The sequence below is a fragment of the Lolium perenne genome, chromosome 7 (genome assembly GCF_019359855.2).
Source record: "Lolium perenne isolate Kyuss_39 chromosome 7, Kyuss_2.0, whole genome shotgun sequence".
Lineage (NCBI taxonomy): Eukaryota > Viridiplantae > Streptophyta > Magnoliopsida > Poales > Poaceae > Lolium > Lolium perenne.
The window spans coordinates 119,511,621-119,583,709 of NC_067250.2; the positions used below are offsets into that span (position 1 = coordinate 119,511,621).

The 72,089-nt window shown below is 42.7% G+C and overlaps 3 protein-coding genes and 1 long non-coding RNA gene across 7 annotated transcripts; 3 read left to right on the forward strand and 1 right to left on the reverse strand.

Annotated features, from left to right (window-relative positions):
- The first annotated feature begins 5,267 nt into the window (after positions 1-5,267).
- Positions 5,268-7,206, forward strand: LOC127323963 (E3 ubiquitin-protein ligase ATL6-like). Its single transcript, XM_051352082.2, has one exon. It carries the CDS (start codon positions 5,395-5,397, stop codon positions 6,577-6,579), a length of 1,185 nt encoding a protein of 394 aa, XP_051208042.1. The 5' UTR covers positions 5,268-5,394; the 3' UTR covers positions 6,580-7,206.
- A 19,849-nt stretch (positions 7,207-27,055) lies between these two features.
- Positions 27,056-35,420, reverse strand: LOC127323851 (uncharacterized). Of its 3 annotated transcripts, none has more exons than XR_011748527.1 (4): positions 34,897-35,420; positions 30,547-31,981; positions 29,491-29,702; positions 27,056-27,479 (listed from the first exon to the last, which is right to left on the reverse strand). It is a non-coding gene; the product is annotated as an uncharacterized lncRNA (long non-coding RNA). The 3 variants fall into 3 exon arrangements; XR_011748525.1 differs by having other exon boundaries at positions 30,547-31,988; positions 34,897-35,419; XR_011748526.1 differs by lacking the exon at positions 27,056-27,479 and adding an exon at positions 27,546-29,298 and having other exon boundaries at positions 30,547-31,988.
- LOC127323848 (2-oxoglutarate-dependent dioxygenase 19) lies at positions 27,281-28,840 on the forward strand. Its single transcript, XM_051351959.2, has 4 exons — positions 27,281-27,454; positions 27,550-27,785; positions 27,905-28,232; positions 28,336-28,840. Exons 1-4 carry the CDS (start codon positions 27,281-27,283, stop codon positions 28,633-28,635), a joined length of 1,038 nt encoding a protein of 345 aa, XP_051207919.1. The 3' UTR covers positions 28,636-28,840.
- LOC127323845 (uncharacterized) lies at positions 31,820-34,857 on the forward strand. Of its 2 annotated transcripts, none has more exons than XM_071823402.1 (5): positions 31,820-31,955; positions 32,141-33,810; positions 33,894-34,306; positions 34,395-34,463; positions 34,562-34,857. In XM_071823402.1, exons 3-5 carry the CDS (start codon positions 33,905-33,907, stop codon positions 34,604-34,606), a joined length of 516 nt encoding a protein of 171 aa, XP_071679503.1. In that variant the 5' UTR covers positions 31,820-31,955; positions 32,141-33,810; positions 33,894-33,904; the 3' UTR covers positions 34,607-34,857. Both variants share the same exon structure in this region; 1 of them encodes a protein (XP_071679503.1).
- Positions 35,421-72,089: the final 36,669 nt, after the last annotated feature.

Here is a 72,089-nt window from a genome sequence, read left to right on the forward strand (position 1 = left end):
ATTGTTGCTCGTGCACATTTGGAATTTACCGATGAAGATTGTTGCCCGTGCACCTTTAAAAATTACAGGTAAAATCCACCGCTGAAGAAATATGTGTCTTTGAAAACCCTTTGTTAAATAATTACCATAAGGAAGTTACTATTTGGGACTGGTGATTTGCGTGGAATAACTAATGGCACGCCGATGAAGAATTAATGTCGAATAATCACTACAGATGTCAAAATCATGTGTGTAGAAATAACCATCAAAGAAACCGACAAATCACCTTCGAAGTTACCATGGTGAAACTACAACTCGGAAAATGTGTCAAAGAATAGAAAAAAGAAAAAAAGATCACTGCTAAAGAATTACTACAAAAGAATTACTCATCGTAGAGGAGGTACCTTCTGGTAACTACCGGTGGGACATTACAGCCGGGGAGTTATCTTAAAAAACTATCGTCGAAGAGTAAAAAGAGAGAAACGGAAAAAATGTTCAAAGGAGTGCCATTGGAGAGTTTCTCATCATCGAGGAGGTACCGTGGACTAAATACCATTATAAAGTTATGGGCGGAAAGTTATCTCCAAAATTTACCCTCAAAAAGTAAAAGGAGAGAAACGTAAAAATATTATGTCCCTAGTGAACATGCGGTGAAGCACTATGAGCTATATACATTCACACCGTACGGAGTATATATGTATACACTGGTTGCATGATATATTATGTCATGTATATTTTGTGATGTGTGTAGCACCACACAAAATTTACAGCTCGACGGAAAGAGTGAGAGTATTGAAACCACGTAGGGAAGCTACAAGTGAAAAGTTATGTCAGAGAATTATTTTCTAAGGAAAAGTTTAAGACTAATAGCCGACAGCAAATTACGGCCATAAAAGTAGGCAATCTCGAAGACTTGTCGTAGGGTAGCTACCGGAAGTGACCATCGAGTAATTAAATGATTTGAGAAAATACCACTGTCGAAGTAGGCTAACTACCGTTAGAAAGTTATGGCCTAAAATGTGTATTAAATCAATTTGCGTCAAAGATTAAGATCAGAAAATTGTGCCGAAAGATTACTGTCAAGTATTTTTTTTTAAAGGAGCTAAAAATGTACGGTCTATAAATTATGGCCATAAAGGTGTGCCAAGAAATTACTGCCAACTAGTTTAAGAAAAGTGACGTAAAAACGAGTTTTTTTTTGTTTGGAAGGTAGATGTAGTTAATGCATCAAAGCATAAGGCCACATGGCGGAAACTGATTGGAGAAAAGTGAACATCTACGGTGCATAAATGTAAATAACTCTCATGTAAGCAAAAGGGTTCAGCTTTAATATATAGTATTATAGATATATGTAATTAGCACAGTATTTTTTAATAGGGTGGCAAAAGATTTGCTACCATTCATTAATTAAGTAGGAGTTTCTTGACAAGACAAAACACGCCAACAAGAAAAAATGTTGTTTCTAAGGGATTACTCTCCCGTTGTTACAAAACTCAAATGTTTAGCCCCGCGGCAATGCAAAGTTTAACCTTGTTCTTAATAATCTCAAGAATAATAGTAGAAGGCATGGCTTTGTTGTTGAATACCCTTGGGTTCCACTCCTTCCAAATTGTCCAAGTCACAAGCATAGTGAGGGAAGTCATTGCCTTTCGATTTGTGGAAGCCCTACAATTCATCATAGTCCACCAAGATTTGAGTGAGAGGTTGACCGTCCACGCATGGGTTTGCATGGGTTTGGATGGAGGAGATACCAATCCAATACTTTACCATAACCCAAAGCCTTGTGGAGAAACGATAATGGGAGAATAGGTGAGCCGCCGTCTCTTGTGTTTGCTTGGAAAGTGGGAAAAGCCCTCTCCTCTCAAGACGGACCGCCATCCAAATCTTATTTCAAATACCAACCGTGGAAAAAATTGATCTTTGTAGGCGTCCAAGCTTTCCAAACCAACTTGTTCATGGTCGTGTGAGTGGCAGCCAAGAATTGTGCATTGTATGCCGAGGTCGTGGAGTACTGCCCATTAGGTGTGAGGTTCCAAGAGATGTAGTCATTGGCCTCGTCGTTTAGGTGGATGTCATTTAGTTGCACCCAAAGCAGGATGTATTCATGAATGTGTTGCACGCTCAAGCTTATGTCCATCCTATTTTTTGCAATCCAACCGTTGTTGAGCAAGGCATGGTTGATTTTCCATTTCTTTCTTGTGGAGGCCTCATAGATGACCGGGGCAATATCCTTGGGCTTCCTCCCATTGAGCCAAGAAGAATTCCAAAAGGGGGCGATTTTCCCATTACCAATGGTCATGGTGGAGGCCGCATAGAATACATCCATATCAACATCATCACAAGGAGAGCCCATACCGACACATAGCTTCTTTAGGTCGCGCCATTTGAACCAAGGCCACCGCAGACAAAGAACTCTCGCAAATTTCTCAAGGTGTAAGATGCCCATACCTCCAAGAATTTTTGGTCTACAAACCGCTTCCCAATTAAACTTGCATTTGCCATCGTTAATTAGCACAATATGAATAACCAAAGTGAAATATGATGGTGCAGTAGGGGGGTGATGCAAAAAAAAAATGTGTGCAAACCAGCGAGGCCTCAGCTGCCGTGGCGGCGCGATCCCATCGTTCATCAAGCCAGCTCTCTCTAAGGCATCTCTAGCAGCCCGATTCACATATTAAAAGTGTTTGCTTTGGTAGATTTTGGTTGGATCATGGATATTAAATTATCCATGTCACTCATGTGTCTGTTTGGGTCTGGCAGATGCAGCAGCTAGAGGCATTTTGGTCTGCCAAGATCTTTTCCTCATTTTCTCCCAAGTGGCTAATATAAAATGGAAAACAATAGCAACCAAATTAATTTAAACAAGTACATTCGAATAAACAACATAGTTCGCAATCAATGTAGTCCACCAACTCAACAATATAGTTTACACGAAAACAAATAAAAGGAGATGGCTACTGGTTTTCCGCCAATGCCAACTGATGCTCAATCGAATCTGGTTGAAATCGATCGTGAGTGTAGGGATCAAGGATCTCATGATACACATGGAGGAACTACTCAAACGTTGATGGCGCAGGCTGCGGCGCAACCAAATCACCCTTCATCACGCTCATCCTCAACGCAATTATCACCTCCCACATGGTCTCAACGCTTCATGTTTTAGGAGGGCGCCAAACAATAGCTCTCCCAGATTGGAGCACACCAAATACCCTTCACATCCTTTTTGCAAGCAAACCTCATCTTTTTTCCATCTCCAGGCGCACGGTTTGGCTTCACGAGTGTGGACTAGTTAGGATAGATGCCATCAGCTAGATAATATGTCTTGTTATATGCATGACCATTGATCTCATAGTGAACCACCAGGCCTAGAATATATCTGAGAGCGCTTGAATATCTTGATATCTTATGAGAACCTGCCATGCCAAAGAAAGAGTGCCAGATCCATAGTTTGTGTGATGCAATAGCTTCAAGAATGATAGTACATCCCTTTGTATGCCCACTATATTGCCCCTGCCATGCAAAAGGATAGTTCTTCCACTCTAAATGTATGCAATCTATGTTTCCAATCATCCTTGAAAACCCCCTTGCCTCGTCGATCGACAACAGCGGGGCAGTGTCTGCAACATTTGTCTCTCTCATGTAACACATCACCGAACCGCAATCACGGCTTTGTAGAACTTATAGCCGAGTCAAGTCATGTGGTCTCGCTCATTCGCAAATACTCATCAACAAGAGCATCGACAACTCCATATGTAAGCATGCAAATAGCCGCGACATATTTTGGAATGAAGTGAAGCCAGGCTTACCGTCGGCATCAGCCTTGCATCTGAAGTACGAGTCATAGTCCCTCACGACTTATAAAATAGTTAAGAACGCAACTTTCTTGACACCCGATAGCTGCGCCATAATATGTGCTTCAGGTAGATTGGATTTGTAGAATGGAAGTAGTCTCTATAGAGCCATTAGTGACTAGCTTCTCGACTGTGTTTGATGTTTCCCCTGCCTGGCCTCGTGGAGCCCCTGTGCAGACTGGCTCTCCTTGTGCTCATGGATGAGGGTGGCAGTGGTTATCATCACTTCAGATTTACCGTGTCTGACTCATCGTTCGATGATGTCTCGATGTAGTTCTTGTAGAAAAACTCGATCAACTTCCTCATGTCCTTCTATGTACAATGGCCATATATGTGTCACTATCCACTATCTATGCATGCCGACACAAATGGCCAAACAGGTCCAGATTTGTACCTCAAACTCGGTCGCGCAAATGGACCAACAGGTCCTAGGTGCCGCTATTGGTGGGCGGATCCTAGGCGATGAGCGGCAAACTCGACATGTTCATATGCCAGGATGTGTGCACAAGGACGCTGGTAGCAGGACTAGCCTCCGGCGAGCAACGACCCACATTGATAGCGCCGAAATGGCGAATGGAGGGGCACGCGATGGCGTCGCAATAGGGTTGTAGTGTAGAGAGGGGTGCGATTTGGGTGTCGAGTGGCTTGTGTGCCACTAGAGAGCAGGTCCCTGAGGAGCAGAGGGGGACACGGGCATTGTATGCCTCGATGCATTCCGAACCCAAATGGTTAGGTCCATGCGCCTCGCTTTGTTTGCGTTGGGCCACCGGGCTTGGGTTTTCCTGTACTCATGTCCACGTGGACTAAAAAGGGAAGTCATGACCCGTTTGTGTTAGGCGTCTGGAGATGCCTTGATATATAGAATAAAACCACATGCTTTCTATTTCTCGTTTATGTGTGAATAAGTTTTTAAAAAATCACGTGGTATCAACACCAACCTCAAAAACTAATCCTTACCAAGGTCAATCTTGTAAAAGCAACTCGCATGGTAATACAAAAGGTGTGTTATGTCAGAGACAATTAAACAGTGCAAATATTTGGCAACTGATTACATAAAATCGATTATAAGTATACGATTTTTTATCTGGATGAGAGAGCTTACAATTAAGGTGGCTTTGGTTATGGAGGAGTAATGATAGGTTTTCAACCGTAAGAATTTTTTTTTTCCTATATAGATGATCTACTATGTATTACGTCTTTTACGGTCGGCTCTATGACATGTGAAGAATATATATCTATTGATGTAAGTATCTACGGATTGATCCTCAAGAAACAAGACACCATATTGATTTTATGTCAACTTTTTCAAAATGTCATTATTTACCTACGAGCAGCACCTCTCATAGGAGCACTGGATATCTCTCGTACGGGACATTTCTTGCGGTGGATTTAAGGATTCTTTGCCAGGCATTGCAGCTCATTTGCTCAGCTCATCACCGCGGGGTGTCCTTTATCTCTTCCCTCCCACGTATGAATATGAACACACTCCTTACTCTGCAGTTTCCCGCCGGCCGCCTCCGTTAATACTCTCACCCAAAAGGAGAATCGAAGAAAACCACCATCGATGGACCGGAAGGGCGGCCGCGGTAATGGCTGCAGCTCCTTCCTCGTCCTCATCCTACTCGTCGCTGCGGCGGCCGACATCGCGGCGGCGCAGGGCGGCTCAGGCCGGGGGCCGAGCTACCCGCAGAACTTCAACCCGTCCATGGCGGTCATCATCGTCGTGCTCGTCACCGCCTTCTTCTTCCTCGGCTTCTTCTCGATCTACATCCGGCGCTGCGCGGGGGGTCCGCTCGGCGGGCCCGGCGAGCACCTCGGCGCCGGAACCAGGCCCGGCGGGATCATGTTCCTCAACGCCTCGGCCGCCGCACGGTCCAGGAGGATGAGGGGGCTGGACCCGGCCACGCTGGAGGCGTTCCCGACGATGGCCTACGCCGACGTGAAGGCGCACAAGGCCGGCAAGGGCGAGCTCGAGTGCGCCGTGTGCCTCAGCGAGTTCGAGGACGACGACATCCTCCGTCTCCTGACCAAGTGCTCCCACGCGTTCCACGCGGACTGCGTTGACGCTTGGCTCGCTTCGCACGTCACCTGCCCCGTCTGCCGCGCGAACCTTCTCGCCGACGCCGAGGCTCCAGCGGCGGCCAACAGTGCTCCTGCTGCGTCGACGACCCCGGAGCAGGATCTCCTAGCTGCGATGCCGCTGCCGCCGCAGGAAACTCCCACGGCGCCGCCGGAGCAGGTGATGGTGGTGATCGCTGATGTCGAGGAGACGGAGGAGGAGAGGATCAGGCGGGAGGAGGCGGCCGAGCTGGTGCGCATCGGCAGCGTGAAGCGCGCGCTGCGCAGCAAGTCCGGTCGGACTCCTGCGCAGTTCCCGCGCTCGCACACCACAGGACACTCGCTCGCCCCGCCCGCCGAGAGCTCGGATCGGTACACGCTGAGGCTGCCCGAGCACGTCCTCCAGGAGGTCGTCGCGGCGGGGAAGCTGCGGCGCACGAGGAGCCTCACGGCGTTCCGAGAGGGCGGCCGCGCCGGCGGGAGGAGCGTCCGGCTCGGCCAGTCCGGCCGGTGGCCCAACATGTCGTCGTTCTTGGCGCGCTCGTTAACGTTCTCGGCCTGGGGCTCGAGGAGGCGTGGCGAGGCCGACGCGCCCGGTAAGGGCTCGACGAAGGTCGCCGGCGACGGCAAGGCCGCGGAACAGGCGTGCGAAGGCGGGGCGTGCCCGCTGCCACTTGGCGGGCGTGTTTGACGTGGCTTTTTGACCTGAGAAAAAGTACACTGAAATTAGGAACTTGCTTTGCCAGACAAAAAGATTAGGAACATGTCCTTGTCGCCGCCGTTAATCCGCTTTTCGGCGGCCGGGTTTAGAGCAGGGTTTTGTACAGAAACACTTTTCAGCTGTCCGTTAAACTCCATGTATTGTTTGGTTTCTTGTACAGTAGTAATTCGAGAGGTGTACAGGAGAAGAATATTTTGGAAAAAATGAGCGCGAGGAGTGGCAGATTGCTGGATTCGGAGAAGCAACAGAATACTGCAATTTTACAGATCTCGGGTTTTCGGGTTTGCCATATACTTGGGATAATCGACAAGAGGGCGATAATAATGTGAAGGTAAGGCTGGATAGGGCCCTGGCGGATGAAAAGTTCTTGGATCATTTTGGGGCAAGTTCGGTCACTCATATTCAGCTCGCCGAATCTGACCATTGCGCATTATTAATTAAAATCGGGGGCTATGTTCCTCCTGGACCTGGAGAGGGGCGGTATCAATTCAAGTATGAAAACATGTGGCGTCGAGACCCATCATATTTTCAACTGGTTAACTCATCTTGGGTCTCTACGGGACAGAATATGCAGGATATTGGAAATGCTTTAGAGAATATGCAGATGGCACTACGCAACTGGAGTTATAACTCATTTGGTTCAGTGCGCGGTGAACTGAAGTGGTTGAGGGCTAGACTTGAGAAGATACGGGGTAGAAGCCTATACTCAGGACCAACGAGGGAAGAAAGAGATGTCCTGAAACGCATGTCAGAATTGCTAGCTCGAGAGGAGGTCATGATGAGACAGCGGTCAAGAGTGCAGTGGCTGAAAGACGGCGATCGAAACACGTCTTTCTTTCAAGCTAAATGTAAGCAACGCAAAAGGCAAAATTTTATTCAGTCTTTAAGGGGAGAGGATGGTGTTATTTTCCATGAACAAAAGGAGATACAGTTAATGGCTATGAACTATTTTTCTACCCTATTCACTGCCCAAGAAGACCTTCAACCAGACGAGGTTGCCCAACACGTACCTCGCAAAATGAATAAAACATTGTGCAGCCCATTTATGGAGAATGAAGTAGAGCAAGCCCTCTTCATGATGAAACCCAACAAATCTCCGGGCCCCGATGGTTTTACAACTGGATTTTTCAAACTCACTGGAGTATTTTGAAGAAGGATATATGTGCAGCTGTGATAAACTTCTTGAACGGAGGAATTTTTCCCGAGGAAATGAATTCAACTATCCTTGTGCTGATTCCAAAGGTGAAACACCCTCAGTTAATTTCAGAATACAGACCTATTTCATTATGCAATGTGATATATAAACTTTGTTCCAAAGTACTTGCAAATCGCCTTCGGCTTATTTTGAATGAGATCATATCTGCTGAGCAAAGTGCTTTCATACCCGGACGACTTATTACGGACAATGTGCTTATCGCATATGAATGCATACACTACCTGAGGAAAAAGAGAGGAAAGTCAGGAGCTTGTGCCATTAAACTGGATATGGCCAAGGCGTATGACCGGGTAGAATGGTCTTACCTACGATCCATAATGAACAAGATGGGTTTTGATGCTCGATGGATTAATGTCGTCATGAGATGTGTGGAATCAGTGTCATTCTCGGTTAGGGTGAATGGGAAATTGTCAGAAAGATTTAAACCTTCAAGAGGTCTTCAACAAGGTGATCCCATATCACCATATCTCTTTCTACTTTGTACGGAAGGGTTATCAAGTTTACTCAAGCATTCAGGCCCTCAATTCCTATGCAAAGGTGTTCGGGTAGGCATTCACACACCATGGATCTCACACTTGTTGTTTGCTGACGACTGCCTTGTTTTCACGCAAGCTTCCCAACAAGGAGCAGAACATTTGCAAATAATTATGGAGAAATATCATAAAGGTTCAGGACAGTTGGTCAACAAAAACAAATCGGCAATATTTTTTAGTTCAAATTGTGTAGATGAAGTTAAATCATTTGTTAGGAAAATATTGGGGATTGATAAAGAGGCTTTGGAAGAAAGGTATTTGGGGCTCCCTACAGCTCTCGGTCGGAATACGACAGCGGCGTTTGAAAAGATTACTACACAGGTGAAAAACCTTGTTGGAGGTGTTTGTGAAAAGAATCTCAGTATGGCTGGCAGGGAAGTTCTCGTGAAATCAAATGCTCAAGCAATTCCCACTTACTCGATGAGTTCTTTTCTCCTTTCTAAGAATACCTGCAAGAAAATTACATCGGCCATGGCTAAATATTGGTGGGGTGGTGATGGTGAAAAACGCAAAATGCATTGGAAAAAATGGGAGGACATTGCAGTACCAAAGAGTGAAGGAGGAATGGGTTTTCGGGATATGCGACTTTTTAACATTGCAATGCTAGGCAAGCAAGGATGGCGGCTTCTTACTAACCCAGACTCTCTTTGTGCTCGTGTATTAAGGGGTAAATATTATCACGACAAAGAGTTCATGAAGGCAACAAAGAAAAAGAACATGTCTCACACTTGGAGAGCTATTCTTGTGGGGAGGCAAGCTCTCGAGCTAGGCATGATCAAAAGAATTGGTAATGGTACTTCTATAGATGTCTGGAAGGATAAATGGATACCCGGAGTTCCAGGATTTAAACCATTATGTAAAGGACAAAATGCTATGGCAAGGATAGTCTCTGATCTGATGACAAATGATGGCTGGAATCAAAATGCCTTGCGGGAAAATCTGATGCCACTTGATGCTGAAGCAGTTACTCGAATCCCATTGGGGAAACTTGAGGATGATCAATGGGCCTGGGCGCCACAGCGTAATGGGGTTTATACTGTTAAATCAGCTTATAATTTGCTGTCTCGGGAGGCACAAAATAAGAAAGATAAGACTGAATCATCCAATGTAGTCCAAGGTGATCCATGGAAATCAATATGGAAATTACATGTTCCACCAAAGATTCAAATCATTTTGGTGGCGTGTAGTCCATGATTTTATACCGGTTCGGAACAATTTGAAAAAACATCATGTTGAAAAGTGGAGTCAATGCACTGACTGTGGAGCTGACAAGGAAACAACTTATCATGCTTTGTTGGAGTGCCCTTTTGCTCGTTGCTTTTGGGAAGAGATAAAAAAAATTGACAGGTATTAAACTGCCCCCTCTACACCCTGTAACATGGGCAAGAGATATTCTTGATGCTGCAATATGCCCTTCTGATCATACTAAAGTAATCTTGTGTGGGATGTGGGCTATTTGGTGTGAGAGAAATAAACGACGGCATGGCGAGGAACCTAGAACCTGGAGAGCTGCCTGCAGATGGGCGATTGATACTGCTCTTGATATGGCACAAGAGGCAAAGCCAAAGGCAGAGGTAAATACGGGGGTACATGTTAATACAGGATGGACTAAGCCAGAAGCTGGTGTGCTCAAATTGAACTGTGATGGAGCATTCAATGCAAAGAAACATACAGTATCAACGGGCTGCATTATTAGAGATTCAAATGGAAGGGCACTGGGAGCAAGAGCTCGGTGGTACAGGGCACTGGCAGATGCATTACATGCAGAGGCTTTAGCGGTAAGAGACGGTGTTGCTTTCTGCGGTCGCTGGCGTACTTGCAATTTAAGGGTGGAGACTGACTCTCAAATGCTAGTGAACTTGTGGAAAAAAAGGAAAAATCACAGGGCAGAGATCATACCGATTCTCCACCAGATAGAGGAAATTAGTAAAGTTTTTAGCTCTTTTGAAATCTCCTACGTTCCTAGGAATGCTAATTTAGCAGCGCATTATTGTGCCAAGGAAGCATCACCGTGTAATCCAGAATGTATGTGGATTGGCCGAGAGCCAACATCTGTAGAATCGGTGATACAGCTAGAATGTAATCCTACTTGAAATTTAATAAAGTCTTTGTTTCTCAAAAAAAAAAAAAAACTTTGGCATCTGCTCCTCCATCATCGTACACCACTAAATAGAAGCCGTGTAAAATGAGTAGTAAATGGGCGTGCCTTTCACGCACCGTGTCAGTGTGTCACTTTAATCATCTTGATTGATAGACGATGGGGACGGAGAAAATAAGCATCGCTATTAACCGAGTGTCCTCCATGGCGAATGGCGATATGCCTTTCTAAACTCCTCCACCCCAAATCCAATCTTTCCCTTCCCAAATTTCTTCTAATCCAGTCTGATCAATCGATCCCCAACCCTCTTCTCCCTCCTCTCCATGCTTTTCCACAAACAGATCTAGGAAAAAAAATCCCCAATCTGCTGGGCCAGTCTCTACATCTCCGCTCCATCTCTTCTTCGTTTCTGTGTTTTGCGAGTAATCCCTCCACCCCCACAGCCAACGCCCCCAACGCCCACTGTCGCCTGCTGCTTCCAATTCACGCTGCTGAAATCAACATGGTGCTTTTGCCTTCGTTTCATAGTTGAAGCTGCCCGCTCTCGCTTACACTACAGACTCGGTCAACGTTGGAGCTAGCGGCATAAACTAGATAGAGATGAAACTTGTTGGTTGGAACTGTCGAAGTATGGGAAAGGACCTCGACAACTCCACCAAGATGGAGTACCTTGCCAGGTTCATGAAATCCACAAATGCACAAATAACTTTTGTCTCAGAAATAAGAACATCGAGGTACAGTTCTGCACATCTAAACTCTCGTTTTAACACCTCTGATAGCTTCGTGGTTCCTTCTAATGGTCGATCTGGAGGTCTCTGGTTACTTTGGTCTGATGATGTTATTGTTTCCATCAAGTTCTTCAACCACTATATGATTTTAGCTTTAGTAGTAGATAGAACTGCCAATGTAGAATTTGCTCTGGCTTGTATTTATGGTGACCCCCAGCATCGCCACACTAAATCCATATGGGATCAGATTTCTAGTTTTGTTAATGAAAACCTTGGAAAACCAGTAGTTTGTCTAGGTGATCTGAATGACATCATGTGTGATTTGGAAACCACTTCTACTAATGTGAATAAAAATCGGATGCGTGCTTTCAATTCTTATATCAAGCAATGTGGTATGTTTGATTTAGGTTTTAATGGGCCGGCTTATACTTGGACAAATATGCGTTTTTCCTCTAAACCTATCTTTGAAAGGCTTGATCGTTGTATTGCAAATGCAGAATGGTGTGGTGTCTATCCTAATACTAATGTGTTCAATTTACCTATAATTCACTCTCTCAGCGATCATGCACCTATTCTAGTTACCACTGATTCCCAGTTTCGTAGACCTAAACTTCACTTTAAATTTGAAAACTGGTGGACTTTTGAAGAAGATTTTCAAGGTGTTGCAAAAAATGCTTGGGTCTCTTCAGTTAATAAACCTTTCCATGCTAGAACTACTAATCTTGCAGGAAACATGAAAAGGTGGTGTAAGAAGAAGAAACCTTTACAACAGCAACTTGAAAATATTCAAAATCAGATCAATGAAATTCAGTTGAAGCCGCTGCAGATGCAAGACCACTCCCTTCAGGAAAGGTTAGCTGCCCAATATGAAGAAAATTTGACCAAGCTCACAGAATTTTATAGGCAGCGTGCAAAGAAACATTGGGCGACCCAAGGTGATAGGAACACATCCTTCTTTCATAATGCTGTTCAAAAGCGTAAGCGTCGGAACCGTATTGTTTCTATTAAGGATACTCATGGCAATAATCTTTTTGATCCGGATGATATTGCAAAGGAGTTTGTTAATTATTTCAAGACTATTTTTTTGCTCCTCCTCCACTAACAATACCAGGATCAATTTAGAGACAACGACTCCTCAAGATTCAAGTGATTTCACCAACTCTATCCCTGACAAGAAGGAGATTTGGGAAATACTCAAGGAAATGAAGAAAAATGCTTCTCCAGGACCAGATGGATTCAATGTAGGTTTCTACCTTTCGGCTTGGAGTTGGATAGGAGATGATGTCACCACACTGGTAAGAAACTTCTACACCACAGGTATTATACCACCTCATCTCAATGATACTCACATTGCTCTCATCCCTAAGAAGCTAGCTTGCCATGTGCCTTCTGATTTTAGACCCATAAGTTTGTGCAATGTCATTTACAAAATAATTGCAAAATCGCTAGCCAACAGATTGAAGGAGCACTTACCGGATTACATTCACCCTTCTCAACAAGCTTTCATTGAAGGTAGACGAATTAGCAATAACATTATTGTTGCTCAGGAAATTGCTCACTCTTTCGCTTTATCTTCCTGGAATAGCTTTGACTTTATGCTCAAAATTGATCTTGCGAAGGCTTTCGATAGAATAGAGTGGCACTTTATTGTTTCGGCTCTTGCTCGTAAAGGTCTTCATGATCATTTCATAAAACTTGTGTATGCTTGCATTTCATCACCGACTTTCTCTGTAATTATCAATGGTCAATCTTTTGCGAAGTTCGAAAGTAGTAGAGGTATAAGACAGGGTTGTCCGCTATCACCATATCTTTTTGTCCTTGCTGTAAATGAACTATCTATCACTCTTCAGAATTCTCTGCAAGCTAACAACCTCTCAGGAATTTCTCTGGGACAAAACTGTCCTCCAATTCACTCCTTGATGTTTGCGGACGACTTAATTGTTTGTGGTAAAGCGAATCTGCAGGAAGCTACCTCTATTCTCAATCTCTTAAACCAATTCTGTCGGGATTCGGGTCAAATTCCCAACTGGAGTAAATCTGGAATTTTATTTAGCAAGAATGTTCCTTTGCAAGTTAAGCGGGAAATAAAAACAATCTTTCCAGCACCAGACATTGACAACTCATTTGTTCATCTAGGTCACCCTTTGGTTTTGCCTTCCAAAGATAGATCAGCAGCTTACGGTTTTGTGTACGATAAATTTAAATCCAAGCTAAGTACTTATAAAGCAAATAGACTCTCTCATGCAGCAAGATTAACTCTTATAAAATCTGTTTTCTCGTCTATACCAGTCTACTATATGTCCAACATCCTATTTTCAAAAAAATTCCTAGCTAAGTTGACTGCCATCATTAGGAATTTTTGGTGGACAGGTGTTCAAGATGACTGGACCACTAAAAGCCTATGTCTAAGAGCATGGGCTGATATTTGCATTGGAAAAAAAATTGGTGGTCTTGGTGTTAGAAATTTGCAGGCAATAAACCAAGGACTAATTCTATCGACGGCTTGGAGACTGGCAAAGGAACCACAAAGTCTAGTTGCGCAGATTCTAAAAGCAAAGTATCATCATGACACATCCATTTGGAGAGCCAACCCAAATGTACCAAAGTCAGCATTTTGGTCTGCGATTCTCAAGGTAAAACCTCTATTGATTTCAGGTTCAATATGCCAAATAGTTGATGGTAGTAGCTCGATTTGGAGTGCACCCTGGTTTATGGGTTGGGAAACCATATATGATCATCTCACAATACAGGAGCAACCCTTCACATATCCTTCTTTGGTTAAAGATCTTTGGATTCCAGGTCAAAAGCTTTGGAATACTAATTTAATTGCTTCTTTATTCAGCCCTGAAACAGCTCATGCAATTGTTCAAACTCCCATAATTGATGCAGATGGTCAAGATACTCTAGTTTGGAAACTAACCCCTGCAGGTACTTGCACGTCTAAAAGTGCATATAAGCATTGCTTCAGCAACCTCCGACTCCCACCAAGGCAGCGCCCGAAAACTGTTTCTCCGCAGATCATCTCTCTTCTTAACCAGGTCTGGCAGGATAAAGAAATGGCACCAAGAGTTCAAACATTTGCTTGGAGACTTCTCAGGAAAGCTCTTTCCACGGGTAAGAGGGCAAGCAGGTACTCCAAACACATTAAAGAAGGTTGCTCTAGATGTGATAATAAAGAAGATGAAATGCATATGCTATTCTTATGCCCTTTCTCTAAAGCAGCATGGTTCTGTTCTCCCTGGTACATTAAAACTGAATCTCTGGCTGCTCATCACAACTCTATTCCTGATATGATTTATGCTTTGCTTACATCTGGACATCCAATCATAAAACCTACAACTCTTTATACTTTTTTGTGGTGTCTATGGAAGGCTCGAAACGACACTCTGTTTTGTAGGAAACCTGGTAAGCCTTCGCAGGTTTTTGCAGCAGCTAATGCTATTATTAGTGCTACAAAGTTGGAGGTCTCAAGCTCCACTGGACAACATAGTAAAGTACAAGTCAACAACATTCCAGGAACAAACATAGTTGAACCATCAAGCATCATAGGCACCAAAATATTCACAGATGCGTCTTGGGGACAAGTTGAGGAGCGCGGAAATTCTCCCAAACCGGGTGGGCTAGGAATTTGCATTAATTTGGAAGGCAATCAGAAGTGTTCCCAACTCCTTATCTCGGCTGTCTCGCCACCGGTATCTTCAGCGCTACAGGCTGAAGCCTTTGGTCTCCTTCTCGCAGTGAAGCTAGCAGATCTTCTTCGACTTGAACAAGTTACTTTCTTCACCGATAATGCTACTCTTGCCAAAGCTGCAGCTGATCACAATGTACAGGATGCCCCTGGTCATTGGGAAATCAGACCGCACCTTGCTCATGTATTCAACAATAGCTCCTTTAACTCTGATAGGATATTTCATATCTCTAGGAGTTTGAATGTCAAGGCAGACCACTGTGCCAAGCTAGCTCTTAGGATTCAAAATAGAACTTTCCTTTTTAGATGCTTGGCAAGTTCTCAAGAAAATGCTTCTTGCTCATTTTCAGATGTATTCTCGAACCAAAGTGTTGCCATGTGCACACTACTCTCTGTAAAGTGCTGTTAAGGTAATAAAATCTTTGTTGTTCAAAAAAAAAAAAAAAAAAAAGATTGATAGACGATGAAATTACTGTACCATTGACTTGACCCCGCGCCATATGCTTGTCCTTGTGAACTGGTTAACAAACTTCATGAATGCAAGCAAGGACTAATCATCGTTTACCAGACGGCCGGCCCACCTGTCGTGTCCGAACGTTTCCTTTTCGGTTTTGCCTGTCAAACAAAAATGTGAACAAGAGATGTGCAATTATATGCGGCCGTGCGGGCGAGTACCCGACTACCCGTGTGTGTGAAAAAAGTCCAGTGTTATAAACACTTTGAGTAGAACACTCCCAAAAATATTAAAAATTAAAATTCAGAACAAATTGGGAGAGTAGATAATTCGACTAAGACATAGAGAAGCAAAAAATGACAAATTAAGCCGTAATAGCGTAAATAAATGTAGTTTGGGGCACTCTTTATAGCTGTTTTTTTGTCGTTTTTGTTTGTTTATCCATGTGTAGGTAAAATTTATGTTCAAATATTTGTGAGGCCATAGACTACACAGATTGTGTTATAATTTAAAAAACGTTAACTCTGAACCAGTACATGAGGAGGGGAGATAGGTGATCGTGGGGAAACCATCTAGGTTCCGTCTCCCTTGCTGGTTCGCTCCGTTTTCGGTGGCCTTGGGGCCTGGAGGCGTGGCAGACCGTGGCCCCTCACCGGCAGAAAGGTTTTTGTTCTTTGCAGTGTCTTCTTGAAGATGATAAGACGGCGGCTACATCTTAAAGTCAGAACAAGATTCTCCCTACCTTATCCTCGCTCCAGTGGTGCTCTAGTGTTGGTGGAGGGCACGTGGAGTTGTGCGGCCAACGGATCTTCCGGCATCCTATCTTTTTTGTGTTTGTTGTGTGGTTTCAGATCTGACTCTTACGATCTACGGATCTCGTCTTTAGCGATGGTTGATGCTCTCGTGCACTAATATTTTGGAGCCTTAGCACGACGACTTCTTATTTATCTATTACAACAAGCTCTCTTGCGACAAGTTTTGCCCGGCTCATGGAAGAATTCTGAAGAACACTTACACAACATTCTTTGCAAATATGAAAACCCCATAAATTACCACAATCAACTCATCTTTAGGAAATAAACCCGATCTTGAGCGCCACCAGCCAAGATGGAGAAGCAAACTGGAACTGTCGAATCTCCAATTTTGTGATTTATTTCACGAGTTTTGCATTTTTCACCTCGCGTTCGCAACAACATGCCTCCCCGACCTCGGTGTAGTGCGCCGTTGCCCACCTCACTCGCTTGAATTTTATTTTGAAAATCTAAAATTTCTGGATCAAACTATTATTGAAGTGTGTGACAGATGGAAACATAAAATTTGAGTTATTAATGGTGTGACAATATAACAAGAATTGGGTTCATATACAAAAATGGGATGAAATGATATAGAAATGGAATAGGGGAATGCTATTTTTGGAACGTGATAAAGTGTCCGCCCCATTTCACCCACAAATAGTCAAATTTATGGGAACACATATGGAGATCTACTAGAGTTGCTCCAACTATTGTGATGTCACTATCCATTCAGATAGTTGTACTTGCTCATTCCAGTTGATGATTAATCTCCTATAAATATATAATATTTAAAATCCAAACATCCATTATATGAATCACTTCATTAATAAATACATGAGGATTTACACAAGAACAAGAACATTCTTACAATATTAAAGTTTGAGGGTTACTTCTTATACAAAGTCAAGCTCTAGAGAAGTTTGGCCCTAGAGTAGTCTGCTATTCCATCTCCCTTAGGTTAACTTGGAAGGAACTATAATATTCATGATGGATCCATCTCTTATCTAATGGCCTGCTGGTTGTAAATTGGTTCTTTTGTTTTGAAGTCATTTGTAGCTATCAATATCTTTCCTCAAATACGGCAGCGGGCTGGCTTGACGGGTAGAGTTTTCCACGAGACTCCTATGCTTGTTGTTCTTATATAGTCCTATGAAAAATGGCGTTGTGGATCGAGCACGGCAGCTGACCTATGAAGGACATATATGGTGATACGTATCCGATACGCGATATGGGGATACCGCGATACAACATTTTTCCAAAAATGGAGATACGATGATACGTTCATTTTTTTTCCAGAATCGAATTTTCATTATCTATTGATAACGATTGCAGGCAAAACCTATCCAAAAGCAGAGAACTAGCAGGGGAAAGGAGCACCGCACATCTAACGCTAGTGTTCGACGGAGAGCGACTAGGAGTTCTCTTGCAGGACATGTACAAGATAATGCGACGGTTTTCAATGGCCAGATCATCAGGATCCGCCGCATTTTTCAACAAAACGAAGCAAACTTGTCGAAGCAACCATTCTTCACACGCCCAGATCATCAGCGTCCTCGGGATCATCACCATCGATTTCCATATCACCCTCTGAGCGCGCAGTCAATCGAGGCACACCACTTGAGCCAACGGCATCACTTCTCCTAGAAGCAGACCCATGGCAAGGTTGAGCAGCGCATCAACTCCTTGCTGCAACTGCGAGGCGTCAACTGCATTGTGTGAACCTGCCAAATATTTTATAAAATCCACATATTGATAGATTAGATCAACAAGATTTTTAGGGAATTTCTTCTCAAAACGGGCTTTGTTACGCGATTTCCAAATGGCCCGGCAGATCGCATCCAGACCAGCAATTTGGACATTGCGGCTAGCCCGGAAATATTGCGGCATCCACCAAAATAACTGGGCAAACGACCCAGGACGAGTCTGGGGGCCAACAGCCGTCCTCACCATGCTCCATAGGTATTTTGCTGCAGGACAAGAGAAAAGCAGATGCAAAATGGATTCATGGGCGAAACAGAATTGGCAAAGAGGATCCCCAGTCCAGTTTCTCTTCAACAGATTATCCTTTGTAGCTATGGCATTATGCTAGATCAACCATAGCCACACCTTGATTTTCAAAGGGAGTTTACTTTTCCACAGATGTTTGAAGGATCTATCAATGACATTCTTGCACAACCTCTTGTACAGGCTCTTGACAGTAAACTGACCATTTTTTGTCCACTTCCATATCGGCCTATCCATTGCATCCGTCAAAGTCCCCTGATTAAGGATATTGAGTAAGCCATCCCATTGTTCTTGCAAGTTAGTAGACATCCATCTCCTGAAAGATAGTCTCCAGCGCAGATTTGTTGCTGCTGCCACAATAATGCTTTGTTCATTGCAAATTTCATAGCTCTCAGGGAATTTATCTTTTAAAAGAGAGTGGCCACACCAACCATCTCCCAAAAGTTGGTCCTACATCCATTTCAAACTACCATTCTTCTGCCACACAGATAAATGTACCTTTCATGTAACAGATCAGACCACAAGGGGGAGTCTCCACTTCTGTGCTTGGCAAAATATATTCCAGAGTCTCGCATGTATTTTTTCCTCATGAAATCCTGCAAAGGTCCTTCATCATTCTCCAGTTTCCACCACCACTTACACATCAGACTGATATTGAATTTTTTCAAGTCCTTCACACCAAGCCCTCCTTTTCATTTGGGTTTACATATCCATCTCCATTTGACAAAGTGATATTTTCTTTTGTCAGCACCTCCAGCTCAAAAGAAAGCTCTGATTGGTCTTGATATATTTTCAGTATTTGTTTTATGGAGGAGCCTCATAGACATTTGATACACATCAATATTGGACAAGTAGGCATTAATTTTAATTAATATGCCGCCAATAGACATAGTGCCACCCATCCAACCTCCCATACTTTTCTTCACTTTTTCCTCAATGAACTCTAATTCAGCAATTGTCAATCTCCTAGCACATACAGAAGTGCCTAGATATTTAATAGGCCATTTACCTTTCTGATGGTTGAATAGATCCACATTTTATTGCAGTTTGTCACGATCATCAAGTACCAGCATGGTTTCACTTTTCTCAAAGTTTATTTTCAGTCCAGACATAATTTCAAAAATATACAAAAGAAGTTTTAAGTTCCTGGCTCCCTCACCATCATCTTGAATCAAAAGAATTGTCTCATATGCATATTGCAAAATAGCAACTACATCCACCACCAAGTTTTCAGGCAAACCTCTGATCAAGCCACTCCTTTGTGCATTAACAATTATTTTGGACAAGCTATTTGCTGCCATGTTGAACAGGAAGGGGGCAAAAGGATCCCCAATCTCACACCTTTGAAACTGCCAAAGTATGGGCCCACCTTGTCATTAATTTTCACACTGAGAGTCCCTTTTTTGACTGCTTCCTTGATCCAAGGAATCCATCTGTCACTGCAACCTTTTTGCTTGCAGCAATAAATCAGAAGTTCCAGTTCACTTTGTCATAAGCTTTTTCATAGTCAATTTTCAGCACAACTCCATGTTTCTTCTTGTTTTGGTTCTCTCGGGATTTGTTGTAGCAACATCAGCCCATCAGTGATATATCTCCCTCTAATAAAAGCATTATGACAAGGATGAATCAATTTTTCCATCACAAGTTCAGCCCTGACAGTCATTGCCTTGGTAATTTTTTTGAACAAGACTTGCAACAGGCAAATTGGTTTGTATTTCTAAATCTCTGCATCATCACTTTTAGGGATGAGAGTAATAATCACATAGTTTATTCTTTCCAAATTAATTCTGTGGTCATGGAAATCATTGAACATTCTAAGAATTTCGAACTTGATGATATTCCAGCAATGTTGATAAAATTACATAGGAATTCCATCAGGGCTAGCAACTTTATGTTTTTTTCCATCTGAGCTATTACTTCATGAATTTCTTCTTCAGTAAATGGTCTGTCAAGGTTCTCCCTATCAGTATCATCCAATTTTTCATCCATCTCCCATACATCATCATTCAACCTGACACCAACATCAACCACTGGACCAAACTATGTTTTATAGAAGTTGGTTGCATGCTCCAACAAGGTAGGAGTGCCTTGTATAGTATCTGATCCATCTTTCAGTGAAAATATTGTTCTTTTCCTTTTCCCGCCATTGGCCACTCTATGGAAAAATTTGCTATTATTATCACCTTGCAACAACCATTGTTCTACGCATCTTTGTTGCCAGAAAGCTTCTTCTTTTTCAAGTAAATGCAACAGTTCTTCTTGGATTTGAACTTTCCTGCAGGCTTGAGTTCTGGAGATACAACCATTTTCCTTTAGCTCTTCCAGATTGTCTAGTGCGTTCTAAGTGTAGATCTTGCTTTCTCTTCTTATCCATTCCCCTAATATTTTCTCCCCAGCCTTTTAGATCATTCTTCACATTTTCCAATTTGATTTGTACATTTTCCAAAGAATATTTTGCTCTAATAGGTTGTCTCCAAATTCTCTCAACTCTAGGGAAGAAATCCTCCCTCCTCCAGCAAGTTTTTTTCAAATCTGAAAGTTCTATTCTTATGCTCCTTGTTTTCCATGGTATCCAGGATAATTGGGTTGTGATCAGAAATATATCTAGAAATCTTGTGAATTGTTGTTAATGGGAAAATATTTTCCTATTCAGCAGTCATCAGGAATATATCCAACTTTTCCACAGTAGGATTTAAATGATTATTCGACCAAGTGAACTGTCCTCCAGACATTTCAACCTCTTTGAGTTCATAAGTATTGATAATAGCATTAAACATACTGGACCATTTACTTCTTCTCATCTCTTTATTCTTCTCAGAAGGAAATCTGATGATATTAAAGTCACCACCTATCAACATAGGTAGCATGTGATCATTGCAAACTTCCCCAGTTCCACCGAAAAGGCTTCCTTGTCCTCTTCCTGAGCAGCTCCATATGCAAAAAACAAATTCTATTTCTTCTGTAACTTAAAATCCTCCAGAGTCACTTTTATGTAAAATATGCCCATCATAGTGTCATGGATATCAAACTTGGAAATATTGAAACCACCAAGAATACCACCAGCTCTTCCAATGGAAGGGATCCATGTCCAAGAGAATTGATTCACAGGATCAATTTTCCTGAAGAAGGCCTGAGAGTAATCCTTCTTAATAGTTTCTTGCAAGCCTATGAAATCCAGCTGTTGTTCCCTAATTAAACCAGACAGGAAAGTACTCATACCTTTCTTCCCCACCCCTCTGCAATTCATGCTGTTACCTATCATAAATATGTAGGATTTTTCTTCCTCACTCTGGATCCAGTCACAATGCCACACACATGGTGATCATTAGAGACTTTCACATGGGTAGCATTGCATTCTATCTATTTGTCTCCAAGGATCTCAGAATTTTGCTAGAAGATTTCATTTTCTTCATGGTTTTCCTGGACAAGACTGGAGTGAACTCTTCACCATCTTCTTCCTCTTCCCCAAATCCGAAGAACAAAACCTCATTGTTTTCCACAGGTTGTTCTTCCACACCAACATTTTGTTGGAGTTGATACTTACAGTTCAAGTTATGTCTAGCTACCTCTAGATCTTTTTTTGCGAATATGACACTGGCATTAAAAGAAACAGCGAACAATACAAAGCACCCCAAGAAAAATGAAAATTACAATGTGATCCTTGAGAAGCCCTTCATCTTCAACCTCCAGACCGTGTCGACGACGCACCGCTGCTGCCGCTCCTCCCTGAGTCGGCTTGACGTCGTTGGTTGCAGACGGAACTCGCCGAACGGGACAAGAAGACCACATCTGTTCCAAAGAAGAAGAGGGATGAACTGCCGTTGAAGCTCCTTGACGATCCGAAGATCCCCACAGCCAGACGAAAACCTCGAAGACGACACCACTCCCACAAGAATCTCGAAGTTGCCGCCAAGATGGGGTTGAAGCCGGGGAGACCTTATTGCACGAGGCGGCGCCACCACCACCTGAGCGCCGCCACTACAAACTTTGACCCTACAAACAGAGAACGAAACCCACAAAATAGGGGGTGGAGCCCTCCCGACGACGAGGACTGCGATCCACCGCACCCCCATGGCCTGAAGGCCATAGAGGTGGGGCAGATCGGCGGTGGCGCCGACAGGAGGCGAGGAAGACCTAGATTTTGTTGGCTGCAATCTCTAGTTAAGTTAGATAGCTAGCTTAGGATTATGATGGAGTTAAGCCAAGCTGGCTCTATGTCACGGCGGCGTATGCAGAGAGCTTGGAGGCAGCTACCTCTAGATCTTTAATATGATTAATCCTATCAAGATTAAAGGTGTCAAGTTTAACACCCGTTTCAAGAGCTCTAGCATATATATCTTCATCATCTAAAGCATCAAATTTACTAAAAGAATTAAGGTTGGTACATGCAACATTTCTTGCATGGTTTTGAGTCCTGGTGCCATCTTCCACCCAAGATATGGCATGAGGTTGACCAGTAATCCTTGTACTCATTCTTGTTGGTTGTACAGGATCCTTGGCTCTTATCTCCATTCTTCCAGCATTTCCTTCATCGTTCCCCCGCATATCTTCCTGTGTCAGTACTTCTTGCATGTTCTCCTGCATGTTCTCTACTTCTGGCTGGGAGCCATCCACAGGAATAACCACATCCATGCGCTCATGTTCCAGGGAAGGAGCGGCAAGGGCAAGGACTGCACCATGTATGTACTCACCTTCCTCATGTCCTGCCTGGTTAACTTCCTCTGTGTCACTGCTATCATAATCCACCATATCAATAGAACCATCTCCTCCACCCTGTTGCTCATAAATTGGTTGCTCTTGTTCCTCTAGAATAGGTTCCATCAACTTCTGATATTTCTTCTGATGCATGAACCCTTTATCACTTCCAGTTTTGAACAGTTTGCTTACAAAGTCCATGAAGGAAGCATTATTATCCATTGAGGGATCTTCTAGTCCTCCTACATATTTATCCAAAGAAAGGGCAGTAATCACATCCTTATTTACATCTTGTAGAGGAGGAAGGTTTTCAGTATGATTGGTAGTCTCAACATTTCGGATCATAGCAGAAGATGAGGATCCGGTGTTATCCCCACCAGCAACAGCAGATGGATCCATAATCTTCTGAATTCTTGTTGAAAAAGAGTCAGATAGGTCATCAGAGATACTTGTTGTGCTAACAACGACATCTTTTCCATTTCCATTGCTACCATTAGTTCCCCTCTGATGAGATGGCTAAGTATTTCCTCATATGTCATCATTTCCACTTGCATTTGCATCACCATTATTTCCAGTTGCATTCAAGTCTCCATTAATTCCAGTTCTTTGTCTTTTTGGTGAATTCTGCTGAGGACCACCTTCAGGATTCTCCACAGCTGATGCATAGTAAGTTGCAGGATTGATATTGGGATCAATCACTTCTCTAGTATATTGAAACACATAAAATCCATTTTTGATAGCACCAATCCTAGAGCTGGGAACAAGAGCAGGGTCTTGGCAACCAATATTGACTCTTATGTATGCAAAATTCCTGAGGTAATTCATGTCCAGGGCCAAAGGGAGGCCATCCATATGCTAGCAGCGTAATAGGCAGTGGATTTGTTTCTGTATTTCATAGGGAAACCCTTCACTCAAAACCAAGATTCCTCCATAACGGCAAAAGGTTCAATGTCTCCAGCCCATTTTTTAATTTTAATAATGGTATCATCCACATTTTTCATGAAGAATTTACCAAAATGGGATAGTTCTTCGATGCACTTTGCATTGGGGAATCTAGAAATATACTGATTTTCAACTGCAACCTTGACATAAAGTCTCCACTTATATCCCATTGAAGAAGACCACACTTGGAACTCATGCTCCATATCTCTGAAAGTAGCCTCACCTCTTACAACTGTTATCTGAGCATAGTTAAGCAATTCCAACGATTGCACCTCTGCCTCCACGTCAGGAATAACATAGAAACCCTGACCAAAATCAGGACTACCATAGTAGGGAGCACGATACTCCCAAGGATCTCTGTCCTGACTGATGCTGATGTGATGGTTTTTCCCACAGTTTAGACATCCAAACGCATCATCGTTCCTAGGGTTTTGGAAAAGAAGCACACTAGGAGCAGTGTCTCTACTAGCCACAACCACTGATGGAGGTACATAGGACCCCACCGGCGTAACAATCCCAAGCGGAGCCACTGACGAAATAGGGCCAAATCTACCATCATTCGACTCAAGCGGATCGGCAGCTCTAACAGGGTTCGTTGTACTCACCATGGTAGTTTGTTGAGGAACGGATGATGAAGGACCGTGGCGAAGGGGTTTGTCGAAGAATCAGCCCGAGTCATTGCCATCTCCTGACGATGTGCCCAACGATCTCTGCTACCAATCGCCACAGCTTGATCTTCTTTACATTGTCGCTCCGCCAACGCCCTTTCCCTGGCAGCTTTCTCCGTGATGCGGAGAGTTTCGGCTCACCGCCGATCATCCTCCAACCTCCACTCTTCACTACGTCGATGCTCCTCCGAGCAGCAGTGCATCTCAGATTCTCCGCGCCTTTCTTCCTCTTGCTTCCATTCTTATTCACACCTCCTATGCTCCTCCCAGCGCTGCTCCTCTTCACTCCTCCTCTCATCCTCCCGCCTCTCCTCCGCCGATCTGAATATGTGGGCAGCATATGGAGCTCTTTGATATCCTCTCGGCGGAGATCTGCGGCCGGGAGATCTGCGCAGAGGACGACGATCCATCAGCTCAGTGGCCACTTGAGCAAAAGACCTAGCGTCACCAGATCTCACTCCTTGCTAGATCCGTGGTGGAGTCAACGGCGGAGAGGGGTAGCTCGGTGGATGGGGATCCCGCACGAAGATGATGCCGCACGCCGCCCTCGATCTAGGGTTTGGAGAGAGGTGGTTTGCGGAGACTCTCCCGCAGCCCGAGCCTAAGATACCCCGATTTGGTCTGCCATGAATATTGTTGGGCTGCGGCCTATGAACCAATTCATGCCCAACAACCGGCGCCATGGACCTGGGTTGCGCTTCTCGAACGGAGCCTGGTGAAGAGATCAACTCAACCACGCGTGGACAGGACAATGGCTAAGACGACTCTGCATCTCGCCCCGCCATTGACGCCCGCCGAAGCTCCACCAATTACGGTCCGATCAACACGCAAAAACTCAGGAACTTTAGCTGAACACCATTTCCAATCCATCACGAGCAAGTAACTCTCTCGGTCTCTCTCGTTGTCTCGTCCAACAACAGGAGAGAATCGCATCCCGAGGTCTGAACAAAATCGCACATGCGAGCGCCATCCACGATGTAGATGGCCTTTTACCTCCTGCTCAGGTTCGTCTCCAGGGCGGCGGCGATCGCCGGCAGATGGTGGGAGTCGCCGGCAGGGCATAGACAGAAATCGCCCGCGTGTCACCTACGCGACGTGCCGCTCACGAAACGTTCTACCATGATCCAGATCACTCTTAATCAACACAAACATAGTCCGAATCGAAATAAGATGTACACGAAAAAGATGTGTGTCGATGATACGAACCAATTCCCACAATCGGTTTCGAGTTTCGTCTCATAAATCGTCAATTTCGTGTATGAAATTTTAAACGAATTTTGTCAAATTCGTCGCACACGCTCAACCGTTTGAGATTTCCTTTCAGGAGTAGGTTCACCTCACCATTCCGCATGACTTTCATGTTGATAGGTTTTTGTTTCGATGTACATACGCTGATACATAATTGACTCACAAGTATACTGCAATCTGTATGTATGTGTGACTAAGGTTTGGAGTACTTTTGCTCAACTTCTCGCTCCCCATTTTCATGGACGGCGACGTGGTGATGAGGTGAGAAGTGAGAGGTGATAATACATGGTGGTGGAGTCATGGTGGTGTTCATCTTCGTGGTCGGCGACATGTTATGATCAACGTGACCGACGGTGTCATGGTGATGTTCGTTTTCGTGGTCGGCGATGTGCCCATGCTTGTGACCGGCGTGACCGACGATGTCCTGGTGGTGTTCTTCTTCGTGGTCGGCGACATGGTGATGCTTGTGACCGGCGTCACCGACAGTGTCATGATGGTGTTCGTCTTCGTGGCCGGTGACGTGCCCATGCTTGTGACCGGCGTGACCGGCGGTGTCCTGGTGGTGTTCGTCTTCTTGGTCGGTGACATGGTGGTGCTTGTGACCGGCGTCACCGATGGTGTCATGGTGGTGTTCGTCTTCGTGGTCGGTGACGTGCCCATGCTTGTGACCGGCGTGACCGGCCGCCGGCGGTGTCCTGGTGGTGTTCGTCTTCGTGCTCGGCGACATGCCCATGCGTGTGACCGGCGTCACCGATGGTGTCATGGTGGTCTTCATCTTCGTGGTCGGCGACGTGCCCATGCGTGTGATCGGCGTCACCGATGGTGTCATGGTGGTCTTCGTCTTCGCGGTAGGCGACGTGCACATGCTTGTGACCGGCGTGACCGACAATGTCATGGTTGTCTTCATCTTCGTGGTCGGCGACGTGCTCATGCTTGTGACCAGCGGTGTCATGGTGCTCTTCATCTTCGTGGTCGGCGACATGGTGATGGCTTTGACTGGCGTGACAGTGGTGCCATGGTGGTGTCTGCCTTCATGATTGTCGATGTGCCAAAGAGGTGAGAGGTAAGGTCACCATGTGGATAAATGGTGACGCTAGAACTGGGCTCGTATGTAACCAAACGATGGGGTCTAACTTTCTTCTCCGGCGCGCAAAAGGCCGCACAACCTACCAAACGATCTGGCTTTCATGGCCCATGGCCCATTCGCGACGCGCAGGTGAGTCCATCTCGCTAGGGCAGTGACCATGATTTCGATGCGGGGCAACCAAACGCGCTCCTAGCAGCTGACTTGTAGTTCGTGCAGATTGCCGGGAGATGGAGCAAGCTGTCGTGTGATGCATGATAGTTCGGAACGTATCCGCCTGGCGATAAGAAAGAGTTAATGTGAAATATCTCGTCGATTGCCAGATAGGATGTGACATTACAAGATGATGATGTTGCCAAGAAAGCCACGGCAACCCCATGGAGTGTACCAGTAGTCCAGTACCTCACGTCACAGCCTTGACACCGATTTTGCGAAATGCGAACTTCCATCTTCTTTCTCCTTCATCTCCAACACTAGCATCTCGCCTCTGCCTCCAGCACTCCACGCAGTCAGTCAATCATGGCCCGCCTTGACCGCCCAGACTGTGTGGAGAACGGAGAGGGTGCCGGAGCATACAACGAGGACGGCATCCCTGTCGTCGACTTCGATGTCCTCATCAACGGCGACTCTGATCAACGGTTGGCGGCGATCCTCCACCTCGGCCGGGCGTGCACACAGTGGGGCTTCTTCATGGTACGTACTAACGTACGCCTCAAATCTGCAGCAGAATCTTAAGCAAGTCAATTTTATGTTCTAAGCTTAAATATATGTGATTCTTCCACGACAAGGTCATCAACCATGGTATTCCCGAGTCTCTCCAAGGAGCAACCATGGATGCGTGCAGGGAGCTGTTCAGTTTACCAACGGAGGAGAAGTCCGAGTACATGGAGGCAGGCCCGATGGACCCCGTTCGCGTCGGAACGGGTTTCAATTCTACCGTCGACGGTGCCAAGTATTGGAGAGAGTACTTGAAAATGTTCGCTCACCCCGAATTGCACTGCCCGGCGAAGCCAGCAATTCTAAGGTGCTGATGAAACATTTCACTTGTTTATGACGTTTACTATCAGCGAGTTTTAACTACGAAGCAGGGCCGATCAGCCGCAGCTTTGCATCCCTAATTGTGTGTCCGTTTGTCGTTGCCAGAGAAATTGCTACCGAATACGCGACTCGCACGAGAGGCCTGATGCTGGAGCTCACGACGGCGATCTCCAAGAGCCTGGGGCTCGACGGCAGCCGCATCGCTGAAGCACTGAACCTCGAGAACTGCTTCCAGATCCTCGTTGGGAACTACTACCCGCCGGCTGGCCCGGACGTCGGGGCGATCGGGATGCCGACTCACTCTGACCACGGCCTCCTCACTCTGCTCTTCCAGAACGGCGTCGACGGCCTCCAGGTCAAGCACGACAGCGAGTGGCTCCTCGCCAAGCCCATTCCTGGCTCATTCTTCGTCATCGTTGGCGATCAGCTGGAGGTGACTGACCAAACTGAGCGATTGCCTTCTTCGAAATGTGTAATGAACTCCGCGTAATTCCGACTCTGGTTCATGTATGTGGTCATGTTACACTTGCATGCAGATTGTGAGCAATGGAAGATACAAGGCCGTGCTCCACCATGCATTGGTTGACGGCGAGCAGGCGAGGATGTCCTTCGTGAGCCTGATCGGGCCGTGCCTGGACGCCGTCGTCAAGCCGATCCCAGAGCTGGCACGAGATGCACCACAGGGCGCAGAGTTCAGGGGTATCAGGTACAGGGACTACATGGAGCACCAGCAGAGCAACAAACTCAAGGAGAATGCGGCGCTGGACATCGTTCGGGTGCACCATCAGATACTGACACGCGAAGGCTCGCCTAACAGTTCTCTGATTAACGTCTGAGACTGCTTTATTCAGGTCGAAATCTTGAAGGTCGATATGTTAGAATGCTTCATTTCCACTAAAATGGTTAGACATAAAGAACAAAGGGAAATTGATAGAAAGACAGTAAGAATGGAATCATCCAATCCTAGACATAAAATTAAGAATGTCTTTGAACAATGAATCGGTTATAAAAAATATATAACTGAGATATGATCGGACCAAAGTGTTGTAGTAGATAGACGATATATGTGGTAGCTATGTGTAGTTCCTCCTATCTTTGCTTAATATGGATGTCGAAGGAATCACAATATAACATAAACATCTTAAAAGTGATTCATAACACATAACCCGCCAAAAGTCACACTAATGGATAAGAAAGGGCGGAATTATATAATCTCATATAGATGTCTAAATATACAGTGTAATCACAAATGTTCATCTATAGAATGTTGTACTATTTGCATGAATTAATGAGGGAAATAAAAATTATCTATGCAACATTCCGGAATGGGAATTTTAGCACAAGAACTTATAACTTACAATACCTGCTAGCTAATCCGTTGTACACTTGTACTGCACCTATACTTATCAGTTCGGCGATGTTAGCATTCCGTATGTACAAAAACCATGGGTGCAAATAAAGGTTTGGGATTGGAACATGGTTATGGCGGACATGTACACCTGCAATCCAGCGATCGCAACCCGACAACATGTCTCATTTCTATGCTATATGTCAAATTTTGAATATATTTGAATTTATCTAGTCAGGAAGGAAAATAGTGATACAGAAGGATACATAGCTAAATCTAAAGGAAATGCTTAAGACAAAATATACATATTTTTTTTTGGCATAATCAGCTCCAAAGAACTCACCAATACAGGGAGCCGTTGGCGTGAACTGTACATATGCGATGCCAGGGTGCTGGAGATGGAGAAAAGAACCTCCTATTCATGTCATGTCAGTATCTCGGAAGTCCAAGAAGTTGGTACTATCTTCTCATGACCAATTCCACTCAAATAATGATACATCTGCTGTCCTCAATCCGTTCTCATCCCGCACTTCTCCTTCCTCGACCACCACAGATCTGGTTATCCACGTTAATTTCCAAAAGCATTGAATCAGCTACAGCACCAAACTAGTGTACATAAGAAAGCTACTTTTGTCATAGAGAAACCATGTGTTGATTGATAAGAAAAAAAAGGTAGTAACTTATATTGCATTGCTTCTGACACAACAAATATAAGGCACTATCACATACAAGCCTACCAAGCAAACCACTACCTACACCAGAAAGTATTAACTACAAAATGACAGCATCTCATATAGATCAGACCAATAAAATGCAGCAGTTCTTTTAGCAAGTATTTGGGACCGATCGAACAAAACACTAACAATATCTCAATAATCCTCATCTCATGTACCCTCCTACTCGAGCATTTCGTTGTTATCATTAATCTAACACACCTTCATTAAGCAAAACACTTCATGACCGAAAATTAAAATAAGTATATAGGTTAATAACTCCAGATATTTGATAAAAAAACGGGGGTCAAAATGAGTCTGAATGTTGGTTTAAATATTTGCTCTCATACCGTCCGACAACACTACTGTACAACTGTAATCCAGAGGCTGCAGCCTGACAACATGTCTTACTTCCATGCTATATGGCAGAAGTAAAATATATTTCAATTTATCTAATAAGGAAGGAAAATAGTGATACAGAAGATACATAGTTAAATCTAAAAGAAGTGCTTAAGACAAAAACTGTACAAATATAACAATTTTTTGCATAATCAGCTCTAAAGGACTAAACAATACAAGGAGCCTTTGGCGTGAATTGTACATTTGCGATGTCAGGGTGCTGGAGATGCAGAAAAGAACCTCCTATACACGTACAGTATCTGGGAAGACCAAGAAGTTGGTACTACCTTCTCTTGACAATTCCACTAAAATAGATGTGTCCACTGTCCTCGACCTACTCTCGTCCCGACCTTCTCCTTCCTGGATCACCGCAGATCTGACTATTCACAACAATTCCCATAAGCATTCAATCAGTTAGAGCACCAAGCTAGTGTGCATCAGAAAGTTACTTTTGTCATAGAGAAACCAGGTGCCAATAGATTAAAATAACTGGTAATTTACCTTGCACTTCTTCTCTTACAATAAACATAAAGAACTATCATATAGAAGCCTAACAAGGGAACCACTACCTAACCCAGCGAGTACTGACTACAAAATGACTTCATCTCATCTGGATCAGACTAATAAAAATGCAGCAATTTTTTAGCAAGTATTTTGGACCGCTCGAACAGAACAATCACAACAGCACAATAATCCTCATCTCTTGCTCGAGCCTTTCGTTGTTATCATTAATCTAACGCACCCCCTCTAAGCAGCTCATAAAACACTTCATGACGCAAAATTAAAATGAGTATATAGGTCAATAACTCAGGATATTGATCAAAAACAGGGGTCAAAAGTAGTTCAAAATTTGAAACCAAACCCTGAAAAACTGAATCAAAATTTAAAAACCTGCTGCACAAACTCATTGGAATGATCAGCTCAAATAGTCAGAGCTCAGAGGCATGGCAGTAAAAATATCCAGACTTGTTTGCTGCACACTAATGTCAGAAGCAACATGCTACCATGGCAATAAAAACATCCAAACTAAGTTTGGCGGTTAAATACCTAAATACCAAAAATGTGATCTGTGGGGGGGGGGGGGCGAGACGCGTCTAATTGTTGTTATTTTGTTTTCTCACTCACATTACAGGTAATTGGAAATTGAGAACGCCCCTTTACCCCCCTTTAGATCCATATTTCCCCTATTCCCCGCCCCCTAGCTGTGCCAAGGCTCGCATAGCCCCGCGGCCCCCACCACAACCGTAACACTATACTCTATCGTCTCTCTATCTTAGGGGTTCGGCTCTCCTGCAGGGAGCCCTGCACGCACTATCCTGCAGGTCCAATAAATAAGAGACACCTGTCCTGGCAGGCCCCACCTCTCAAATAACACAACGTACCTTCCTGATTGCAGTTAATCTCCATAAACTTAGCTAAAAGATTTTTTTCTACCCGCCAAACAATACCATCCCAGAATCTCCTTCCCACGTGATTAGTTTCTCGTACCAATCTTGCCGGAAGTTGCAGCCCTAGAGATCAAAGAAATTGAGAACAAGCTAGTGGCTAGAAGCGATCTTCCGGCACGCTCGCACAGGCTAGTTGCCGAAGGCGATCTTCCAGCACCCCGTGAGAAATTTCCTTTGCGTGGATTACAATCCAGAACAGCATTCTTCTTTCAGCATGGAAGAAGCTCCTCCTACATTCTCTTCAACAGGTATCTAGTACTGGTACAACTTGAATCTGCAATCTATTCATTATTTCTGTCAATAGTCTAGAATACAGAGTAGACAAGATTAGAAAAGAACAAACAAAGAGTTTAATTTATGATGACCATAACCCTTTTTCCTCATCAGTCTTAACAGCAAAATTAAAGTGTATGCTATATTCTCCTTTGTGTAGATCATGAGACCACTAACGTGGGAGAGACAGGTGCTAGTAGAGATGATCAGTACATCAAAAGGTTAAAACCAGTGATAGGGATGGAATTCGAGAATGAACATATGGCATATGAGTTCTACAATACGTATGCAGGACATGTAGGTTTCAGTGTGCGGAAATTTTGGCATGATAAATCCTCAACTAATGTTATTCGGACAAAGAAATTTGTATGCTCAAAGTCAGGTTACAAAGACAAAAACAGTACTTCTGGACCATGCCAGCGGAAGCGAGCAGATACAAGAGTTGGTTGTAAGGCCGAGATGACTATCAAAATAAGTGAAATTGGAAAATATGTTGTAAGCAGCTTTGAGGATGCTCATAATCATGACCTCGTAACTCCAAGCAAAGCCCATCTGTTGCGATCTCAGAGAAGAATTACAGAAGCTCAGAAGGCCCAAATTGACATATTGAATGACTCAGGTATTAGACCTAAATCAGGTCATGAAGCGATGAGTAGACAAGCAGGGGGTCGACAAAGTCTTTGCTTCACTCGAAAAGATTATAAAAACTATCTTCGATCGAAGCGTATGCACTCAATCCAAGAAGGAGATACAGGAGCCATTCTTCAATATCTACAGGACAAGAAACAGGACAAGCAGACGGAAAATCCTTCTTTCTTTTATGCAATACAAGTAGATGAAGATGAGATGATGACTAACATATTCTGGGCAGACGCAAGATCAGTATTAGACTACGACTACTTTGGTGATGTCATATGTTTTGACACGACCTACAAAACAAATAGTTACGGCAGACCTTTTGCGGTTTTTGTTGGTGTCAACCATCATAAGCAAACAGTGGTTTTTGGAGCAGCATTATTGTATGATGAAACAAAAGAAACATTTGAATGGTTGTTTGAAACATTCAAAAAAGCCATGTCCGGAAAAGAACCAAAGACAATATTGACCGATCAATGTGCAGCCATTATCGGTGCCATTGACATTGTTTTTGCTAACTCAATACATCGTCTATGTGTGTGGCACATGTATCAGAATGCTGCAAAACATTTGAGCCATGTTTTTCAAGGTTCCAAGACATTTAAGAAAGATTTTGGCAAGTGTGTTTTTTATTTTGAAGAAGTTGAAGAATTTATAGCAGCTTGGAATGATATGTTAAAGGCATATAATTTGGAAGACAATGAGTGGCTACAAAGATTATTCAAGAGCAAAGAGAAGTGGGCGCTGGTGTATGGTCGGCAAACCTTCTGCGCAGATATGATATCTACACAAAGAAGTGAGAGTCTCAATGCAATGTTGAAGCGATACTTGCATGTTCGCCTTGATCTATTAGACTTCTTCAAGCACTACGAGAGGGCAGTCGATGACAGGAGGTATGCTGAAGTGGAAAGTGATTTCTATGCAAGTCAAACATCTCCCAAAGTTCCACATGTGCGGATGCTGATACAAACTTCGAAGGAATATACGCCAGCTATGTTTGAAATATTTAGAGGAGAATACGACATGGTGATGGGATGTTGTTTGTACAATAGTGGTCATAGTGACTCTACTTTAGAATTCAAAGTTAGTAATACAGATCACCCCCGAAGCAGGGAATAAAGAGAAAAGAAGCAGGAAGTAGCAGCAAGCGGAACAAATCGGGACTTGAACAGAACAAGAATAAATCAAAGAAAGGTATGCTATAGTAAAAAAAAAAGTCTATATACATACAAAATTTTAATTATATTGTCATAATGTTTTCTTTTCTAATTAAACAGCGCAAGCAACAATGTACAAGAGTGGTAATTGTGCTTCTGCACCATCCGAAGTAAATCCTATTTTCAACGTTCAATTGAACAACAACAATTTAGCAGGATTCAACTGGTCTATGCCTCAACTACCGCAGGCTGGGAACTATAATTTTCAAGCACTATCGGGCCCTATGCCTCAACTATCGCAGGGCGGGAACTATAATTTTCAAGCACTACCGGGCGCTATGCCTCAACTACCGCAGGGCGGGAACTATAATTTTCAAGCACTGCCACATGCTATGCCTCAGGTTGAGAACTACAATATGCAAGTATTGCAGCGTGCGATGCCTCCACTACATCAGGCGAATGCAACTTTTCAGCAGTTGATTGGTTTGCAGTCACAACAGCCATATTCCAATTATAACACTCAACCAAGTCAGGTATATTTATTTAGGTGATCCTTAAAAATTGACGTGAGTATGCAAATGTCATTCACTTGCACTAATTTTTGGGTTACACTGTATGTAGAGTTCTGGTTCTGTAGCTTTACCAGACATGGGATGGACAACATATCAAAATGGTCAGCTGCCAAGCAAGGTATTTTTCACTAACAAGTTATACTCACAAATTCAATATTTCTCTAATGGAACAAATTCTAGTTTATGTCTTACAAAAATTGTTTTTTTTTCTTGCAGTTCTTGGGTAGCCAATCAAGTCATCAACAAGACAATCCTTTTTAAGTGGCTCTATATGAAATTTGCTTGGCAGAAAACGGGATGTAGTACTTGATCTTACCATTCATATTACAGCTCGATACGTAATAATACTGGTTATGCACTAGTTTATTTCCAATGGTTTAGTTCTAAGTTAAACGTTGTCTTGGAGATTAAATTTCCCACAAGGAACTTCCAGCAATTTGTGTTCCCCGTTGTAGTTATCCACAACATTTGATGTGCTATAGTAAATAAATCCATATGCTACAAGGGGAGAAAGCCGTACATGGTTAATTAAGTGATGAACTATCGCTCACCTTTCACGTCGATGCCGAGCAGAGCTCCATGCTCCTGCAGTCAGTACCTAGCGCCCGCTCCCCCTCTCCTTGTGCGCTTCCTTGCCGCAGCGACGGCCTCTCCCGCATCCAGGCGGCGAGCGCACAACGATTTGGCCCCCGAGAAGCTCAATCGACAGTGCACTTCCGTGGTCGGGAGCTCAATCGACAACGCTGCAGCGCAGGCTCAATCTCCGAGGCCGCAGCCGTAAGCTCCGTCGAGGCCGCCGCCACTGCAGCGAGCTCCGTCGAGGCCGCCCCGCGAGCTCAATCGCCGAGGCCGCGTCGCGAGCTTCGTCGACGACGCCGCCGCGAGCTCCGTCGAGGCCGCGCCGCGAGCTCAATCGCCGAGGAAGCCGTCGCGAGCTCCTTCGAGGCCGCCGCCGCGAGCTCAATCACCGAGGCCGCCGTCGCCATTTTCTCACGAAGCTCAGCTCGGTGTAGCAATGTGTGCAGGGATCTCCTCGAGTAGTCAGAACAGAAGCGAGGGGATAGGAAAGTTTCAGAAAAGAAAAAACGAAAATACATTATTTGAGAGGTGGGATCTGCCAGGACAGGTGTCTCTTATTTATTGGACCTGCAGGATAGTGCGTGCAGGGCTCCCTACAGGAGAGCCGAACCCATGTGGGACTAAACATCTGAGGCTGCGTGCACCTTACCAGTGAGTACCAGCCGGCCGGCGTCTCCTCCTGCTCCGCCGCGAACCCCGCTTTTCACATCCGCTCGTCGCCGGCGTGGGGAAAGACAGAGACGTGCGACGCGCGACCCCCCGCCCCGACGATGGAGATGGCCGCCGGCGGTCGCCTGCGGCCTCGAACTGAACTAATGTTGAACTATGGAGCGGCGGTGGCGCGACGAGATTGGAAGGGAGGAGGAGACAGCCGCTACATTTTCTTGGAAGCTCGCGGCGGCGGCAGGCAGACAACCGCACTCCGGCGAGAGACGGGGCGGGGATGCTGATTGATACGAACAGATGGTTCGAGGCGAAGAGTGAAAGAAGAGCTCTAGCTCGACGGTGTACAGCGGCGTCTTTGGTTGAGTCCACAGAAACTCCGGCCCAAAAGCCTCTCTTTGTTGGCGGGCCAAGTTATTGTGCGAAATGCTGTCCACTACCATCGCGATCCGTTCCATGAACTGGAGACGTTTTTTTCTTTTACCCCGCTACCGTGGGCTTGCGCTAGTTTGAACAACTTTTTTCTTTAAATGGGAACTAGCTGGGTGGCCCGCGCATTTGCGCGGCTAGATTTTATGTATATCATGTTTGGTATAAGTTTTGTCTAATTATTGATTACACAACTATTTTATATTTTTATTGTAGAAGTAATCATTACTTAGCTCAATATATTTCTACATCAGTGCTAAATTACAATTCAAAAATATAAATTCAAGATGTGTTGCAATAGTTGTATGACTCACATGAAACATGATTTGTATTTTGGTATAAACATTACTTCCATTCAGTTGATTAGATATTTGCTAAGGACCACTTTAGAGTGAGAGCTGAAACCTAACGATAATGATATCTGTATGCTGCATTTCAAGTTACACACTATACCGTAGCAATCTCGGATTTTTTCTTCAACTCCTCATTCTTGGTCTGTACCTTTCCACGTATGAACTTTACGTCGATGGTCCATGCTTAAACTTTGCGCTATCTTCCTCTACACTCATCATCTTCTGTTGCTTTTGACCACACTGAAGTATTCCATTGAACATTATGTCGTGGATTCGTTCATGCATTCCCTCATGGGTGCTTTATTTTTGTCTGCCAATGATGTTATACAGTCAATCCCATGCACATGTAAACAACATACAACCTCCTTCCTAAAAAAGAAGGCATATAAGTTTTATGAAAGTCAAATGGTACCAAGTTTGACCAGGATTTTAGGAAAAAATATAATCAACTATAATACCTTATAGATATCGTATGAAAAAATAATTCATGATGTTAATATTTTTCTACAAATTTGGGTTTTACATAGTTTAACTTTTGGAAAAAAGTTATGAGCCTTGTGAAGGGAGGTAGTATTCATGTTTATAATGTTATTTTGGCGTGGATGCCAAAATATAAGTCATAAATAATTTTATTTTAATTTCAATGTATGTAGGTTTTTATTTACGGAGGTTTTATTTTTATATATAAATATAAGATACGAACTACAAAAAAAGGTAGTTTATGGATTTCACATAGAGTTTTTTTTAAGAATTTATGGGATCCTCGACAACGTGCTTTTGTAGTTAAACCTACATTTCAGACCATTGAGACTTGAATATATGCGGTGTGGTTTTTCAGCATAGATGTACCTGAGCATGCATATGAGTCATCGATTGAGGGAAGCCTCGTACAGTGGCTGGGTACATATCAGGAACTTGCTTTACACATCACAATGTGTGGTGTGAAAAGTAATAGAGTAAAATTCATATACGAAATTTTCTAAAAAAAAGTCACATGAAAAATAGGCAAGTTGTTTGAGTTGGGTGGACTTATTTTCTGTCTTTTGATAATTTGGCTTGCGCGAACTTGCATACAAAGGCTCAGGTCAGGATCTTACAGTTATTTTGTAGATGGTGTCGGTCAAGCACTCAAGCCAGTACTTATGCGTCAGGTATGGCATCACCAATCTGAATGTCGACTCCAGGTGACTGGCAGACCGCACTCTTCATGTTCTGGTCCAGGATGCAGCTAGGTAGGCGTATTCTTTGAGCCGCCTGACTCAACATGTCGACACCAAGCGGCCGGCAGACCGCAGACTTCTTCTTTTGATCTGGGATGAAGCTAGCTTGCGGTATGGTTTGAGCCGCCTTATTTTCTGCATATATATCAAGGAATAAGGATGCAGCCTCTTAGTTTTGTAGTCCATGTTTTATAGTATCATTTTCCTATGCTAACAATCAGTTATAAGTGTTAAGTGTTAATAGACGGAAGACTGGTTTGCACGTATCAGCTTATTATAGAAACTAAGAGGAAAGAACACCACCTCAGTCCTTAACTTACGTTCTTTGATATAGATCTGGCAGCAGCCTATCCTGCAGAGAGAAATCCATGTCAAAAAAAAAACTCCCTGAAATACTAATAAAAAAAAACCTTCTGAGATCTTTTTCTTGTTTGCAAAATAAAAGATGACCCTATTGCAGCAACAGATACACACATAAATACTATCACAAACTCTTGCCTATCTCAACTCGATGCTCACATATTGTTACTTCTGATTGCGCAATCATCTCCTCAAAAAAAGTTGATCCACTAAATTGATGCAACGTCTTGGATGCTAGGCAGGTACATAAATTTCTCATTTAAATCGTTAGTGCAAAACTTGAGAACAGAATGTCATGTAATCAAGTCCTACATGGATCCAAGACTACAGTTCATATATACAGGAAGTATGTCGTGGATTAGGAGTCCGGTTGTAAGAAAGGAAATGACTTTGACAAAAACGATTACCTGGAAAATCACACGGAGCAGCTGGGTTACTAATGGTCCTACATTGCAAACTTTTCCCGATCATGAGAGCAGACGAATCTGATGGAAAATAGGTGCATAAACTGCTTTTCTATGTCAGGAATTCAGGATATATTTTCTGGAGCCAAGTAATGGGTGCTGGCCATCCCAAGCTGCGGTGGATGGATGCATCAAATTAGCGCGGGCGATTCGGCAAATTTCCTCCGAGACAACACGTCGAGAACGATTTAACGACTCATAGCTGCTTGCAACTTGATCGATCTATTCCCTGGGATGTATCAAGTGTTGGCTAGATAGCTACTGGATTGATCGCTTGTACTGCTCCTGGTAGGTGTGCACCCTTATTTTACATCGCCGATGATTGTAATGCTGAAAAAATATAGACCCAATGTTGTACTATAGAGAGATATATGAAGCTAACAAAGAAAAGTAGACCTACCTCAGTACCTCTGCGCGATCTTTTGATCGTACCGAGCTCTTGGTTATCTCTATGGTGCAAGTCTTCCATTGATCTTTCTGGATTGCATGTGCACTGGTGGTCTGTTGCATCATGAAGTACATGCAGTTTGATTTTCAACAACTGACGTAATCAACTGATATTGGTTGAGCAGCTCACGATCTGATTAATCGGAAGTAGGGGATCCTATGACGTACCTGAGATTAGCGAGATTTCTTCCGCGTCAGCTGAGTCGAGAGGCATGCTGCGGCAAACGTTGGAGACGGCGCTAAATTTGGCCGACGCTACACGGCGACGATGACGGCAGAGCGGCGTCCACGTCGGATGTGTTCTCCATCGACTTGGACTCTGCATGTCACAGGCAAGATCAGATTGCCAGAGAAATTTGTCTTGCCTCGCAAGATCACGACCACAGCAGATATAAATCACGCGAGAAAAATCTTTTTGCGAATCGGTTTTTGTTCCGCGTCTTTATTCTAACCGATTTTAACTACATCGATTCTCCGATTTTCCTTGCAGTTTAGCCTAACAACTAAGATTCAATCTGAGCGGTTCATTAGTTATTGCTTAATCTAGACCATTGGTTGTTTGTTGTTTTAATTATATAATAGATATCTCAGCCTCTGCATCGATTGATGCATACATTCTTTTATTAAAGACTGAATATTTAAAGTTTACAATTCATGGATCAACGAGGGTTGATACAAATATCAACCACCAAAAAATAAGAAACATGCTGAGCAGTCTAAATCTTCTAGTTTCTTAATAGGCCGCCAAGTAGTCTGGTAGAAAATATTCTGAGCAACTATTCGAAGGCGGTTGCATCCAAAAACCATGCACTCCCGCTGGTTCTCCGGGAGCAAGAAGCGTCAAAATTGGATCCAATGGACAATATTGTGAATAACCTGCAAAAAAATAGTAGAATAGTTTCTGTTAAAAGCAATATCATTCCTGCAATTCCATATTGACCAACATAAAGCCGAAATACCGATGCGAATCCTAGCTTTATCAGTTTTGTCAGTTTCATTAAGCCAATTCCCAAACATGTTTGTGATATTGGATGGAGGTGAAATATTATATGCAGCAAAAACTACTCACCAAACAAGTCTAGCAAAAAGGCATGAGATAAACAAATGTTCTACTGATTCCTCGGCGTCATAGAAACAACATTTTGTATTTCCATTTCAATTCCTTTTTGCAAGATTATCACGAGTCAAAAGGATTTTTTTTAACTTAGGAACCACATGAAAATTTTAATTTTAGTGGGATATTTAATTTCCAAAGATATTTGCGAAGATATCTTGTGACCATTTAACATATCACCATGCATAGACTTGGCGGTGAAATTCCCTGATGATGTTAGACCCCAAACGAACTTGTCTTGATCCTCATTTAAAGTAATCTCCATTAGCCTTTGGCATAGATGTACCCACTGGTCTCATTTATTACCAATAAGTTGTCTCCGAAAACCAATATTTAACGGAGTCAAACTCATAACATTTGCCACAGTATCATGTTTACGATGGACTATGTTATATAGCTGTGAATACTGAGATGCAAGAGTTTGCTCGCCTAGCCATATATCTTCCCAAAAACGAACTCCTTCTCCTGAGCCAACTTTAAACTTTCCCCTGCTAAAAAATTCCCCTTTAACTTTCATTAATCCCTTCCAGAATGGTGAATCAGTTGGCTTACTCTCGACTTCAGCCAAAGTCTTTTGCGATTGATATTTGTTTTTTAAAAGTTGATGCCATAAACCTTCTTCAGAGACAATCTTATATAGCTATTTGCTAAGAAGCTGAATGGATCGTAGTGAACAAGAGTGGGGGTGAATGGCGCTACGACAAGTTTTAAGCTTTTTCAATTTTAGCGCAACGGAAGGTAAAGGTGATAGCTTTAGCGATAGCGGTGTTCCTACAATGATACTAGGACAAGTGCAACAAGTAAAGGAAACAACAAGATAGTAAGAGTAAGGAGCGAGACAACCGGAGGGCGCAGAGACGAGGCGAGGTTTGTTTACCGCAGTTCCTTCCACAATAGGAAGTACGTCTGCGTTGAGGAGGTGCTAGTCTCGCACAAGAGACTAGACGGTCACACCACGAAGGAAGGCATCACCTTCTTCCTCGAGAGAGCTCCACGAAAGTGCTCCCCCTCTTCCACTAAGGCACCGGTCGAGGCGGTGATTCCTTCACAAGGTTGGGGCAAGCTCCACACACAAGGATGCTCCCAACACCCTATGGAGCTAGTACATCACCAAGCTAGCCTCCATAGCTGCACATCTCCAATGCTCCACCATAGGAACCCTTCCAATGCTCCACCAAGGAACCCTTCCAATGCTCCACCAAAGGAACCCTTCCAATGCTCCACCAAAGGAACTCTTCTCCAATGCTCCACAAAAGGAACCCTTCCACCAAGATCCACTAAGGAGTACCACGAATTGGCGAACTTTCTTCCGCTAGAATGATAGATCGGGGTCTCCTCCACCACTCCTCAAAGTATGGGCAAGATTGGTTGGATGGTTGGGGAGATCCCCTCTACTTTGAGCTCAGCAACAATGGAGGAGAGAGAGAGAGAAGAGCTAAATCGGGCTGGAGAAGAAGGGGCCTTTATATAGGTCCCTCCAAATCCAACCGTTATGTGCTGGTTTTGCCTAAGCGGTACTACCGCTTCTGGGAAGCGGTACTACCGCTCTGAGTTCGAATCCCCACAGAACTTGTCCACGTGGACACATCGCGGTACTACCGCTTGCGGTACCGCTACCTTACTGGACTCGAAGCGGTACCGGAGCGGTACCACAACCCGCATCGCCGTAACGCATTACAAAGCATTTCTGAGCAGCACTGCCGCCAGATTACCGCTTGCGAGCGGTACTACCGCTCATGGTACCGTACAGGTACCGTAACGAGTACTGTGGGACTATCCCTTGTGCAAACCTCAGAGCGGTACTCAGAGCGGTACCAGTAGGGGTAGCGGTACTACCGCTCCTGGTACCGGTAGTACCGCTTTGGCTAAACCAGCTTTTTCCTCTTTTCCTCTCCTACCATGTTACCTCGCTACACACACACAAAACCAGAAAGCCTAAGAACTACGCTTCGGTCTTCTGATCATAGTGTGTCCGGGGAGGGCACCGTACACCTTGCAAACCTATCAATGACAAACTTTGTGCACGGTTAGAATTGTTCGAGTGTTGTTATCAAACACACAAAACAAGGGATATAGATCTTGCTCTTACAATCTCCCCCTTTTTGGTGTTTGATGACAACACACGAATTTGCAATAAATCATAGGATATTATGATAAGGTATATGGTTTGCAAGAGTAGACGAAGCTCCCCCTAGATGTGTGCATATTTAGAATATGCATTTGTATACAAATGCACACATCCTAGAGAGAGACTCCCCCTAGATTCTACAAACCATGTACAAGTGCTAAGAAGAACATATGACAAGATCATATAGCACAAGCACATCCTATGGAGGCAAGTAAGTGCATATAGGGAGTTTGGGTGATACTTTTCATACCTTTGCCTTGAGAAAACCCAAACTCATAATAATGAGAGCCTCCATAGGATTGATGTAGCCAATCAAAGGATAAATAGTGAAGACCATTAAGCTACAACGAATGATTAAGTCTTAATACAAACCGGGGGATCGGGAGATCCACAAATAGAGTAGCAAGCACACATACGAATAGAGTTCCAAATAACTAGGGGAAGGTTTGATGCCAAGGCCGAAAGAACCAAAACGAAGCCACCAAGCCCTTGGCATCCCCATGCAAATTCCCGTCCTAATAGATCAACTTCTCCCCCTTTGGCATCGAGACACCAAAAAGGGAGAAGAAGCATACTAACGCCCCAAGGGGATCACTCGTCATCTTCCTCCTCCTCATCGTCATCATCTTCATCCTCATTGCCCTCATCCTCAATGTCCTCCTCCTCTTCATATTCACCTTCATCATCGTCTTCCTCTTGATCAAGGCCCTTGCCATGAGGTGGCTCGGGAATGGAGTCCTCGGAGCTTCACCAAACGAGCTTTGACTTCCACTCACCGGGAGGAGTAATGTTGTCCTCGGAGCCCTCGGAGACAGGAAGCTGCATGTGCCTCATCATCGCCTTTTGGCGTTGGCGGATCTTCTTGTTGTCGTGATGAGCTTGATACATCCTATCTTCGAGATCCCTCTTGAAGCAAAAGGACTTCTTGATGCGAGCGGTGAGCTTGGCGAAGAGGCCCTTGGTCTTGACGGAGTTGGGCACGTAGTCGGAGTCATCACTATCGGCTTCGTCTTCGTCCTTGTCCTTGGGAGCTCCCTTGCCGTACCTTGGAAGGTCATGGTTCTTGACTAGAGGACTCTTCTCCTTATGAATAGTGATGTTGGGGCGGCATTGCTCAAGAAGATCTCCACGGCCCTCTTGATCCCACTTTAGGCAAATGAGCCTCATGATGTAGGGTGCATATTGAGGAAGCTTGCGAAGAAAGGCACAGTCACGCATCTCATGCCAAATATAGTCCATGACGTCCAGCTGCTTCCCGAGGCCCCTCATCTCATGAGTGCGCACAAGAAGATTTACAAGAAACCCGTGCACTTCATCATGGTTGGTGTGCTTGGGGTTGATGGTGCTGCGGTAGATGCGATTCATGATGTCATAGACGGGGAGGAGGTGGTAAGCACTCCCACACAACATTCTTCCGGGGATGTAGAGGTTGGCCATCTTCTCCTTGGCCATTGGCTTGGCTTGGAGATGGATCCGAAAGACGTTGTGGTTATTGAGGGTGGGCTCATATCCAATGCCTCTAGCGAAATCCTCCCATGTGGCCTCCATCAAATGCTCCCTAGTCATCCATTTCAACGAGCGAAAGCCTCCTTCATCCTCAAGGAAAACAACAGTGGCATAGAATTGGCATATTACCTCCTTGGAGTAGTTGTGAGAGAAGGTCATCAGAGGTATCAGCCCTTGTTCTTCACAAATCTCAAGAGCTTCTCCAAAATACTCCAGGTTGGAGTTGAGTTATCCATGCTGATGGAGTATTGGGGGCAACAGTTGAATTCCTTGGCCCCATACACTTTGTTGTAGATCCTTTCCTGATTGACATGATGGAAGTAGGAATTGGGGCATTGACGGGCATTCCTTGGCAATAAATACGGATTGTCCCCTCGTATTTCCAAGAATTGGGCTTTCTTGACATCAACCATAGATTTTTGAGGGCCTTGGGCAGTTCTAGCTGCTGCCTCCCTCTATCTCTTGGTGGTTCTTGCCGGCACGATCTCCTCTTGCTCGTCTTCATCTCGATGACGATGAGAGGGTGGCTTGACCTTGCCCCCACGGGTCCTAGGAGCTCCTGTGAATAGCAAAGGTTTGGGAGGGAATAGGGGATAAGTGCACAAGCCACGAATTTAAAGATCAAAGAGGACACTAACAAGCAACATTGGTGATACTAGACAAAGCGGTAGTACCGCAATTCCGATCCGGTAGTACCGCTTCGACCGGTAGTACCGCTCGTGGTCGAGCGGTACTACCGCTCAAGCTCAGCACATCTAGATCGAGATTGGGCGCATGGCAAATCAGCTCGTAGTGTCACACATTGTTGCTAGCTAGTATCCCCGCACATGTAGAGCTTCCAAGAGAGCTTCTCCACCATACACTCCATCAAACCCTAGCCTATGCATCTAGGGAGTTCAACACACCCTAGAGAGAGAGATTAGGGTCCATACCGGAGGACATGGCAGAGAAGGAGGTGGGGAAGCTTCTCCACGGAGGAGATTTGGCAGGCGGCAGCTGGAAAAGGAGATCGGGGCCGATCTCCTTGAGGTCTTGAGCTTGGAGGAGCTGTTGACTTGAGGTGGAAGGGGAAAAGTGGTGATTTGGGTGAAACCCGACCCCAACCGGTACCTCTAGTCAAAAGATGCAAGCGGACCTCTAGTGAACTGTGGACCCCGGTTCATTCTTTTAATCGAATACAATCTACTGCAATACTTGTTTTACTGTTCTCTGCAAACAATCATCATCCACACTATACATCTAATCCTTTGTAACAGCAAGCCGGTGAGATTGACAACCTCACTGTTTCGTTGGGGCAAAGTACTTTGGTTGTGTTGTGCAGGTTCCACGTTGGCGCCGGAATCCCTGGTGTTGCACCGCACTACACTCCGTCACCATCAACCTTCAACGTGCTTCTTGGCTCCTACTGGTTCGATAAACCTTGGTTTCTTACTGAGGGAAAACTTGCTTCTATACGCATCACACCTTCCTCTTGGGGTTCCCAACGGACGTGTGTATACACGCTATCAAGCTCTTTTTCTGGCGCCGTTGCCGGGGAACGAAGGAAAGTTACACCACAAAGATTTTCAACTCCCACGTCAACAGCTCTTTTTCTGGCGCCGTTGCCGGGGAGATCAAGACACGCTGCAAGGGGAGTCTCCACATCGCAATCTCTTTACTTTGTTTTTGTTTTGCTTTATTTTATTTACTACTTTGTTTGCTGCACTAAATCAAAACACAAAAAAATTAGTTGCTAGTTTTACTTTATTTACTATCTTGTTTTCTATATCAAAAACACAAAAAAAATTAGTTACTTGCATTTACTTTATCTAGTTTACTTTATTTACTGCTGCTAAAATGAGTAATCCTGAAGTTGAAGTTCGTTCTTTTAAACAACAAGGTGGAGAAAGTTTTAAAGATGCTTGGTATAGAATTAGTGATGCTCATCATAGATGCACTAAGAAACACTCCACTATTATCCTACTTAGGAACTTTTATGTTGGTATATCTAGTTGGAATAGGTATGTTCTTGATACTCTTTCGGGGGGTAATTTCCTAGGTACTCCTGCTTTAGAAGCTAGTTGCATCATTGAGAGTCTAGTTGGAATACCACCTGTTAATGAAACTAAAAGCGAAATCTCTCTTGAGGACGTTATGAAAAAATTGGAAACTATAGAGAAAAATTTTCCAAGCGTTGAAACTAAATTGGAAATGCTGCTTCATAAAATTGATGAACTTGATAAATCCTTAGGAGGAATTGATGAAAGAATTAGTGTTCTAGGAACTTGTGTTGCCCATGATAATCAAATCAATAGGATTGGTGAACTTGAAGAAGCTATGGAAACCTTGGGTTCAACTTTTTCTTCTCTTAAGTATAAAGAGAAAGCTTATGTGGGTAAGGAGCAAAAGTTTATGTATGTCTCTAAGGTGCCTAAACCAAAAATATATTATTATAGGCCTAAAATTGACAAAGCCCTTAATACCACTACAGATGGGGGAGCTAATGATATCAATGCACCATCTCTTGATAATACTTGATACACACTTTCTGCGCCTAGCTGAAAGGCGTTAAAGAAAAGCGCTTATGGGAGACAACCCATGTTTTTACTACAGTAATTTTGTTTTATATTTGAGTCTTGGAAGTTGTTTACTACTGTAGCAACCTCTCCTTATCTTAGTTTTATTGCATTGTTGTGCCAAGTAAAGTCCCTAATAGAAGTAAGATACTAGATTTGGATTACTGCGCAGAAACAGTTTTCTTTGCTGTCACGAATCTGGGTAAAATTCTCTGTAGGTAACTCAAAAAATTATGCCAATTTACGTGAGTGATCCTCAGATATGTACGCAACTTTCATTAGTTTTAAGTTTTCTCATCTGAGCAAGTCTGGTGCCTGTTAAAAATTCGTCTTTACGAACTGTTCTGTTTTGACAGATTCTGCCTTTTATTTTGCATTGCCTGTTTTGCTATGTTAGATGGATTTCTTTGTTCCATTGACTTTCAGTAGCTTTGTGCAATGTCCAGAAGTATAAAGAATGATTGTGTCACCTCTGAATATGTGAATTTTGATTATGCACTAACCCTCTAATGAGTTTGTTTCGAGTTTGGTGTGGAGAAAGTTTTCAAGGATCAAGAGAGGAGGATGATATACACTATGATCAAAGAGAGTGAAAGCTCTAAGCTTGGGGATGCCCCGGTGGTTCACCCCTGCATATATCAAGAAGACTCAAGCGTCTAAGCTTGGGGATGCCCAAGGCATCCCCTTCTTCATCGACAACATTATCAGGTTCCTCCCCTGAAACTATATTTTTATTCCGTCACATCTTATGTACTTTGCTTGGAGCGTCTGTTTTTTTTTGTTTTTGTTTTGTTTGAATAAAGTTGGATCCTAGCATTCATTGTGTGGGAGAGAGACACGCTCCGCTGTTGCATATGGACAAATATGTCCTTAGGCTTTACTCATAGTATTCATGGCGAAAGTTTCTTCTTCGTTAAATTGTTATATGGTTGGAATCGGAAAATGATATATGTGGTAATTGGTATAATATCTTGAATAATGTGATACTTGGAAATTGTTGTGCTCATGTTTAAGCTCTTGCATCATATACTTTGCACCTATTAATGAAGAAATACATAGAGCATGCTAAAATCTGATTTGCATGTTTGGTTTCTCTAAGGTCTAGATAATTTCTAGTATTGAGTTTGAACAACAAGGAAGACGGTATATAGTCTTATAATGTTTACAATATGTCTTTTATGTGAGTTTTTCTGTACCGGTTCATCCTTGTGTTTGTTTCAAATAACCTTGCTAGCCTAAACCTTGTATCGAGAGGGAATACTTCTCATGCATCCAAAATCCTTGAGCCAACCACTATGCCATTTGTGTCCACCATACCTACCTACCACATGGTATTTCTCCGCCATTCCAATGTAAATTGCTTGAGTGCTACCTTTAAAATTTCCATTCTTTACCTTTACAATATATAGCTCATGGGACAAATAGCTTAAAAACTATTGTGGTATTGAATATGTACTTATGCACTTTATCTCTTATTAAGTTGCTTGTTGTGCGATAACCATGTTCCTGGGGACGCCATCAACTACTCTTTGTTGAATATCATGTGAGTTGCTATGCATGTTCGTCTTGTCTGAAGTAAGAGCGATCTACCACCTTATGGTTAGAGCATGCATATTGTTAGAGAAGAACATTGGGCCGCTAACTAAAGCCATGATCCATGGTGGAAGTTTCAGTTTTGGACATATATCCTCAATCTCATATGAGAAAAATAATTGTTGCTACATGCTTACGCATAAAAGAGGAGTCCATTATCTGTTTTCTATGTTGTCCCGGTATGGATGTCTAAGTTGAGAATAATCAATAGCGAGAAATCCAATGCGAGCTTTCTCCTTAGACCTTTGTACAGGCGGCATAGAGGTACCCCTTTGTGACACTTGGTTAAAAACATGTGCATTGCGATAATCCCGGTAGTCCAAGCTAATTAGGACAAGGTGCGGGCACTATTAGTATACTATGCATGAGACTTGCAACTTGTAAGATATAAATTACATAACTCATATGATTTATTACTACCGTTGACAAAATTGTTTCTTGTTTTCAAAACCAAAGCTCTAGCACAAATATAGCAATCAATGCTTCCCTCTGCGAAGGGCCATTCTTTTACTTTTATGTTGAGTCAGTTCACCTATTTCTCTCCACCTCAAGAAGTAAACACTTGTGTGAAATGTGCATTGATTCCTACATACTTACATATTGCACTTGTTATATTACTTTACATTGACAATATCCATGAGATATACATGTTACAAGTTGAAAGCAACCGCTGAAACTTTATCTTCCTTTGTGTTGCTTCAATACCTTTACTTTGAATTATTGCTTTATGAGTTAACTCTTATGCAAGACTTATTGATACTTGTCTTTAAGTACTATTCATGAAAAGTCTTTGCTTTATGATTCAATTGTTTACTCATGTCATTTACCATTGTTTCAAATCGCTGCATTCATTACATGTGCTTACAATAGTATTGATCAAGATTATGTTGGTAGCATTATCACTAAGAAATTATCTTTGTTATCGTTTACCTACTCGGGACGAGTAGGAACTAAGCTTGGGGATGCTTGATACGTCTCAAACGTATCTATAATTTCTTATGTTCCATGCTACTTTTATGATGATACTCACATGTTTTATATACATTATATGTCATTATTATGCATTTTCCGGCACTAACCTATTAACGAGATGCCGAAGAGCCAGTTGCTGTTTTCTGCTGTTTTTGGTTTCAGAAATCCTAGTAAGGAAATATTCTCGGAATTGGACGAAATCAAAGCCCAGGGTCCTATTTTTGCACGAAGCTTCCAGAAGACCGAGGGGGAAAGGAAGTGGGGCCACGAGGCGCCGCCACAACAGGGCGGCGCGGCCAAGCCCTAGGCCGCGCGGCCCTGGCGTGTGGGGCCCTCGTGTGGCCCCCCGCGTTGCCCTTCCGCCTACTTAAAGCCTCCGTCGCGAAACCCCCAGTACCGAGAGCCACGATACGGAAAACCTTACTGAGACGCCGCCGCCGCCAATCCCATCTCGGGGGATTCAGGAGATCGCCTCCGGCACCCTGCCGGAGAGGGGAATCATCTCCCGGAGACTCTACACCGCCATGGTCGCCTCCGGATTGATGAGTGAGTAGTTCACCCCTGGACTATGGGTCCATAGCAGTAGCTAGATGGTTGTCTTCTCCTCATGTGCTTCATTGTCGGATCTTGTGAGCTGCCTAACATGATCAAGATCATCTATCTGTAATGCTATATGTTGTGTTTGTTGGGATCCGATGAATAGAGAATACTATGTTATGTTGATTATCAATCTATTACCTATGTGTTGTTTATGATCTTGCATGCTCTCCGTTGTTAGTAGAGGCTCTGGCCAAGTTTTTGCTAGTAACTCCAAGAGGGAGTATTTATGCTCGATAGTGGGTTCATGCCTCCATTAAATGGGGACAGTGTGACAGAAAGTTCTAAGGTTGTGGATGTGCTGTTGCCACTAGGGATAAAACATTGATGCTATGTTCGAGGATATAGTTATTGATTACATTACGCACCATACTTAATGCAATTGTCTGTTGCTTGCAACTTAATACCGGAAGGGGTTCGGATGATAACCTGAAAGTGGACTTTTTAGGCATAGATGCATGCTGGATAGCGGTCTATGTACTTTGTCGTAATGCCCAATTGAATCTCACAATATTCATCATATCATGTATGTGCATTGTCATGCCCTCTCTATTTGTCAATTGCCCAACTGCAATTTGTTCACCCAACATGCTATTTATCTTATGGGAGAGACACCTCTAGTGAACTGTGGACCCCGGTCCATTCTTTTAATCGAATACAATCTACTGCAATACTTGTTTTACTGTTCTCTGCAAACAATCATCATCCACACTATACATCTAATCCTTTGTAACAGCAAGCCGGTGAGATTGACAACCTCACTGTTTCGTTGGGGCAAAGTACTTTGGTTGTGTTGTGCAGGTTCCACGTTGGCGCCGGAATCCCTGGTGTTGCGCCGCACTACACTCCGTCACCATCAACCTTCAACGTGCTTCTTGGCTCCTACTGGTTCGATAAACCTTGGTTTCTTACTGAGGAAAAACTTGCTTCTATACGCATCACACCTTCCTCTTGGGGTTCCCAACGGACGTGTGTATACATGCTATCAGCCACTTGAGGGTAAAACTGAGCATATTGCACTAGCCAGTATTAGCACTCAAGGGGAAACTGAGCACACAAAAAATTCCAGTATAATACTCGAGGTTATACCTGAGTATATCTAAATTTCCAGGGTTAGACTCGAGGACACGTGTTGCGGTGCAGAAATGGAAGACGTGCAATTGTTGACGCGTAGACGCGGTCGCGGTGCAGATGTCGAACAGTCGAAGACGTGCAACCATGGACGCGTGTCGCGTTGCGGAAGTCCAAGACGTGCAGACGTGCAACGGTGGACACGTAGGACGCGGGTCGCATTAACCACCCCTCGCCTTTATAGACGCCTCCTCCCACTATCTCGGTCACTCTCACTCGCCCATGCAACGCCGCCTCTCTCACGTCCCATCATCTTCTCCAAAGCAAAAAAACCCTCTCCCTCTCCTCTGTCGGCGAGATGGACAAGGAGAATGCCAATCCCATCGTCCACGACGCCGTCGGGTCCAAGCGCGACGCCTCCCTCTTCGACGTCGTCCCCTCAACGGACGTCGCCGCTGATACGTCTCCAACGTATCTATAATTTCTGATGTTCCATGCTTGTTTTATGACAATACCTACATGTTTTGCTCTCACTTTATAATGTTTTTATGCGTTTTCCGGAACTAACCTATTAACAAGATGTCGAAGTGCCAGTTCCTGTTTTCTGCTGTTTTTGGTTCCAGAAAGGCTGTTCGGAAAATATTCTCGGAATTCGACGAAACAAAGATCCAGTATCTTATTTTTCCCGGGAGACCCCAGAACACCGAAGGAGAGTCGGAGGCGGGCCAGAGGGCCACCACACCATAAGGCGGCGCGGCCCCAGGCCTGGCCACGCCAGCCTATGGTGAGGGGGGCTGATACGTCTCCAACGTATCTATAATTTCTGATGCTCCATGCTTGTTTTATGACAATACCTACATGTTTTGTTCACACTTTATATCATTATTATGCATTTTCCGGAACTAACCTATTGACGAGATGCCGAAGTGCCAGTTCCTGTTTTCTGCTGTTTTTGGTTTCAGAAATCCTAGTAAGGAAATATTCTCGGAATTGGACGAAATCAACGCCCAGTGTCTTATAACTCCACGAAGCTTCCAGAGAGCCAGAGAGGGACGAGAGGGAAGCCCTGGGGGCCCCACACGCCAGGTCGGCGCGGCCAGAGGGGGGGCCGCGCCACCCTATTGTGTGGTCCCACCAGGGGCCCTCCGAGGCCGCCCTTCCGCCTACTTAAGGTCTCCGTCACGAAAACCCTAAACGAATAAGCCACGGTACGAGAAACCTTCCAGAGCCGCCGCCATCGCGAAGCCAAGATCTGGGGGACAGAAGTCTCTGTTCCGGCACGCCGCCGGGACGGGGAAGTGCCCCCGGAAGGCATCTCCATCAACACCACCGCCATCTCCATCAACGCTGCTGTCTCCCATGAGGAGGGAGTAGTTCTCCATCGAGGCTAAGGGCTGTACCGGTAGCTATGTGGTTAATCTCTCTCCTATGTACTTCAATACAATGATCTCATGAGCTGCCTTACATGATTGAGATTCATATGAGTTTTGTATCACTATTCATCTATGTGCTACTCTAGTGATGTTATTAAAGTACTCTATTCCTCCTCCATGATGTAATGGTGACAGTGTGTGCATCATGTAGTACTTGGCGTAGTTTATGATTGTGATCTCTTGTAGATTATGAAGTTAACTATTACTATGATGGTATTGATGTGATCTATTCCTCCTTTCATAGTGTGATGGTGACAGTGTGCATGCTATGTTAGTACTTGGTATAATTGTGTTGATCTATCATGCACTCTAAGGTTATTTAAATATGAATATCGAATGTTGTGGAGCTTGTTAACTCCGGCATTGAGGTGCTCTTGTAGCCCTACACAATTAGTGGTGTTCATCATCCAACAAGAGAGTGTAGAGTGGTTTTATTATGTGATCAATGTTGAGAGTGTCCACTAGTGAAAGTATGATCCCTAGGCCTTGTTTCCAAATACTGCAATCATCGCTTGTTTACTGTTTTACTGCATCTCTACTTCCTGCAATATCTCCCACGTCAACTGCACGCCGGCAAGCACTTTTCTGGCGCCGTTACTACTGCTCATATTCATTCATACCACCTGTATTTCACTATCTCTTCGTAGAACTAGTGCACCTATACATCTGACAAGTGTATTGGGTGTGTTGGGGACACAAGAGACTTCTTGTATTGTGGTTGCAGTGTTGCTTGAGAGGGATATCTTTGACCTCTTCCTCCCTGAGTTCGATAAACCTTGGGTGATCCACTTAAGGGGAACTTGCTGCTGTTCTACAAACCTCTGCTCTTGGAGGCCCAACACTGTCTACAGGAATAGAAGCGCGCGTAGACATCAAGCACTTTTCTGGCACCGTTGCCGGGGACCGAAAAGCTACACAACAGAGATTTCCTCCCTCGTCAACCACGCGCCAGTCCTGGACAACAAGATTTTTCTGGCGCCGTTGCCGGGGAGGAAAGGTAAAAGGCACTCACACGCTGGTCCTAGGTAACTAAGTTATTTTCTGGTGCCGTTGTAAGTGCTCGAAGCTATTTCCTTTAGATCCTGCAATTGCATCTTTTTGTTTCTTGTTTTACACTAGTAAGGCATAATGGAAAACAACTGTGAGCTTTTTAATTTATTTCCTAAGTTAAGACATGAATTGTGTGATGCGAAAATTAAAAAACCTATGGAACCTTATTTGCATCCTGGTAGCAATGTTATTAGTATGAACGCAATCACTGCTAATGCTATGGAGAAGTCTAAGCTTGGGGAAGCTAGTTTTTATGATCTTTTTAGCTTCCCATCTTTAGGGGAGAAAATTTGCTCTGATAATACTTTATCCCCCATATGCGATAACTCTAATGGTGCTTGTGATATTTTAAATCCACGTATTGCAAGTACTGCTTTCGAGATACCCATGAAAATTATTGAACGTGTTATGGATAACCGCTATGAAGGGGATGGAACTGTCCATCCTGGAGATCATTTACTGTTTTTGCATGAATTATGCGGGTTATTCAAGTGTGCAGGTATCTCTATGGATGAAGTGAGGAAGAAGCTATTCTCTATTTATTTGTCACAGTAAGCGGCGCATTGGTATAAATTGCTGAAGAATAGTCATTCTCTTGGTTGGGAGGAAATTGTATCTCTCTTTTATTCTAAATTTTATCCTCCTCATGAAGTGCATATTGATAGGAATTACATTTATAACTTTTATCCTCGTGATGGAGAGAGTATTTCTCAAGCATGGGGGAGATTGAAGTCACTAATGCTCAAATGTCCCATTCATGAGCTCCCCCGTAATGTTATTATTAATAATTTTTATGCAAGGCTTTCAGGACATCACAAGGACTATCTAGATGCCTGTTCGGAGGGATCTTTCACAAGCAAGGAGGTTGAAGCTAGGTGGGATCTTCTTGATCGGATTGAGGAGAACGCTGAAGGATGGGAGAACAACAAAGGTAAAGAGTCAGGTATAAATTATGATTATGAATGCATTGAAACTTTTATGGATACTGGTAAATTTCGAAATATGAGTGCTACTTATGGTCTTGACTCTCAAGTTGCTGCAAATCTTTGTAAAGCTTTTGCCTCTCATTTTGAATTGCCTAAGAAGAATTTTGATAAGTATCATGAACCTTTTAAAGAGGCTTGCATGAAAAATGAAATTGTTATTAATGATTGCAATAAACACGTCAAAACTTCTGAAAATACTATTTCTTATAAGCATGTTAATTTTTGTGGAATGCATAGACCCTGTGGAATTAATCAAATCGAAGATGAATATTGTATCCACCATATGAATGAAAAAACTAGAAAGTGGTCTAGGGCTCTAGATGATCTTGGTAAAAAAGTTTGTGCCAGCTATCCTTTTATTTGTGAACTTTGTCATAAAGTGGGTCATTTTAATTTTCAATGCTCCTCCAATGATAATTCGCACCCCATGAGTTCTGCAAATTTGTATTGTAATGATGAAATTACTCCTAATCAGCATGATGAACTTACTTTATTTTTGTGGTGTGAAGAGTTATCAAGAAAAATCTCTTTGTTACATATGAGTGATCTAGATATTGATGATGTCCTGCATGGGTGTTTTTCTTATTGCATTTATAATTGCCATACAAATACTTACATACAAAATATTTTAGAAGATGACACTTTGCCAAAATATGATAGGACCGCTGTGTGTTTTGAACTTATTAATGAAAAGGAGGAATCCTCCCAAGTTTCTTCTATTGTTTCTGGAAATAAATCAGGTTATGTGGAGGAGCCCCCCTTCAAGCCTCTTCCTCCTAAAGAAGGGAATGAGGAGAAGGAGGAGAAGAAGAAGAAGAAGAAGAAGAAGAAGAAGGGAACAAAGAAGAAGAAGAAGAAGAAGGGGAATAAAAAGAAAGAGGTAACATCATATCCCCGCGTGTATGAGATAACGATAGGTAACCGTAAGTATGTTGCTCCTGATGATTATTATGATAATGAATCTGAATACAATGATCTTCCTATGCCCTTTACCTACATTAGTGATCATGATTTGAAAGAGCACACTACTTTTGATATTGAAAATCTCTGGGAAACTAATTCTGAAAATGATGATGTTAATAATTGCCATAGTATCAGTACTATCCATGCTTCCTCCCATAATGATATAGAAAGCTCTAAGCTTGGGGATGAAGTGTTTGAAAATCCTTTTGTTACTGATCATTATATGTTTGATACATCTCCTTCTAGTAACAATGATGGTATGGTCACAGATGAACATACTGTGAAAGATAACTATTCTATTTCTTATGATTACACTATGCCTCCGACCTTTGATGATTATTATAAAGAATGCTATGATATAGGTTATAATTACCCTTATGAAACTTGTCATAGTTATGATAGGATTGCCAAAAACAATTCCCTTAGTATGCAACTTGTTTACCATGTTCAAATTCTTGATAATAATCTTGCTCCAATTACTATTAATGAGAAGAACTCTTCTTATGCCAAAATTAATGATACTTTTATGCATATGAACCATGATAAGAATGTTTTAAGTGATGGGTATATTGTGTATTTCATCAATGATGCTACTGAAAGTTATTATGAGAGAGGGAAATATGGTTATATGCATCTTAATAATATTAAGTTTCCCCTCTTTATGTTGAGAATCTTGAAGTTACTCCTGTTTTATCTTCCTATGCTTGTCACTTTGTTCTTCATGAATTTATTTGTGTACAAGATTTCTTTTCATAGGAAGTGGGTTAGACTTAAATTTGTTTTGAATTTGCCTCTTGATGCTCTCTTTTGCTTCAAATACTATTTCCTGCGAGTGCATCATTAAAACTGCTGGGCCCATCTTAATGGCTATAAAGAAAGAACTTCTTGGGAGATAACCCATGTGTTTATTTTACTATAGTACTTTGTTTTATATTTGTGTCTTGGAAGTTGTTACTACTGTAGCAACCTCTCCTTATCTTTATTTTATTGCATTGTTGTGCCAAGTAAAGTCTTTGATAGTAGAGTTGATACTAGATTTGGATTGCTGCGCAGTAACAGATTTCTTACTGTAACGAATTTGAGTCGCCCCAACTGTAGGTAACTCATAAAAATATGCCATATTACGTGCGTGATCCTCAGATATGTACGCAACTTTCATTCAATTTGAGCATTTTCATCTGAGCAAGTTTAGTGCCCCAGAAAAATTCGTCTTTACGGACTGTTCTGTTTTGACAGATTCTGCCTTTTATTTCGCATTGCCTGTTTTTCTATGTTTGATGGATTTATTTGTTTCATTAACTTTCAGTAGCTTTGTGCAATGTCCAGAAGTGTTAAGAATGATTGTGTCACCGCTGAATATGTGAATTTTTGATTATGCACCAACCCTCTAATGAGTTTGTTTTGAGTTTGGTGTGGAGGAAGTTTTCAAGGATCAAGAGAGGAGGATGATACAATATGATCAAGGAGAGTGAAAGCTCTAAGCTTGGGGATGCCCCGGTGGTTCATCCCTGCATATTTCAAGAAGACTCAAGCATCTAAGCTTGGGGATGCCCAAGGCATCCCCTTCTTCATCGACAACATTATCAGGTTCCTCTAGTGAAACTATATTTTTATTCCGTCACATCTTATGTACTTTACTTGGAGCGTCTGTGTGATTTTATTTTCATTTTGTTATTTTCATTCTCTGAATAAATGCTTGTGTGGGAGAGAGACACGCTCCGCTGGTTCATATGAACACATGTGTTCTTAGCTTTTAATGTTCATGGCGAAGGTTGAAACTGCTTCGTTCATTGTTATATGGTTGGAAACAGAAAATGCTACATGTGGTAATTGGTATAATGTCTTGGATAATGTGATACTTGGCAATTTTTGTGCTCATATAGATCATGTTTAGGCTCTTGCATCATATACTTTGCACCTATTAGTGAAGAAATACATATAGCTTGCTAAATTTGGTTTGCATGACTGGTCTCTCCAGAGTCTAGATATTTTCTAGTAAGTTGTTTGAACAACAAGGAAGACAGTGTAGAGTCTTATAATGCTTGCAATATGTTCTTATGTAAGTTTTGCTGTACCGGTTCTGTTTGCTTCAAATAACCTTGCTAGCCTAAGCCTTGTATTGAGAGGGAATACTTCTCGTGCATCCAAAATCCTTGAGCCAAAAACTATGCCATTTGTGTCCACCATACCTACCTACTACATGGTATTTCTCTGCCATTCCAAAGTAAATTGCTTGAGTGCTACCTTTAAAATTCCATTCTTTGTCTTTGCAATATATAGCTCATGGGAAAAATAGCTTAAAAACTATTGTGGTATTGAATATGTAGCTTATGTATCTTATTTCTTATAAGTTGCTTGTTGAGCGATAACCATGTTCCTGGGGACGCCATCAACTATTACACCTTTGTTGAATATCATGTGAGTTGCTATGCATGTTCGTCTTGTCTGAAGTAAGGGTGATTTATCATGATCAAATGGTTTGAGTATGCATATTGTTAGAGAAGAACATTGGGCCGCTAACTAAAGCCATGATCCATGGTGGAAGTTTCAGTTTGGACAACAATCCTCAATCTCATATGAGAATTTTATCTGTTGTTGAATGCTTATGCATTAAAGAGGAGTCCGTTATCTGTTGTCTATGTTGTCCCGGTATGGATGTCTAAGTTCAGAATAATCAAAAGCGAGAAATCCGATGCGAGCTTTCTCCTTAGACCTTTGTACAGGCGGCATAGAGGTACCCCTTTGTGACACTTGGTTAAAACATATGTTATGCAATGATAATCCATGTAAATCCAAGCTAATTAGGACGAGGTGCGGGCACTATTGGTAATCTATGCATGAGGCTTGCAACTTATAGGATATATTATACATAACACATATGCTTTATTACTACCGTTGACAAAATTGTTTCTTGTTTTCAAAATAAAAGCTCTAGCACAAATACAGCAATCCATGCTTCCCTCTGCGAAGGGCCATTCTTTTACTTATTGTTGAGTCAGTTTACCTACTTCTTTCCATCTTAGAAGCAAACACTTGTGTTAACTGTGCATTGATTCTTACATGTTTACCTATTGCACTTGGTATATTGCTTTATGTTGACAACTATCCATGAGATATACATGTTACAAGTTGAAAGCAACCGCTGAAACTTAATCTTCCTTTGTATTGCTTCAATACCTTTACTTTGAAAATATTGCTTTATGAGTTAACTCTTATGCAAGACTTATTGATGCTTGTCTTGAAAGTACTATTCATGAAAAGTCTTTGCTATATGATTCAGTTGTTTAATCGTTGTCTTTATCATTGCTTTGAATCACTTCATTCATCTCATATGCTTTACAATAGTATGATCAAGATTATGTTGGTAGCATGTCACTTCAGAAATTATTCTTTTATCGTTTACCTACTCGAGGACGAGTAGGCACTAAGCTTGGGGATGCTGATACGTCTCCAACGTATCTATAATTTCTGATGTTCCATGCTTGTTTTATGACAATACCTACATGTTTTGTTCACACTTTATGTCATTATTATGCATTTTCCGGAACTAACCTATTGACGAGATGCCGAAGTGCCAGTTCCTGTTTTCTGCTGTTTTTGGTTTCAGAAATCCTAGTACGGAAATATTCTCGGAATTGGACGAAATCAACGCCCAATGTCTTATAATTCCACGAAGCTTCCAGAGAGCCAGAGAGGGACGAGAGGGAAGCCCTGGGGGCCCCACACGCCAGGTCGTCGCGGCCAGAGGGGGGCCGCGCCACCCTATTGTGTGGTCCCACCAGGGGCCCTCCGAGGCTGCCCTTCCGCCTACTTAAGGTCTCCGTCGCGAAAACCCTAAACGAATAAGCCACGGTACGAGAAACCTTCCAGAGCCGCCGCGATCGCGAAGCCAAGATCTGGGGGACAGAAGTCTCTGTTCCGGCACGCCGCCGAGACGGGGAAGTGCCCCCGGAAGGCATCTCCATCAACACCACAGCCATCTCCATCAACGCTGCTGTCTCCCATGAGGAGGGAGTAGTTCTCCATCGAGGCTAAGGGTTGTACCGGTAGCTATGTGGTTAATCTCTCTCCTATGTACTTCAATACAATGATCTCATGAGCTTCCTTACATGATTGAGATTCATATGAGTTTTGTATCACTATTCATCTATGTGCTACTCTAGTGATGTTATTAAAGTACTCTATTCCTCCTCCATGATGTAATGGTGACAGTGTGTGCATCATGTAGTACTTGGCGTAGTTTATGATTGTGATCTCTTGTAGATTATGAAGTTAACTATTACTATGATGGTATTGATGTGATCTATTCCTCCTTTCATAGTGTGATGGTGACAGTGTGCATGCTATGTTAGTACTTGGTATAATTGTGTTGATCTATCATGCACTCTAAGGTTATTTAAATATGAATATCGAATGTTGTGGAGCTTGTTAACTCCGGCATTGAGGTGCTCTTGTAGCCCTACACAATTAGTGGTGTTCATCATCCAACAAGAGAGTGTAGAGTGGTTTTATTATGTGATCAATGTTGAGAGTGTCCACTAGTGAAAGTATGATCCCTAGGCCTTGTTTCCAAATACTGCAATCATCGCTTGTTTATCGTTTCTTTGCATCTCTACTTCCTGCAATATCTCCCACGTCAACTGCACGCCGGCAAGCACTTTTCTGGCGCCGTTACTACTGCTCATATTCATTCATACCACCTGTATTTCACTATCTCTTCGCCGAACTAGTGCACCTATACATCTGACAAGTGTATTGGGTGTGTTGGGGACACAAGAGACTTCTTGTATTGTGGTTGCAGGGTTGCTTGAGAGGGATATCTTTGACCTCTTCCTCCCTGAGTTCGATAAACCTTGGGTGATCCACTTAAGGGAACTTGCTGCTGTTCTACAAACCTCTGCTCTTGGAGGCCCAACACTGTCTACAAGAATAGAAGCGCGCGTAGACATCAGGGGCCCAGGCACCCTCCTGCGCCGCCTCTTCACCTATAAGACCCCTTTCGACCTAAAAACGCGATACGAATTGACGAAACTCCAGAAAGACTCCAGGGGCGCCGCCGCCATCGCGAAACTCCAATTCGGGGGACAGAAGTCTCTGTTCCGGCACCCTGCCGGGACGGGGAAGTGCCCCCGGAAGCCATCTCCATCAACGCCACCGCCTCCATCATGCTCCGTGAGTAGTTCCCCCATGGACTATGGGTTCTAGCTGTAGCTATTTGGTACTCTCTCTCCCATGTACTTCAATACAATGATCTCATGAGCTGCCTTACATGATTGAGATTCATCTGATGTAATCGGTGTTGTGTTTGTTGGGATCCGATGAATTGTTACATTATGATCAGTCTATCTATAAAGTTTGTGAAGTTATTGTTGCTGCAATCTTGTTGTGTTTAATGCTTGTCACTAGGGCCCGAGTGGCATGATCTTAGATTTAAGCTCTATAATTATTGCTTAGATTGTATCTACAAGTTGTTTGCACATATTGCTATCCGGAACCCGAGGCCCCAAAGTGACAGAAATTGGGACAACCGGAGGGGAAGGCTGTGATATGAGGATCACATGTTTTCACCAAGTGTTAATGCTTTGCTCCGGTGCTCTATTAAAAGGAGTACCTTAATTGCCAGTAGATTCCCTTGAGGCCCGGCTGCCACCGGCTGGTAGGACAAAAGATGTTATGCAAGTTTCTCATTGCGAGCACGTATAACTATATATGGGAAACATGCCTACATAATTGATAATCTTGATGTTCTGTCTTAATGCTTTCAATCCTATCAATTGCCCAACTGTAATTTGTTCACCCAACACTTGTTATTGGTGAGTTACCACTAGTGAAGATAGCTGGGAACCCCGGTCCATCTCTCATCATCATATACTCGTTCTACATGTCATTGGAAGTAGTATCAACTATTTTCTGGTGCCATTACCTACGTATTCTTATTCGCTGATGTGTTACTGTTACTATTGCTCTCATATTACTGCTGCTTTCACATCACCCTGTTACTAGTGCTTTTCCAGGTGCAGCTGAATTGACAACTCAGTTGTTAAGGCTTATAAGTATTCTTTACCTCCCCTTGTGTCGAATCAATAAATTTGGGTTTTACTTCCCTCGAAGACTGTTGCGATCCCCTATACTTGTGGGTCATCAAGACTATTTTTTGGCGCCGTTGCCGGGGAGGCATAGCTCTACTCATAAGTTCACCTGGGGAGTACACTCTACCTCTCTCTCTGTTTTTGTTTTATTTTATTTTGTTTTGCTTAGTTTACTTTTGTTTAGTTTCTTTGTGCTTAGTCTATTTCTGTCTAGTATTATTTTGCTTAGTTTACTTTTGTCTAGTTTCTTTTTGTCTTGTTTTATTTTTCTTATATACCCAAAAATCCATAAAAAATTGAAAAAACGAAAAATTAAAAACTGTTGTTATGGGAGAACCCACAAACTATTTGGAGCTCATAGAATTATATAATAATTATAGAGAATCAAGAACGGGTAAAGTTATGAGTGTTGTGATAGAAAAATTGAATACAATTGCTAAAATCTTGCTTAAACGCCATGATATAAACTGTTGCTCTCAACAGGATACTAAACATCTTAAATTTCAATGTGGCTTTAGTGAGGAAATTTTAATTAAGAACTATAATTGGAATAGCTATATTCATCTTGGGTTCGAAGAGGTAGAACAATTTGTCTTATTTATGGGAGCCTCTGAGATAGAATCCTTCATGGCTAAAAATTATGAAACTTGTGTTGTTTGTAAGGACCTTAAAGATTATGTCTCTTCTATCCTTAATTTTTGCGTAGAAAGCTACAGTGATAATCCTTATATCATTGATTATAAAGAGAGACTCATGAATGCACAAGAATGCACTCACAATTTGCAGGAACCAGTGGAAGAAGAAATTGATGAACCTGAAAGCTCATTGGATGAAAAAGAGGAGGAAATTGATGAACCTGAAAGCTCATTGGATGAAAAAGAAGAGGAGAGTGATGAACAAAACGAGGAAGAATGGATTAGCTACCCATGCCAACCTTCTAATGAGAGTAACTCTTTATCTCTTTCACTATTTGATTGTCCTCCATGCTTACCAAAGGAGGTTGAATGTTATGTTCCTGTGGATTCTCTTGAAATATTCCCTATGAGTAAAACTTGTGAGAATAAGTATGCTACTGTTATCTATGATAATCTATGCTACTTTGATAAATCTTATGATAATGCTTTGTTTGTGCCTGATGTCGAAATGCATGGTACTAAAGAATTTTGCTTAGCAAATGTTTATGATAAATCTCTAGATGATGGTCCTATGTTACTTGATAATATTAATTGTACTACTAATGAAAATGGGATTGGAGAGATCTTGACTTTATCTAGGAGTCCCATATCTCTTGAGAATGATCAATCATCTTGTTATATTATTTATAAAAGTGGGTATGAAATTTTTAATCCCACTATTTTTTAGCTTGATAAAAATTATGTGTTTGTGGATCATGAAAAGCATGCTGCATGTGATAGTTATATTGTTGAATTTGTTCATGAAGCTACTGAAAATTATTATTAGAGAGGAAAATATGGTTGTAGAAATTTGCATGGTACTAAAACACCTCTCTATATGCTGAAAATCTTGAAGTTACTCTTGTTTTATCTTCTTATGCTTGTCACTTGGTTCTTCATGAATTTATTTGTGTACAAGATTCCTTTGCATAAGAAGTGGGTTAGACTTAAATGTGTTTTGAATTTGCTTTTTGATGCTCTCCTTTGCTTCAACTCTTATTTCTTGCGAGTGCATCATTAAAATTGCTGAGCCCATCTTAATGGCTATAAAGAAAGCACTTCTTGGGAGATAACCCATGTGTTTATTTTGCTACTGTTTTGTTGTGTCTTGGAAGTTGTTACTACTGTAGCAACCTCTCCTTATCTTTATTTTATTGCATTGTTGTGCCAAGTGAAGTCTCTAATAGAAGGTTGATACTAGATTTGGATTTCTGCGCAGAAACAGATTTCTATCTGTCACGAATTTGAGTAGTATTCTCTGTAGGTAACTCAGAAAAATCTGCCAATTTACGTGAGTGATCCTCAGATATGTACGCAACTTTCATTAGTTTTGAGTTTTCTTATTTGAGCAACGGAAGTACCTCTTAAAAATTATTCTTTACTGGTTGTTCTGTTTTGGCAGATTCTGTCTCTGTTTTTTGCATTGTCTCTTGTGGACTTTAAGCAAGGCTTTCTAGACGTGGAGGGCTGTAGCTAATGTTTTATTGAGTTCTTGCAATGTGTCACTATAGGACCAAGGTGGATTAAAGTTTTTTTGAGTACTAACCCCTCTAATGAAGTTTATGAGAAGTTTGGTGTGAAGGAAGTTTTCAAGGGTCAAGAGAGGAGGATGATATATGATCAAGAAGAGTGAAAAGTCTAAGCTTGGGGATGCCCCCGTGGTTCATCCCTGCATATTTCAAGAAGACTCAAGCATCTAAGCTTGGGGATGCCCAAGGCATCCCCTTCTTCATCAACAATTTATCAGGTTTCTTCTATTGAAACTATATTTTTATTCGGTCACATCTTATGTGCTTTACTTGGAGCGTCTGTGTGTATTTATTTGTTTGCGTTTGAATAAATTCGGATCCTAGCAATCTGATACGTCTCCGACGTATCGATAATTTCTTATGTTCCATGCTTGTTTTATGACAATACCTACATGTTTTGTTCACAATTTGTATCGTTTTTATGCATTTTCTGGAACTAACCTATTGACGAGATGCCGCAGTGCCAGTTCCTGTTTTCTGTTGTTTTTGGTTTCAGAAATCCTAGTAAGGAAATATTCTCGGAATTGGACGAAATCAACGCCCAGAACCCTATTTTTCCCGGAAGCTTCCAGAGCACCGAAGGAGGGCCAGAGGGGGGCCAGGGGGGCCCCACCCCACAAGGCGGCCCGGCTAGGGGGTGGGCGCGCCACCCTATGGTGTGGCCCCACCAGAGCCCCTCTGACGCCGCCCTTCCGCCTACTTAAGGCCTCCATCGTGAAAACCCTACCACGATTGACGAAACCCGCAAAAACCTTCCAGAGCCGCCGCCATCGCGAAGCCAAGATCTGGGGGACAGGAGTCTCTGTTCCGGCACGCCGCCGGGACGGGGAAGTGCCCCCGGAAGGCTTCTCCATCAACACCACCGCCATCTTCATCACCGCTGCTGTCTCCCATGAGGAGGGAGTAGTTCTCCATCGAGGCTAAGGGCTGTACCGGTAGCTATGTGGTTCATCTCTCTCCTATGTACTTCAATACAATAATCTCATGAGCTGCCTTACATGATTGAGATTCATATGATGATGCTTGTAATCTAGATGTCATTGTGCTAGTCAAGTGGATTTTACTTATGTGATCTCCGGATACTCCTTGTCCCACGTGTGTAAAGGTGACAGTGTGTGCACCGTGTGGGTGTCTTAGGCTATATTTCACAGAATACTTATTCACTGTTATGAATGTCATAGTGAAGTGCTTATTTATATCTCTTTATGATTGCAATGTGTTTTGTATCACAATTTATCTGTGTGCTACTCTAGTGATGTTATTAAAGTAGTTTATTCCTCCTGCACGGTGTAATGTGCATCGTGTAGTACTTGGCGTAGGCTATGATTGTGATCTCTTGTAGATTATGAAGTTAACTATTGCTATGATGGTATTGATGTGATCTATGCCTCCTTTCGTAGCGTGAAGGTGACAGTGTGCATGCTATGTTAGTACTTGGTTTGGTTATGTTGATCTGTCATGCACTCTAAGGTTATTTAAACATGAACATTGAATATTGTGGAGCTTGTTAACTCCGGCATTGAGGGTTCGTGTAATCCTACGATTAGTGGTGTTCATCATCCAACAAGAGGGTGTAGAGTCTAGCATCTATCTATTTATTCTGTTATGTGATCAATGTTGAGAGTGTCCACTAGTGAAAGTATGATCCCTAGGCCTTGTTCCTAAATACTGCTATCGCTGCTTGTTTACTGTTTTACTGCATCTATACTTCCTGCAATATTACCACCATCAACTACACACCAGTCCTGGACAGCAAAGCACTTTTCTGGTGCTGTTGCTACTGCTCACATTTATTCATACCACCTGTATTTCACTATCTCTTCGCCGAACTAGTGCACCTATTAGGTGTGTTGGGGACACAAGAGACTTCTTGCTTTGTGGTTGCAGGGTTGCATGAGAGGGATATCTTTGACCTCTTCCTCCCTGAGATCGATAAACCTTGGGTGATCCACTTAAGGGAAACTTGCTGCTGTTCTACAAACCTCTGCTCTTGGAGGCCCAACACTGTCTACAAGAATAGAAGCTCCCGTAGACATCAAGCACTTTTCTGGCGCCGTTGCCGGGGAGGAAAGGTAAAAGGCACTCATACTCCGGTTCCAGGTAACAGTACTTTTCTGGCGCCGTTGCGTTTGTGCTCAAAGCTATTTCCTTTAGATCCTGCAATTGCATCTTTTTGTTTCTTGTTTACACTAGTAAGGCATAATGGACAACAATGAGCTTCTTATTCTATTTCCTGATTTAAGACATGGATGGTTTGATCCGAAAATTAAAAAACCCATGGAACTTTATATGCATGCTAACGGGAATGTTATTAATATGAATGCTTTGAACACTATTGTTGCTAATGATATGGAAAATTCTAAGCTTGGGGAAGCTGGTTTTGATGAGCATGATCTTTTTAGTCCCCCAAGCATTGAGGAGAAAATTTTCTTTGATGATACTTTACCTCCTATTTATGATGATTATAATGATAGTAGTCTTTTGGTGCCGCCTGTTATGGAGGATAAATTTGATTATGATTACAATATGCCTCCTATATTTGATGATGAGAATAATAATGATAGCTACTTTGTTGAATTTGCTCCCACTACAACTAATAAAATTGATTATGCTTATGTGGAGAGTAATAATTTTATGCATGAGACTCATGATAAGAATGCTTTATGTGATAGTTATATTGTTGAGTTTGCTCATGATGCTACTGGACATTATTATGAGAGAGGAAAATATGGTTGTAGAAATTTTCATGTTACTAAAACACCTCTCTATGTGCTGAAATTTTTGAAGCTACACTTGTTTTATCTTCCTATGCTTGTTACTTTGCTCTTCTTGAACTTGTTTATTTACAAGATTCCTTTGCATAGGAAGCATGTTAGACTTAAATGTGTTTTGAATTTGTCTCTTGATGCTCTCTTTTGCTTCAACTACTATTTCTTGCGAGTGCATCATTAAAACTGCTGAGCCCATCTTAATGGCTATAAAGAAAGAACTTCTTGGGAGATAACCCATATGTTTATTTCGCTACAGTAATTTTGTTTTATATTTGAGTCTTGGAAGTTGTTACTACTGTAGCAACCTCTCCTTATCTTAGTTTTGTTGCATTGTTGTGCCAAGTAAAGTCTTTGATAGTAAGGTTCATACTAGATTTGGATTACTGCGCAGAAACAGATTTCTTGCTGTCACGAATTTGGGCCTAATTCTCTGTAGGTAAATCAGAAAAATATGCCAATTTACATGAGTGATCCTCAGATATGTACGCAACTTTCATTCAGTTTGAGCATTTTCATTTGAGCAAGTCTGGTGCCTCAATAAAATTCGTCTTTACGAACTATTCTGTTTTGACAGATTCTGCATTTTATTTCGCATTGCCTGTTTTGCCATGCTTGATGGATTTTTCGATTCCATTGACTTTCAGTAGCTTTGTGCAATGTCCAGAAGTGTAAAGAATGATTGTGTCACCTCTGAACATGTAAATTTTGATTGTGCACTAACCCTCTAATGAGTTGTTTTGAGTTTGGTGTGGAGGAAGTTTTCAAGGGTCAAGAGAGGAGGATGATACAATACGATCAAGAAGAGTGAAAAGTCTAAGCTTGGGGATGCCCCGGTGGTTCATCCCTGCATATTTCAAGAAGACTCAAGCATCTAAGCTTGGGGATGCCCAAGGCATCCCCTTCTTCATCGGCAAAATTATCAGGTTCCTTCTCTTGAAACTATATTTTTATTCGGTCACATCTTATGTACTTTACTTGGAGCGTCCGTTTGTGTGTTTCTATTTTTGTTTTTGTTTGAATAAATGCTTGTGTGGGAGAGAGACACGCTCCGCTGGTTCATATGAACACATGTGTTCTTAGCTTTTAATGTTCATGGCGAAGGTTGAAACTGCTTCGTTAATTGTTATATGGTTGGAATCAGAAAATGCTACATGTAGTAATTGGTAAAATGTCTTGGATAATGTGATACTTGGCAATTGTTGTGCTCATGTTTAAGCTCTTACATCATATACTTTGCACTTATTAATGAAGAAATACATAGAGCTTGCTAAATTTGGTTTGCATAATTGGTCTCTCTAAAGTCTAGATAATTTCTAGTATTGGGTTTGAACAACAAGGAAGACGGTGTAGAGTCTTATAATGTTTACAATATGTCTTTTATGTGATTTTTGCTGCACCGCTTCATCCTTGTGTTTGTTTCAAATAAACCTTGCTAGCCTAAACCTTGTATCGAGAGGGAATACTTCTCATGCATCCAAAATCCTTGAGCCAACCACTATGCCATTTGTGTCCACCATACCTACCTACTACATGGTATTTCTCCGTCATTCCAAAGTAAATTGCTTGAGTGCTACCTTTAAAATTTCCATTCTTCAACTTTACAATATATAGCTCATGGGACAAATAGCTTAAAAACTATTGTGGTATTGAATATGTACTTATGCACTTTATCTCTTATTAAGTTGCTTGTTGTGCGATAACCATGTTCCTGGGGACGCCATCAACTACTCTTTGTTGAATATCATGTGAGTTGCTATGCATGTCCGTCTTGTCTGAAGTAAGGGCGATTTACCACTAGTTGAATGGTTAGAGCATGCATAATGTTAGAGAAGAACATTGGGCCACTAACTAAAGCCATGATCCATGGTGGAAGTTTCAGTTTTGGAAAAATATCCTCAATCTCATATGAGAAAATTAATTGTTGCTACATGCTTATGCGTAAAAGAGGAGTCCATTATCTGTTGTCTATGTTGTCCCGGTATGGATGTCTAAGTTGAGAATAATCAATAGCGAGAAATCCAATGCGAGCTTTCTCCTTAGACCTTTGTACAGGCGGCATAGAGGTACCCCTTTGTGACACTTGGTTAAAACATGTGCATTGCGATAATCCCGGTAATCCGAGCTAATTAGGACAAGGTGCGGGCACTATTAGTATACTATGCATGAGGCTTGCAACTTGTAGGATATAATTTACATAACACATATGCTTTATTACTACCGTTGACAAAATTGTTTCTTGTTTTCAAAACCAAAGCTCTAGCACAAATATAGCAATCGATGCTTTCCTCTTTGAAGGACCTTTCTTTTACTTTTATGTTGAGTCAGTTTACCCATTTCTCTCCATCTTAAGAAGCAAACACTTGTGTGAACTGTGCATTGATTCCTACATACTTGCATATTGCACTTATTATATTACTTTGCATTGACAACTATCCATGAGATATACATGTTACAAGTTGAAAGCAACCGCTGAAACTTAATCTTCCTTTGTGTTGCTTCAATACCTTTACTTTGAATTATTGCTTTATGAGTTAACTCTTATGCAAGACTTATTGATGCTTGTCTTGAAGTACTATTCATGAAAAGTCTTTGCTTTATGATTCATTTGTTTACTCATGTCATTTACCATTGTTTTGATCGCTGCATTCATTACACATGCTTACAATAGTATGATCAAGGTTATGATGGCATGTCACTCCAGAAATTATCTTTGTTATCGTTTACCTGCTCGGGACGAGCAGGAACTAAGCTTGGGGATGCTAATATGTCTCCGACGTATCGATAATTTCTTATGTTCCATGCTTGTTTTATGACAATACCTACATGTTTTGTTCACACTTTATATCGTTTTTATGCATTTTCTGGAACTAACCTATTGACGAGATGCCGCAGTGCCAGTTCCTGTTTTCTGCTGTTTTTGGTTTCAGAAATCCTAGTAAGGAAATATTCTCGGAATTGGACGAAATCAACGCCCAGAACCCTATTTTTCCCGGAAGCTTCCAGAGCACCGAAGGAGGGCCAGAGGGGGGCCAGGGGGGGCCCACCCCACAAGGCGGTGCGGCTAGGGGGGTGGGCACGCCACCCTATGGTGTGGCCCCACCAGAGCCCCTCTGACGCCGCCCTTCCGCCTACTTAAGGCCTCCGTCGTGAAAACCCTACCACGATTGACGAAACCCGCAAAAACCTTCCAGAGCCGCCGCCATCGCGAAGCCAAGATCTGGGGGACGGGAGTCTCTGTTCCGGCACGCCGCCGGGACGGGGAAGTGCCCCCGGAAGGCTTCTCCATCAACACCACCGCCATCTTCATCACCGCTGCTGTCTCCCATGAGGAGGGAGTAGTTCTCCATCGAGGCTAAGGGCTGTACCGGTAGCTATGTGGTTCATCTCTCTCCTATGTACTTCAATACAATAATCTCATGAGCTGCCTTACATGATTGAGATTCATATGATGATGCTTGTAATCTAGATGTCATTGTGCTAGTCAAGTGGATTTTACTTATGTGATCTCCGGAGACTCCTTGTCCCACGTGTGTAAAGGTGACAGTGTGTGCACCGTGTGGGTGTCTTAGGCTATATTTCACTGAATACTTATTCACTGTTATGAATGTCATAGTGAAGTGCTTATTTATATCTCTTTATGATTGCAATGTGTTTTGTATCACAATTTATCTGTGTGCTACTCTAGTGATGTTATTAAAGTAGTTTATTCCTCCTGCACGGTGTAATGTGCATCGTGTAGTACTTGGCGCAGGCTATGATTGTGATCTCTTGTAGATTATGAAGTTAACTATTGCTATGATGGTATTGATGTGATCTATGCCTCCTTTCGTAGCGTGAAGGTGACAGTGTGCATGCTATGTTAGTACTTGGTTTGGTTATGTTGATCTGTCATGCACTCTAAGGTTATTTAAACATGAACATTGAATATTGTGGAGCTTGTTAACTCCGGCATTGAGGGTTCGTGTAATCCTACACAGTTAGTGGTGTTCATCATCCAACAAGAGGGTGTAGAGTCTAGCATCTATCTATTTATTCTGTTATGTGATCAATGTTGAGAGTGTCCACTAGTGAAAGTATGATCCCTAGGTCTTGTTCCTAAATACTGCTATCGCTGCTTGTTTACTGTTTTACTGCATCTATACTTCCTGCAATATTACCACCATCAACTACACACCAGTCCTGGACAGCAAAGCACTTTTCTGGTGTTGCACTTGCTCACATTTATTCATACCACCTGTATTTCACTATCTCTTCGCCGAACTAGTGCACCTATTAGGTGTGTTGGGGACACAAGAGACTTCTTGCTTTGTGGTTGCAGGGTTGCATGAGAGGGATATCTTTGACCTCTTCCTCCCTGAGATCGATAAACCTTGGGTGATCCACTTAAGGGAAACTTGCTGCTGTTCTACAAACCTCTGCTCTTGGAGGCCCAACACTGTCTACAAGAATAGAAGCTCCCGTAGACATCACAATCCTTGTGTGGGAGAGAGACACGCTCCGCTTTTTCATATGAACACTTTAGTTCTTCGTTTTACTTTTAATGTTCAATGACAAAAGTTGGAAGCTGTTGCATTTATTACTATTTGGTTGGAAACATAAAATGCCTCATGTTGTCTTGGATAATTTGATACTTGGCAATTGTTTTGAGCTCTCAAGTAGATCATGTTTAAGCTCATGCATCATGTAGTTTAAACCTATTAGTGGAGAACTACCGTAGAGCTTGTTGAAATTGGTTTGCATGATTGGTCTCTCTAAGGTCTAGATATTTTCTGGTAAAAGTGTTTGAGCAACAAGGAAGACAGTGTAGAGTCTTATAATGCTTGCAATATGTTTTTATGTAAGTTTTGCTGTACTGGTTCATACTTGTGTTTGCTTCAAACAACCTTGCTAGCCAAAGCCTTGTATTGAGAGAGAATTCTTCTCGTGCATCCAAAACCTTGAGCCAAAAACTATGCCATATTTGTCCACCATACCTACCTACTACATGGTATTTTCTTCCATTCCAAGTAAATACTTTATGTGCTACCTTTAAACAATTCAAAATTTATCATCTCTTATTTGTGTCAATGTTTTATAGCTCATGAGGAAGTATGTGGTGTTTTATCTTTCAATCTTTTTGGGCAGCTTTCACCAATGGACTAGTGGCTTCGTCCGCTTATCCAATAATTTTGCAAAAAGAGCCGGCAACGGGGTTCCCAGCCCCAATTAATTAACCTTCATTAATAATTGTCTTCACATGTTTTGCTCTGATTCATCAGTAAGCAACTTAATTTTGCAAATAGACACTCCTCCATGGTATGTGAAAGGTTGGAAGGCACCCGATGATTCGGTTAGCCATGGCTTGAGAAAGCAAAGGTGGGGAGGAGTGTCACCTAAATAAAACTAAAATAAATAGACACTCCTTCATGGTATGTGATTGTTGGAAGGCACCCGAGGATTCGGTTAGCCATGGCTTGTGAAAGCAAAGGTTGGAAGGAGTGTCACCCAAAAATAAAAATAAACTACACTAAAGTACATGTGTAAACAAAAGAGAAGAGGGATGATCTACCTTGGTGGTTGATGGCGTGTAACTCACACGTTCGTTGGGAACCCCAAGAGGAAGGTATGATGCGCACAGCAGCAAGTTTTCCCTCAGAAAGAAACCAAGGTTTATCGAACCAGTAGGAGCCAAGAAGCACGTTGAAGGTTGATGGCGGCGAGATGTAGTGCGGCGCAACACCAGGGATTCCGGCGCCAACGTGGAACCTGCACAACACAACCAAAGTACTTTGCCCCAACGAAACAGTGAGGTTGTCAATCTCACCGGCTTGCTGTTACAAAGGATTAGATGTATAGTGTGGATGATGATTGTTTGCAGAGAACAAAGAAACAAGTATTGGCAAGAGATTGTATTCGATGTAAAAGAATGGACCGGGGTCCACAGTTCACTAGAGGTGTCTCTCCCATAAGATAAATAGCATGTTGGGTGAACAAATTACAGTTGGGCAATTGACAAATAGAGAGGGCATGACAATGCACATACATGACATGATGAATATTGTGAGATTCAATTGGGCATTACGACAAAGTACATAGACCGCTATCCAGCATGCATCTATGCCTAAAAAGTCCACTTTCAGGTTATCATCCAAACCCCTTCCGGTATTAAGTTGCAAGCAACAGACAATTGCATTAAGTATGGTGCGTAATGTAATCAAT

Coding starts and splice junctions, on each gene's coding strand:
- LOC127323845 (XM_071823402.1), top strand. CDS start 33,905: ATGTACAAGAGTGGTAATTGTGCTTCTGCACCATCCGAAGTAAATCCT. Junction 34,307..34,394: donor ATAACACTCAACCAAGTCAG/GTATATTTATTT, acceptor CACTGTATGTAG/AGTTCTGGTTCTGTAGCTTT. Junction 34,464..34,561: donor ATGGTCAGCTGCCAAGCAAG/GTATTTTTCACT, acceptor TTTTTCTTGCAG/TTCTTGGGTAGCCAATCAAG.
- LOC127323848 (XM_051351959.2), top strand. CDS start 27,281: ATGGCCCGCCTTGACCGCCCAGACTGTGTGGAGAACGGAGAGGGTGCC. Junction 27,455..27,549: donor CACAGTGGGGCTTCTTCATG/GTACGTACTAAC, acceptor TTCCACGACAAG/GTCATCAACCATGGTATTCC. Junction 28,233..28,335: donor TCGTTGGCGATCAGCTGGAG/GTGACTGACCAA, acceptor ACTTGCATGCAG/ATTGTGAGCAATGGAAGATA.
- LOC127323963 (XM_051352082.2), top strand. CDS start 5,395: ATGGACCGGAAGGGCGGCCGCGGTAATGGCTGCAGCTCCTTCCTCGTC.